The sequence below is a fragment of the Solanum dulcamara genome, chromosome 12, assembly GCF_947179165.1.
Source record: "Solanum dulcamara chromosome 12, daSolDulc1.2, whole genome shotgun sequence".
In the NCBI taxonomy this organism is placed as follows: Eukaryota; Viridiplantae; Streptophyta; class Magnoliopsida; order Solanales; family Solanaceae; genus Solanum; species Solanum dulcamara.
In genome coordinates this window covers 22,315,824-22,387,912 of record NC_077248.1, presented here as the reverse complement: position 1 = coordinate 22,387,912, position 72,089 = coordinate 22,315,824, and the positions used below count along the sequence as shown (strand labels likewise).

General features: G+C 35.1%; 2 protein-coding genes and 1 pseudogene across 3 annotated transcripts; 1 reads left to right on the top strand and 2 right to left on the bottom strand.

Moving 5' to 3' along the window:
• Positions 1–12,272: 12,272 nt before the first annotated feature.
• LOC129877306 (pentatricopeptide repeat-containing protein At2g15980) lies at positions 12,273–17,107 on the bottom strand. Of its 2 annotated transcripts, XM_055952789.1 has the most exons (3): positions 15,095–17,107; positions 13,818–13,870; positions 12,273–12,967 (listed from the first exon to the last, which is right to left on the bottom strand). In XM_055952789.1, the coding sequence occupies exon 1, from the start codon at positions 16,904–16,906 to the stop codon at positions 15,404–15,406; it is 1,503 nt and encodes a 500-aa protein (XP_055808764.1). In that variant the 5' UTR covers positions 16,907–17,107; the 3' UTR covers positions 12,273–12,967; positions 13,818–13,870; positions 15,095–15,403. The 2 variants fall into 2 exon arrangements, with proteins under 2 accessions (XP_055808764.1, XP_055808763.1); XM_055952788.1 differs by lacking the exon at positions 13,818–13,870.
• A 24,912-nt stretch (positions 17,108–42,019) lies between these two features.
• Positions 42,020–46,838, bottom strand: LOC129877130 (cytochrome P450 CYP72A219-like). The gene is made up of 5 exons (XM_055952616.1): positions 46,474–46,838; positions 45,018–45,235; positions 43,924–44,165; positions 42,827–43,205; positions 42,020–42,605 (listed from the first exon to the last, which is right to left on the bottom strand). The coding sequence occupies exons 1-5, from the start codon at positions 46,757–46,759 to the stop codon at positions 42,183–42,185; spliced, it is 1,548 nt and encodes a 515-aa protein (XP_055808591.1). The 5' UTR covers positions 46,760–46,838; the 3' UTR covers positions 42,020–42,182.
• A 14,658-nt stretch (positions 46,839–61,496) lies between these two features.
• Positions 61,497–61,614, top strand: LOC129878029 (5S ribosomal RNA; annotated as a pseudogene).
• Positions 61,615–72,089: the final 10,475 nt, after the last annotated feature.

Below are 72,089 nucleotides of genomic sequence, written 5' to 3'. Positions count from 1 at the left end.
AAAATAAGAAACGGTAAAAGTTCAGTTTTTTTTAAATATATATCATGCCATTGTAAAAGGGGTAAATGTGTAATTTATTATTTTAATATATGTATAACTAATACCCACATAACTTATTCCACCTTCTATCCATATAACTTATAGATTTCTCCATAAGTTATGTAAGTATTAATTATGTGGGATTACAAAAAATGTAACCATACATTGTATAAAAGTAATACACGAACAACTTTTATCTTATTTGCAAACCAAGTATGGTATAAAATTAATACATGAATAACCTTATTAGCTTTGTGTTTATCCTATAACCAAAAGGCCCCTTAGAATATGCACTTTGCGTGTGATCTATATTTATTAATATACAATTCAAAAAATAAAATAAATATTATTAAATAATGTGTTTGAATTATAAGATTAAAAATAAAGAGAAAAATATAAATCCTTAAAAATGATTGATTTTGATTATGTTTAGCTATCAACAATAGAAAAAAAATTCCATTATATAGAAATTTCCAAATACATCATGCAAATAAGGATGAAATAAAGATGTAAAAAAATATGTATAAATAACATAAATTCAAACATCTCACCTCAATTATATTTAATCTCTAACTTTTTTTTATCACTTTCTTTATGTTATTTGTACCAGTAACCGGTTTATGAATGAGTGCTCTTAGAGTAGTCGGTCTAGCGATAAAAAATGACAATGAAAACTTAGGGAAATAAGAAGAGACATGCAAGAAAAAGATTAGTATAAAAATTATAGTTCATAAAATATAATACCTTCTAAGTTAATAGAGATTTTGATCTTCATATCTAAGAAGTTTTTATTTCCCACCAATTACTAAAATTCTTTTATAGATGTACATATGCAATTCTCTAACCCTAATAGGATTTTATTTTTCACCAAAATATGAAAATATTTAATAACAACTCTATTTCTTAATGATTGATTATATAAGGAAATAATAATTAACAACTCTATTTTTAACAATTGATTGTACAAAGAAACTAAAATAAAAACATGAGCCTTCGGCCTTGACGACGTTGTAGCAACGTAACTTCACCTTATTACTTTCTTCTAATCAATTTTTGCTTCCAAACTTTTAGGAATAGAGTTCTTATAATTTTATTTTATTTTTTGAGAAAGAGGTTCTTACAAAATTATAGGAAACAAATTCTCTTTGATGGAAAGTAATTAAAAGTCTTGTAAAAGTCAAAATTGGATATATAATTCAAGTATAGAAAAGGTTAATAATGTTAAACAACAAGTGGACAAAGTTGGATGTCCACTTACAATTAACTTTCTTTTTGTGTGGGTCCTACCCACTATATTTTGCTCCTTCTTATGACTATAAATATTGCCAGATTTTGGCTATGAGAATATACCGCAAGTTAATTTCTTCTCTTCCTCTTCTGTTCTCCTTTCTCCTCTTTAGTTTCTCCGCTTTATTTTGTTGAATTAAGATATTTTATAACACGTTATCAACACGAAACTCTAATTTTTCAGAAAATTAACTTCTATATCAGGTATATCTATTAAAGAAATTTAATTTTTAAGTTGTCTTTGTTACTTTCAAATTAATTTTCATCATGTCAAATTTGTCAAAATTGGAATTTGTGGCACTTGATATTTCTGGCAAAAATTATTTGTCATGGGTACTTGATGCTGAAATTCACCTTACCGCTAAGGGTCTTGGTGATGCAATAATTGAAGGAAATACAACATCAAATAAGGATAAAGCAAAGGCTATGATTTTCCTTCGTCATCATTTAGATGAAAACCTGAAAATGGAATACTTGACAGTGAAAGATCTACTTGAATTGTGGAAAGACTTAAAAGGGAGGTATGACCACCTCAAGGCAACGGTATTGCCAAGGGCTCGTTATGAGTGGATGCACTTACGTTTTCAAGACTTTAAAACTGTAATTGAATATAATTCTGCTGTATTTCGAATAACTTCCCAATTAAAATTATGTGGGGAAACTATAAATGATGAGGACATGTTAGAAAAGACACTAACAACTTTTCATGCCTCTAATGTGATATTTACTCTAATATTATTATCTGACCTTTTTCTATGTTTTTATTGAGCCGGGGGTCTTTCGGAAACAGCCGTCCTACATTGGTAGGAGTCAGGTCTGCGTACACTCTACCCTCCCCAGACTCCACGATGTGGGATTTCACTGGGTTGTTGTTGTTGTTGTTGTAATACCGTGAAAAAGGTTTTCATAAATATTCTGAATTGATCTCATGCCTTCTGGTGGCTGAACAACATAATGCCCTTTTAATGAAAAATCATGAAGCCCGACCCACTGGAACTGCTCCGTTATCGGAGGCAAATATGATAAAAGCACATGGCCAGTCTGAAAGAAGACATAATAAAAATCAAGGCCACAATAATGTGCGTGGGCGTGGCAATGGTAGAGGACGATATAATAATCATCGTGGTGGTGGTCAACATAAAAGGGAGAACAATATCAGTTCTCAAAATGACCCTTCAAGAAGTAACTGTCATCATTGTGGCATGAAAGACCACTAGAAAAATGAATGTCGGACGCCTGAGCATTTTGTAAGACTTTATCAAAATTTATTCAAAAGAAAGGAAAATAGAGGTGGTGCCTCTTCTTCTAATGCTCGGATAGAGTCACACTTGGCGTTTGAAAATAATATTGATGCTGGACCTTCGCATAATGATAATATTGAAGCAAATCTGACTTTAAGGGATGATGATTTTAATGACCTAAATGATATTACCTATTTGGATGTTGAAGATTTTTTTAAGGATTATAATTAATGTTTAATTTCGTTGTATGATTTTCAATATGTTGTCAATCACAGTTCGTGAAACATCTTTTAATAAAGAATTCTCTTTTATATTGTCATTATGAACACCCTTGTTAATCAATATTCTCTTATTCATAAACATCACTAAAATGAAAAATCAAGAAAAGTTAATGTTCATAAATAAAGCCTAGTGTCATCATCAATTTCCAATTCCTTTCCCAATATAATATTATTTCCTCTTTTAAGACTTGTTAGCATTTTCGTTGTTGTTAATTTGATGTGCTTCCAATAGTACCATTACTTTACACTATTATATCATAAGAAATTAGCATAACGATTTTGTTGAAAATCTTCAAATGTGGTATATGCTTGCGTTACTAGCAATGAACTATATATAAATTTAATTGCAATTACACTTCAAATGTCAGATAGGGTGCTATACTAAACAATTAGATAAAAACAACATTGAAACAGATTACCACAGACTTCACTATTTTATTATATTACTGCCCTTCTCCAGACCCTGCGCATAGCGGGAGCTTAAGTGCACCGGGCTGCCCTTACATGTTAATATATCATACCTTTTAAATTAACTTATGTGCATATTGCTTTTATTACTTATTTCTTATAATGTATTTTTATTTTATGAAGATAAATAAATTTTTCAGTCTTCAATTGAATTCAAGATGAATAATGGAGATATGTGCCTTCTGGATAGTGCCACAACTCATACGATATTAAAAGAAAAGAAATATTTCTTTCATTTGATTATGAAAAAGGCCTATGTCAATACAATATCTGGTAGTAAAAAATTGATTGAGGGCTCTGGAAAAGCGGCCTTATTACTACCTGGAGGAACGATATTGGTAATTGATAATGCATTGTATTGTAGTAAGTCTCAAAGAAACTTGTTAAGTTTCAAGGTTATTCGCCAAAATGGCTATCATATTGAGACTGCAAATGAAGGAAAGGTTGAATACCTTTATATTACTATAATAAATATGGAGAAGAAAATTGTGCACGAAAAATTACCTGCACTTTCTTCTGGGTTGTACCATACAAATATTGGTACTGTTGAATCACATGCCATTGTAAACAAAAGGTTTACTAATTCTAATGATTTTATCATTTGGCATGACCGGTTGGGCCGTCCCGGTTATAATATGATGCGCAAAATTATTGAGAATTCACATGGACACACTTTGAAGAATCAGAAAATTCTTCAATCTAAGGAATTCTCTTGTGTTGCTTGTTTCCAAGAAAAACTGATTATCAAACCATCAGCAACTAAGATTGGGATTGAATCTCCTTTGTTTCTGGAACATATACAGGGTGATATATGTGGGCCAATTCACCCTTCATGTGGACCATTTAAATATTATATGGTTCTGATAGATGCATCTACAAGATGGTCACATGTGTGCTTATTATCAACTCGCAACATGGCTTTTGCGAGATTGTTAGCTCAAATTATAAGGTTAAGAGCACAATTTCCAGATTATGCAATAAAGACGATTCGTCTTGATAATGCTGGTGAATTTATATCTCAATCATTTAATGATTATTGTATGGTTGGAATAAAAGTTGAGCATCCAGTCTCTCATGTTCATACTCAAAATGGTCTAGTAGAATCATTGATTAAACGTCTCCAATTGATAGCTAGATCATTGCTAATGAGGACAAAACTTCCTATTTCAGTATGGGGGCATGCTATTTTGCATGCAGCAGCACTTGTGCGCATAAGACCAACAAATTATCATGAATGTTCTCCATTACAGTTGGCGTTTAGAAGGGAGCCAAATATATCCCATCTTAGAATATTTGAGTGTGCGGTATATGTCCCAATTGCTCCACCGCACCGCACAAAGATGGGTCCCCAAAGAAGGTTGGGAATATATGTTGGGTATGAATCTCCTTCTATTATAAAATATCTGGAACCTATGACTTGAGATTTATTTACGGCAAGATTCGCTGATTGCCATTTTGATGAATCAGTATATCCAACATTAGGGGGAGAACATAAGCAGCTGAAAAATGAGATAGATTGGAATTTATTGTCACTATCTCATTTAGATCCTCGAACAAATCAATGTGAGCAAGAAGTTCAAAAGATGATTTATTTGCAGAATATTGCAAATCAACTGCCGGATGCATTTACTAACCTTCCACGGGTTACTAAATCGCATATCCCAGCTGTTAATGCTCAAGTTCGAATTGATGTCCCGGTAGGACAGCTTGTTCAGACAAATGAGTCTAGGTCACGCTTAAAACGAGGAAGACCAATTGGTTCAAAAGACAAAAATCCTCGAAAAAGGAAAGGAATAAATGATTAAGATGATCATAATTTGGAGGCAAGTGCTCAAGAAGAGCCCAGAGATACAACAAATGGTGTTACCACCGAGGAGGTCCAAGTATCTGAAAATAATGAGAATGAAGAAATCTCAATAAGTTATGTCTCGACAGGAAAATAGTGGAACCGAAATAATATTGTGGTCAATAATATTTTTGCTTATAATGTTGCCATTGAACTAATGCAACAAGATAAGGATCTTGAACCAAAATCTGTCGATGAATGCAGACAGAGAAATGATTGGCCAAAATGGAAGGATGCAATTCTAGCAGAGTTAACTTCACTTGAAAAACGTGAAGTTTTCGGATCAATAATCCGAACACCTGAAGGTGTCAAGCCAGTAGGGCACAAATGGGTTTTTGTGCGTAAACAAAATGAAAAGGGTGAAGTCGTAAGATATAAAACACGACTTGTAGCCCAAGGTTTTTCGCAAAGACCTGACATTGACTATATGGAAACATATTCCCCTGGGGTGGATGCAATTACCTTTAGGTATCTAATGAATTTGGTAGTTCATGAAAAGCTTGAAATGCACCTAATGGATGTGGTCACTGCTTATTTATATGGCTCATTGGACCACGACATTTTTATGAAAATTCCCGAAGGGTTCAAAGTGCCTGAAGCATACAAGGATTCTCGAGAAAATTGCTCAATAAAACTTCAGAAATCCTTGTACGGGTTAAAACAATCAGGGCGAATGTGGTACAATCGTCTTAGCGAATATTTGCTAAAAGAAGGATATAAAAATGATCCAATTTGCCCTTGTGTCTTTATGAGAAGGTCTGGATCTGAATTTGTCATAATAGCAGTATATGTTGATGATTTGAATATTATTGGAACTCCGGAAGAACTTTCAAAGGCAGTAAAATGTCTGAAAAAGGAGTTTGAAATGAAAGACTTTGGAAAGACAAAATTTTGTCTTGGTCTACAAATTGAATATTTTACAAATGGGATATTTGTCCATCAGTCAACATATACTGAAAATATTTTAAAGAGGTTTTATATGGATAAAGCACATCCATTGAGTACCCCAATGGTTGTGAGATCTCTTGATATTAATAAAGATCCATTTCGACCTCATGAAATGATGAAGAGATTGTTGGTGCTGAAATACCATATCTTAGTGCAATTGGTGCATTAATGTATCTTGCCAACAATTCTAGACCAGATATAGCTTTCTCAGTAAACTTGTTAGCAAGATTTAGTTCTTCCCCAACGCGGAGACACTGGAATGGAATTAAGCATATATTCAGATATCTCCAAGGGACCATTGATATGGGATTGTCTTACTCGAATGAATCCCCGTCACAATTGATTGGTTACGCAGATGCGGGATATTTGTCTGATCCCCATAAAGGTCGATCGCAGACAGGATATTTATTTACATGTGGTGGTACAGCTATATCATGGCGTTCAACAAAGCAAACTATGGTTGCCACTTCTTCAAATCATGCAGAGATAATAGCCATTCATGAAGCAAGTCGAGAATGTGTTTGGTTAAGATCAATAACTCAACACATTCAAGAAACATGCGGCCTTTCTTTGACAAAAGACGTTCCAACTATATTGTATGAAGACAATACTGCATGTATAGCCCAATTGAAGGGAGGATACATCAAAGGAGACAGAACAAAACATATTTCACCAAAATTCTTCTTTACCCATGATCTTCAAAAGAAAGGTGAAATAGATGTTCAACAAGTTCGCTCAAGTGATAATTTAGCAGATATATTTACCAAAGCATTGCCAACTTCAACCTTTGAGAAATTGAGATATAAAATTGGAATGCGGCGTCTTCGAGATATTAAATGATGTCTTCATCAGGGGGAGTATAATACGCGCTGCACTCTTTTTTCCTTAGTCTAGGTTTTGTCCCACTGGGTTTTCCTAACAAGGTTTTTAATGAGGCAGCACTCAAGGCGTATTACCAGATATGTATACTATGTTTCTTTTCACTAAGATTTTCCCACTGTTTTTTTTAGTAAGATTTTAATGAGGCACATTTCACGTGGACATCCAAGGGGGAGTGTTAAACAACAAGTGGACAAAGTTGGATGTCCACTTACAATTAACTTTCTTTTTGTGTGGGTCCCACCCACTATATTTTGCTCCTTCTTATGACTATAAATATTGCCAGATTTTGGCAATGAGAATACACAGCAAGTTAATTTCTTCTCTTCCTCTTCTGTTCTCATTTCTCCTCTTTAGTTTCTCCACTTTATTTTGTTGAATTAAGATATTTTATAACAAATAAGGAAAGATTTTAAAAATCTAAATTTTAGTCCATTTGAAGTACTTAAATCCCTGTAGGCTCAAACTCGTTTGTAAGGAAAAGTAGTATACCACTTTGATTCTAAATGTGTCGATTAAACACCATGGACCAATTGAAGTCGAAAAAAACTTTATTTTATCAAATTTTATTTTAAATTAATTTTATAGTCTTAAATATTTGAATAGTATTAAATAATAATAATTGAAGAAAAATATGAAAAGACAGTTTTGTCTATTGCAAATATTTTAATGAAAGACAAAAAGTTTCAACATTTTTAAGGACCTGCATATTTTTAATATAGTATAGACTAGTCTCTATAAATGTGTTTTGCGCGTTATTCCCTATCAATTATCATACCAAAGAAGTTAGGCAATTTTACTTGCACTTACATCATATTTGTTTTATGAGGTACAAAAATGTTACTAGAGACCAATTTTACCAGTGGTAAAGATGGTATTAGAAAATGAATATTACCCATTTTATAATTACACTAAATTTTCAAGTTTTCAATAAATAGTGAGTATATGTTGCAGCTCATTAATGACATGACCTTAGATAAGTGGATATAGATGTCGCGGATTGGCATAAAGATTAGTAGGTAATTGAGTATTTTTACGCTTTTCAACATGAAATCAGGCTTGGTGATAATTTGAAGCACCATGTATGTTATAGTATTAGTGTTATTCATGTAGTTTCCCGTAGTGGTATTTGACTCTTATACTTTAGGCACAATTATCTAATACTCTAGTATTTATTTGAGTTGGTTTCAAACTCCGATATTTTAGACGGTGAAAATTAGAATTTTATCCAATGTTTTATTATAGTAAATAAAATCATTCGTATTCGTGTGCTTAAAATCAAACGTGTTCTTTTTCGCATGTTTAAAGGTATCATTTTGAAAGATTGACAACAAATAAAAAAAAATTCTAATATTAACAAAAGAATAGCAATCTTCAGCAACAATTTGAATAAAATCCGACTTTTATGGCTCTAATATTTTAACTTGTAAATGAAGAGAGTACAAATCATCCCTTTTTCCCCATGCATAGTGAATGTGAATTACCTCCTACGAACTTTATCAAGTTATGGATTATCTATACTAATTTTCATAAGCCAAGTGAGATGAATCACAACAAATATGATGAAAGTATTCATAATTCTATGAATCGGTGCACGCACATGTTCACAATATTGAAGGCTAACTAAAACAATTAAAATTATTTATAAAAGAGAGGTTCTGTCTTAATCTGAAAAATTACAAGAATATACTATTTAAGACTTTAATTAACAATATATGCATATATTTCTTTTTAATTACACAACTAATTTTTTAATTACAAACATAACAAAAAAAATCGAGATCTATTTATATAATTTATTTATCAGTATTTTTTTCCTTTTTTGGGGGGTCATGTCCGGATTTAATGGGAATGATAATTATGGTATTAATTTTCTCTCCTTTTTAATTCAATCTATTTACAAAATAATTCTATCTCTTCTCTCTAACTATGGTAATCCGTATTCTCTCTCTTCCTTCTAACTATGATAATATGTATTTTCTCTCTTTTTTGAAATCCAATCTATGTCCGTACTCACTCTCTTCCTTTTTTTATTCAACAACAACAACCCAGTGAAATCCCATAACGTGGGGTCTGAGAAGGGTAAAGTGTACGCAGACTTTACTCCTACCAAGGTAGGACGACTGTTTTCGAAAGACCCTCGGCTCAGTAAAAGCATAAAAGAGGTCAGATAAAAATAATAAGTTCAAAGCGATATGGGAAAGAAAATAACGAAAGCAACACAGATGAAATAGAGCAATCAAAGTGCAGAAAGTAATAGATAATAGATAATAACAGAAATCAGACCACAAGAAATTATGGTGCGCTAATGCGCCTACTAATAAGGAAGAATAACGAGACTATGAATTAGCCTTTTAACCTAATGTGGGTCCTCCACACCCTCCTATCTAAGGTCATGTCCTCGGTAAGTTGTAACTGCGCCATGTCCTGTCTAATCAACTCTCCCCAATATTTCTTCGGCCTACCCCTACCTCTTCTGAAATCATCCATGGCCAACCTCTCACGCCTCCGCACTGGGGCATCTGTGTCTCTCCTCTTCACATGCCCAAACCATCTCAGTCGCATTTTTCACATCTTATCTTCCACCGAGGCCACTCCTACCTTGTCCCGAATAGCCTCATTTCTAATTCTGTCTCTCCTGATATGCCCACACATCCATCTCAACATTCTCATCTCGACAACTTTCATTTTTTGGACGTGAGAGACCTTTTTTTATTCAATTTATGTAAAAAAAATAAAATTCTCTCTTACAATTTCCTTGTTAGTTTCTCGTGTTAAGACTTGGTAGAAAATTGATTTCTCCATTGTTGTCTTCTTCAAGTTCATCTTCAAAATATTGATATGTTGGTTTAGAACTATAAAATAAATTGATATATTGGTTTAAAACTATAAGAAAATTGATTTATAATTAAATGTAAAGTTGATTTTAGTTATATGTTCCAATCCTCTTATACATAACACCATAAAATCAAGTACATACCAACTTTTTGGTATCACCAAGTTAATTTATATGGTGTACAATGTGGTGTAACCTTGGTGTCAAATTCAAATAAATTAATAACTATATAAAAAAGGGCAGCCCGGTGCACTTAAGCTCCCGCTATGCGCAGGGTTCGGGGAAGGGCCCGACCACAAGGGTCTGTTGTACGCAGCCTTACCTTGCATTTCTGTCAGAGGCTATTTCCAAGGCTTGAACCCGTGACCTCCTGGTCACATGTTAAAAACTAATAGTGATACATATTAAAGAATGTACTTTAGTGGCTGATCTGGTACAATAATTGATGATTTGTTAGTTTTAAAATGTGATATGTTTTAGTGTATATATATTTTGATGGATGATGTAGTTAATTTATTGGTGATTTGTTGATTTAAAATTGTGATATGTTATAGTGTATATATTTTGATGTATGGTATGACTAATTTTTTGGTGATATGTGGGTTTAAAACTATAAAAGATATTGATTTATAATTGATGATAAAGTCGATTTTAATTATATAGTCCAACCCTACAATGGGTAACACCATAATATAATCAAGTACGTACTAACTTTTTAGTTTTGTCAAGTTAATTTACATGGTGTACAATGTAGTTTAACCTTGGTGTTAAGTTCAAATTAATTTAATTCAAATTCACCATAATTAATAAATTGCACCAAATGATAATCAAATAAATTTAAAAAATTAATTCATACTTGATTTTGATTATATGTTCCAAACTACAATGCTGTAAGAAATAATTTTTTAAAAAATGAAGAAAGAGAAATAAAAAAGAATAAAGAAAATTTTTAGAAAATAAAATGTGATAAAAAATGGTAAAGAAAGGAGAAAGATACGAGTGAAGAGAGAGAGAAATTTCATGAAAAAAATGGATAGAGAGAGTAAAGAAAGAATCTAATTTGATTAAATTGATAAAGTGATTTATGGAGAAAATTATACAAAAATTATTGATGGGAGATATTTTAGGAAGAAGATTAGAAAAGAGGAGAAAAGTGAGGAAATAAAAATATCGGGTGGAGATATTTTAGGAAGAAAATTATAAATGAGAGATTTTTAGGTACCAACATGGGTTGTGATAGACTATTTCACCCTTAATCCTTCGAATTCGAGCCCTGAGTATGGAAAAAATCTTATTGGGAGCGTCACTTTCGAATGGACTATGTTGTGCACGATCCAAATTTAGTCGGAACTCTAATACGGCAGCTCCAGACACCAAGTGAAAAATAAAAAAAAAGTCTCATCTTGTATAATGACCGATTTGATGTGATCGAGTAATCACGTCATTACCTTAATATTGTTTTCTCATTTTGTCTTTACTTATTATTTAATAATCATCTTTTATTTTTTACCCTAGCAAACGCTATATTCATTAAAACAATACGATACAATACAACACATTACAATACAATATGATACGTTATTAAACAATACGTAACAAACATCCAAACAAAGTGTAATTGACGTGTCTTTTTCATCCAGGTAGAATTTGTTTGTTTCTCCATAATTTTGAATTGTAGTGATATTCTTCCCGTTTAGAGAGCATCAATGTATTTATCCAACGAACTATTTTTTAAAAATAATTTCATGTCATAAAATTTTAGAATTTTGGAATCAATATCTAATAGGGTTTCACTTGGTTGACTCACTCGCTTTCAACATATTTTTCTAATAAATCTTCCAATTATTTAGGATGTAACTGTCTGGTAGGACTAATCTACCTTACGATATAATTTACAAAATAGTTATTTTAGTATTGCTGAGCATTAAGCAACCTCCAATAAAGTTCAGATATCTATCTACATTAATAATATACATATGGCTATTTTTGTCTGTATGACACATCCATCAAATAGTCAGTTTGTATTTTTCTTCTTATGAGACAAAAGATGGATACCTTTTACTATTATCTATGTATAAACAATTAAAATTGATGATAGATACATTATACATTATATAGCATGTGAAATGTGAAATAGAGCTTACCTGCAAGGATAGTATCTGGAACCTGGTCACATATTCATTGGTTTGGTGTCGACAATTTTTTTCCTCTACGGGGAACTACTCTATTGCACACAGTAACACGGTGGTATAAATCACAATTTAAGCCAAAGGGGGGACAAGTTTGTCTAACATTGCAAGTGCAGATTTCAAGTTTGCTCTGCACTTTTGAAATTCTATGTTGAAAAAGCATTTTCAAGCATCAACAACAAACATAACCCGACTCAACTTCTCTGATACATGCATAACTTAATTATTGAACGAAACAAGTAACCAAACAATCAAGACTCAGAAACTCAGCTATAGATATATCGCATAGAAAAGGTAATCTCTATTGTTTAGTTATGAAGCATGCTCCTTCACTTATTACATTCAGCAGTAGCGGAGGTAATATATACATATATCAAAGTAAGCATCAACTGATAAAGCAATTTATTTATGTAAAGCCAATGCTCGTGAGTAGCTCGAGGGTGATAACAGAAAGATTACATAATGTCTGAATTAGTTAGAGTTCCGTACCATGAGACTCATCGTATGAGTGATGTGTTGCATTTCACGCAATCTCATTTTGGCTGCCAGGAAGCTTCTTGATAACATTCAGGCATTTGACTTGGTACTTTGGTCATCACCTAGAGTATGACATTCACATTGGTGACATAAACTCTGGATTCAGCACCCTGTTCATTAGCCAGCTCAATATTCAGGGAGATTGGATATGCCAAGGCTACACATCAGGTCATAATTTGAGAAGACTATACAAGCATTATCAATCTAGCACAACAGCAGATAATGGATCAATTCATCTGCTTAGAGCCAACAGAACATTCTGCCGCTGCTTCAATGTTTTGAAGCTAGATAACAGATATATGCTGGATTGGCCTTCTTATCATGGATTCTCAATGGGTTCATCACGTTCTTGGTTGCTTTTCTGTCAAGCAGCATCAAATTTTCTCCAGTATCCATAGTATAGCTTCAGGAAACAGCTGAAAATTTTCAAAAAACCATATCTCCGTTGTGATCACAGTTGTAAATAAATAGCACAAAAGTTATTGGAGGGGCATTTATTGTAAGGAACCGTAAAACAATTTGTTACTGAGACATACTGAACTTGACATTTCAGAAACGAAAATCATCCTAAAAATCATGAAACAAATAGATGGATGCAAGAACATTGACTTGTGAACCGAAAGGATCCCTTCCATGCCCTCATAAATCCAGTTCAAGTTTTACATGGCGTCAAAAATACTACTAGTTGATTCATGTTGGGTGAGCAATTTAGCAGCATTCCCAAAAGATTTTTTTGGACGATCAGATATTTGTATAGTAAAATACATCATTGCAGCAATTCAACAGTGACTTCATACAGATAAATCACTTCCCTCGACAACAGGTAATCTCTCTTCAGGATATCAGCTAAAGTAAGGCTAATCATCTACTTTTCATTGTTTTAAACTTAGCATTTTGTGACAATGTCAAAGGTTTTCCTTGATATCTTAAAATAATTTGTTGACCTTACAGGCTCCTCCTAATAAGGAAAGTAAGAAAAATGGGAAAGAAGAAGATGGCAAAAAGGATATGAACAAAGTAGCACATTATTTGAAGCACAATGGAGACAAATTTCTCATTACAATTTGACAGGAAATATGGATGTATAATTGCAAATCTTCATCTATCTACAAATATTCAGATGCTGGAGAAGCCAATTCCTTAACCGGAAGCTAGCAATTCATCTTACCAAACAGAATCCAGTGCACTGGACAAATTTTAAAAACATAGGTTCAAGGTTTAAGGCCATTTAGGTTTTTGAAATATGTCGTAGAATCATTGTACTACCTTATTGGGCTGAAGTGAATTTCTTTTCGTCCACAACAAATGCTTCCAAATGTCTGTCAAGCCCAAAATAAATACATCCTCAAAAAAACCCTAAAGGATCTTTATAATTTCACGCAAGATTTTCATTATTAGGTCCATCTCATGAACCGTAATCGTAATCAGTTGCTTCACACAAGCATGTTAATTGAAGTATCAAATTTCTGAGTGATCAAGAACACCAGTAGAATATCAGTCAAAAATATCGATTAGAAGGACAAAGTATACTCTCAGACAATGCACCCACACAGATTGGTGATTGGTTGCAAGCCCATGGTTTGGTCCTTAAAACTTCATAAAGCGTCCCTTAACCACAAAATTAGGCAAAGTATAAAAAAACATGCTGTTATTTGTTAAAAAATGGAAGTTTTGAAGCAGGAAAAGTAGCTTGAAAGGATTACTAGCACTTTCTACCTGCCGTTCTATTTATGTTAACCTGGAATCTCCCTCTCTCTTAGGCCAGAACTTCACCTTTTTTGAGGGAAAGGAAGGTTTGTTCTTTTTCTTTTAAAATGTTACAGCTATGCAGGAAATTTACGTTAAGAGAAAGAAGAATCAAAGTTACAACGAAATAATACAGAGAATGGTGATTCCAATGTTTTCTTTTGTCCTGTTCAAGCCAGTATCTGATTATTATGGATCATAAAGGAACCCATAACAAATAGTAAGATATTTTGACTGAAGGGCCAAATTAAAATACAAGAATACGTTTAAATATTATCCCTGCACAACCAATTTAAATTTTAAAGCTTACATAAGTTTTGCTCGTGAAGCTTTGCACTTGAGTGTCAATCTTCTCATGGTACTGGTCATCCCCCATGCCAAAACGAACTTTTAGTTCCCCTTTCAGAGAATAGTGGTGTACTTAGATATACTTCTCTACCCTTAATTGTCATAGGTAAGTATTTCAAACTCATTTTTCACATTAGGACAGCTCACGTAACTGATTTTTAGCATTGATACTTCCATGAAATAAGTATAGAAATCAGATTACACTTATTTGACTATCTAACTCGGATGTTGGTACTAAAGTATCTAAGCAGTCCTAAGAAAAACAGACTACTTTCTAAGCTTTTCACAAATTGGAAGAAGAAAATAGGTAATAAAGCCTCTATGTAATTGGAGTGGTGAAACCTAAAGCATATTGTGGGATGTAACTTTAATCTCTTATAAGTGGAAAGTGACAAAAGAACAATTATGCCAGAAAACTGCAGGAAAGAGACTAGGATGAATCGTCTTACCTGTAGTGAGAACTCCTCAAGCAGTTAGGCAGTGCGCATATTCATAAAACATTTATCAATCTCCTTAGAGAAGTACCATCCACAGAAAGGTACTCTTCTTGATTTCATTATCCAGTTGAAGAGTAGCAAAAATTATCATAAGATCCCCTACAGTAGGGAACAGAAGTGTTTTGACGAATCATGAAGGCGCCCTTCAGAGAGTACCTTGCTTTGATTTACTGACAGACTTGCACTTTGAAAAGTCCCCTTGTCTGTTTTTAACCTCATAGCCTGAAGTCACGATTTAAGATTTGGTTAGAATTCTGCATGTCATACAGACTTCAAGCTGTCTTTACATGTTATCTCATTCCTAAGCATTTCATTCCTCAAAGTTTCAGCCTTTTCGTCATCCCCTTGCTTGTTGTACCCATCAATGAAAGCACTATATATTTCCAAATTTGGTGCATATCCTTTTCCCACCATCTCTACCTGAAGTTTAAGAGCTTCTTCCATCCACCCCTCATTACAAAAGCTCCGTATCAGAAGTTCATATGTTGTCTTCCTTGGTGCAATATCGTGTTTCTTCATTACAGCTCTCACGAATTCCAAGGCATCAAGAACTCCACTTTTGTCACAGAGCACCTTAGCCACTACATCTATTGTTGAACTCTCTGGCTTGAAGCCCTTTCGACACATATCCTTATACAAAACTAGAGCTGCGTCAACATTCCCGCTCATACAATGTCCATTGATGAGATGCTCAAGAGTAACACAAGTACATTCTACCTCATTGAAGACCATCTCCCTGAAAACCTCCTCAGCTCTCTCAACCTTTCCGACTTTGCAAAACCCCTCTATTATCGTATTATAAGCTACAATATCATGCTTCACATCCTCATCACCCATCTCCTCCCAAACTTTCACGGCATTCTCCATCCTACCATCTTCACAATATGCAGCCATTAGAACGCTATAACTATATGCATTCGGAGAACAATTTTTTGCCATCATTTCCTTCCAAACCTCCTCAACCTTCTCCACTACTCCCTCCCTATGAAAAGCAACCATAATAATGTTAAACGTATAAGCATTCGCCATCACACCCTTTACTTCCCTACCATTCCCTTCCCCTTTCTCACACCTAAAGATTTCCGTATACATATCATATGCAGCAAAAGGACCTCTACTTTTTGCTATCAACTCAATCAAGGAATTACATATAACAATATGTGGGAAAATATTCTTGGAAGCCAAAATTCTCACAAGTTGAACAGAAACATCGATTTTCTTAGAATCCATATAAGCTTTTATCAACAAATCAAACACAAAAGGAGCTGAATCACAAGTTCTGTAAGTTTTAACCAAGATTTCGAAAATCCTAGGTGGGTTTGATAAATCAGGTTTATGGGTATCAGGAAATTTGCGAATGGCGCATTTTATTAGGTCTAGGGCTTGGGACTTGAGGCGTGAACGGGAGAGGATGTGAATGATGGTGGAATAGGATGAAAGAGAGTGAGAGCATATGGATCGGCGGATTGTGAAATGGAAGAAACGGAGAGCGAGATGAGGTGCGTTGCGGAGTTGAAGAATGATTTTAGAGACTTGGGAAGGAGTGAAGCCGGAAGTTGAAGGAGCTAGAGAAAGGATCTCGGACCATCGTGATTTTGAGCGATGATGTTTGAGGATTGTTGTGGCGGCTGAGACTAAAGTTTCATCTTCGTTTGCAGACAATTGTGGTGGAGAAGAAGTAGAAGCGGAAAGTGAGGATAATGCGTGTTTGGTTAATGGGATTGAGAAAACAGTGCGTCTTGTAAGAGATGAAAGCATTGCCATTGATAAGCCTATTTGCAGCTCCAGTCAGGCATTTTGTCCAACATCTTCTCTTCCAAATATTCCATCAGTGCTTTGGAAAACCTTTGATGAGAAAAACACTTCAAATATTAGACAAACTTTTTTTTTCTCAAGTATATTTAACAAACTTGTTATAAAGTAAAGATTAACATCAAATTAGGATCACAACAAGAAAAATCAAGAAAGAGGGGAATAGCAGAAGAAATGAAATTGGGAACGTTGTGTCCTTTTTTATATGCCTTTGCATAAAAAAATGTATAATAGACATTCATTAATCATTTACAATATTTCCCCATATAAAATAAAGTTCTAGTGAAAGAATAAATATATATAGTTATTTCTAATACACATTGATTGTTGGCTCATTAAAAATCTTATAAAAAAATTTCAGTGAGACAAAATCTCGTAAGGAAATAAGAGTACACTGCATACTACGTCCCTTTGATGAGAACATCAATCCAAATACTTGAATCTTCGCATTCCAAGCTTGCGCACCATCTTCTTGAAAGTTGTAGCTGGTAGAAGCTTGATGAATAAATCAACCATATTTTCACTCGAATGAATCTGTTGCATGTTGATATCACCATTCTTTTGGAGCTCATATGTGTAGAAAAGCTTTGGCGAAATGTGTTTCGTTCTATCTCCTTCTATGAATCTTTTCTTTAGTTGTACTATGCATGCTGCATTATCTTCACATATAATTGTGGGTACTTTGTCACATTTCAAACCACATTTTTCTCGAATGAGATGTATCATGGACCTCAACCATACACATTCTTGACTTGTTTCATGAATATCTATTATCTCAACATGATTTGATAAAGTGATAACGATAGACTGCTTTGTAGATCTCAAAGATATGGTAGTATCCCCACATATGAGCACATAGACTGTTTGAGATCGAGCTTTGTGTGGGTTAGATAAATACCCAGTATTAACATAACCAACAAGATTGGGACTGCAATTGTTAGAATAAAATAAACCCATATCAATAGTCCCTTTCAGATACCGCAATATGTGTTTGATCCCATTCCAATGCCTCATAGTAGGAGTAGAACTATATCTTGTTAACAAATTAGTCGAAAAGGCTATATCAGGTGTTGTACTGTTAGGAAGATACATTAGTGCACCAATTGCACTAAGATATGGTACTTCATGAATAAGAATTTCTTCATTCTTTCTTGAGGTCGGAATGGATCCTTATTCACATTAAGTGATCTAACAACCATCGGAGTACTTAATGAATGTGCTTCATTAATATAAAATCCTTTCAACACTTTTTCTGTGTAGGCAGATTGATTTCAAATGTTCAATTTGCAAATCAAGACATAATTTTGTCCTTCCAAGAACTTTCTTCTCAAATTCATTCTTTAAATAATCAATTGCCTTTTGAAGCTCTATTGGTGTTTCAATGAGATTTACGTCATAACATAAACAACAAGTACAACAAACTTCGACGTTGTTTTCTTGATAAAAACACATGGGCAAATCGCATAATTTATATAGCCTTCCTTAGATGAATACTCACTAAGATCATTATACCACATGCAACTAGATTGCTTCAAATCATACAATGATCTTTGCAATCTAATTAAATACATTTTCCAAGACTTTGAGCTATATGATTTAGGCACCTTAAATCCTTCAAGGATTTTCATGTATATCTCATTATCAAGTGATCCATAACGATAGGATGTAACCACATCCATCGAATGCATACCAAGTCTCTCATGGACCATGAAACTAATGAGATAATGTAGTGTTATTGCATCCATAATGGGTGAGTATGTCTTGTCATAATCGACACCAGGTGTTTGTGAAAATTCTTGTGCAACAAAGTGTGCTTTGTACCTCTGTATTTCATTTTTCTCATTTCTTTTTCGCACAAAGATCTATTTATAGTCAATAGGTTTAACACTAGGTGTTTGAATTATAGATCCAAAAACTTCACGCTTGACAAGTGAATTCAACTTTGATTGTATTACTTCTTGCCATTTTGACCAATCTTTTCTTTGCCGACATTCTACAATGGATTGAGGTTCAAGATCCTCACTATCTTGCATGATTTTTAATGCAACATTATATGTAAAAATATAATCCACTACTATTTCTAATCGATTTAGATTTAGCATGACTTGAATTTATGGATAGTTCCTTATTTTCTTGAGTCTCAAACTCATTGATTCCTTCAAGGATATCAGAATCACTCATATCTTGAATTTCCATATGAGATTCTTTCATAGTGTCATCTTGACTTTTTCTTTTTCTTTTTCTAGAATTTTGATCCTTAGAACCTAATGGTCTACCACACTTCAGGCGTGCTTTTGACTCATTAGCTATGACACTAGTAGATGGTCTTACAGAAATATCAATTTGAATTGGGATATTCTTTGGCGAAATATGTGATTAGTAATCTTTTCCAAATCTGTAAATGCGTCTGGTATTTGATTTGTAATTTTCTATAAATGAATAATCTTTTAGACTTCTTTCTCACAAATAGAAGTATGTGGATCAAGATGAGACAATGATAGATTTCTCCACAAAATTTTTCTTTTGATCTCACTATTTTCTTCCCCTAATTTTAGGAAAAGTGTCTCATCAAACTGACATTCTGCAAATCGAGTAATAAACATAGATTCCATTTAATGGTTCAAGGTAGGGAATAATGGTGGGCGATTCAAACCTTGCATATATTCCTAGCCTTCTTTGGGGTTCCATCTTAGTTCCCTGTGGTGGTGCTATAGCGCAACCAAAAATTCTTAAATGAGATTGTCACACACCAAGCTAGACCCTAGGAGTGACACGGCGATCGGGAACTCAAAGTATCCCAACCAAGCCTCTTAGCATACATTGTATTCATAAGGTAAAGTAAAATATAATGAAATCAAGCGGAAGAACAATCTCAATCCTAGAAGTCTAGGAATAAAATAAAAACTCAAGTCATATGTCCAAGAATGGACTACATCAATTCTATGTCTAAACATGCCTCTACATACTAGACGAGGACTTATGAAAAGCTCCTAGCTCACGCTAACATAAAAAAGTCAAAAGTAATAATCATGAAAAGAAAGTCTCGTCCTCGATGAATGAGGACTCACCAAAAAACTTCAAAGTAATAGTAAGCTCTAGCCATGAATAAGATGCATGGTATGATCGTTTGTCACTATATTATGATACAATGTAGGAAAAATATGTGTTAGTACACAGAAAGTACTAAGTATGTGAGATATATATGAACAATAAAATACAGACATAATCAAAATGAACATATGATGCATGACCAATATAATGAAAAGTATTTGAAATCATATAGTAGACATGTGGTTAATGCATCATAAATATTATAGTTAGAGTTAATTCATTTCATAAAACTTATGTGGGATAGGACCTTTAACCTTATGAGATATTGTGGACATGTGTGAGAGATATTGTCAACCGACATAAACCTGTGAACTAACATGGAGTCCCAATTGTAATGACCTTGAGGGTTATTTTTAGAAATATGTGGAAATTATTATTTTACCCCTATTATTAGTGTGCCCAAGTGTTAATTGTTCTGTTTGTGTGATCGAATATGTTAGAATCTTAATAGTTAGCTAATTGGGCAACTTTTTGAGTTTTATAGAGTTAAGAGGTGATAAAGTAGTTTACGGGATCAATCAGAGCTACGGGTCTTGGAACGGGATTCCGTCAGTTCCATTAGTTTCAAAATATGGAAATTGGTCTAGAAGAGTCATCAGAAATAAATTTAGGGTTGATATATGAATTTGAGGTCTTAAGTTAAAAAATGAGGTTTAAATGAATTAGTTTAACTTCAGTTAATATTTCGAGATCCGAGTGTTGGATGAGAATACTGTCCAATCCGTTGCGTCCAAAATGCTGAGTTTGGTCTAGTCGAACATTGACTTAGAGCCCCGGGACCTTAATCATTATTTTAAATTTTTTTGGGCCAAAAGTTAAGCTTTAGGCCAATATGGGGTCTGGGAGGGTATTTTGATCAAAACGACTTCTTTTCATAAATCTAATAATTTCATTGAGTCCGAAATATCGAATTGAGTGTAGTAGCATATCCAGTTTATTTTTATCGGACTTCGAATGATTTCTGAGGTTTCAACCGAGAGCATTTTGGACTTAGCATTCAGCTATGATCTGGTTTCTGGTGCAGGTGATTTTGTTCTTCGCATTCACGAATTGTTTCTCACATTCGCTACTTGCCCAATGATTACTCTACGCGATCACAATGATTTTCCACGCGATTGTGAAGGTTTACCACTCTATGTATCGCGATTGCAAGAGGTGGGGACGCGATCGTGAGGTGTCTTTTCCCAGTGCTTCACGGCTGCGAGAGTAAGTGGCTCGCGATCACGATGCATAAATTATATGTGAACAGTGTTAAGTCGTGAAAACAGTCCTATTTTTGAAAAACCACCATTGATATCGATTTGGAGCTTGGAGAAGACTATTTTGGGCAGATTTCTTGAGGAATATCTTATGTGTACGTCTCCTTTTCAATTCTCCGTCATTTATCCATTAATTTCCTTCTTTTAATCCTTGAATAAGTCTAGTTTTAAGTGAGAATTATTGGTGGTTTTAGTGGTTACATTTCAATTCAATTTTATTGATTTCTACCTTATTTTTTGGCTTATTTTTATGGGCTTTCACCCACAAACTCCCCTCAATGAGTAGAATGTGATTTTTTAGTAAAATTTCAACCCTTTTCGAAATTAATTAATTTTTGGACTATCTTACCCTTGGTTTCAAAATCTATCAATATGGATGTCATTGGACTTCTTATGATGCGTATGTTTTATTTTTGATAGTGGGTTATCATTTCGTACATTTAATTCAAAGGTCATTCCCGGTAGAGCGTTCGAGTGCGGTTTCGGCAATTGAGGTAGGTTTGACTATCCTTCTTGGGGCTGAGTTGGGTGATTAGTCAAATTCTATGTAGTGGACTTTGAGATGACGTTATAGCGTAGTTTGGTATTGATAAGTTATATTGTGATGTTTGTATGGGGTCTTATATGTGCTGTGTAGCCCGTGTAGGGGCCTTATGTGATATTCTATGTATGATTGTGACTTTATATCCTATGACTTAACTGAGTAAAGATGTGAAGAGGTTATTTGACTTGTAATGCCCACTAGAGGGGTTGAGTTGAGGGTTTTGATCACGCCTGAATATTGAGATATTGTTGAGAAAGGGATAAACACTTAATTTGATGTATTTTCTTCCCATTACCATCCATTGAGGATGAATATCATGCTTAGGTTAAGTATTGAGAACTTTGAACCTTGTTCTCTATGTTGAGTTGAATATTACCTCCATGCATTATATATTATGATTGCATTCATCCTCAGTCGTACTATCATTGATCATTGGGAGTCGATAACTGTGGAAATCTATTTGAGAAAGAAAATGTGACATCTTTTGTATCCTTGACCAAAAGTAGGTGGAAAATGAATGAGAAATTAGTATCATGAGTCCTTGGCCACGAGATGGGTGGCGAGGTAGTTGATACATTGAGATTATGATGAGGTATATGGTCAGCGAGACCCCCACTGGTCCTTCATGGTAGCATAACTCGGTAGGTGTATACAACAGGTTGTGCGACAACCTTGATCCCATCGCACCATTATATCATTGCATCATCATAATGCATTGCATCACATCACATTGATACTTGTCATATTTGATATATCTGTTTAATTGTGATGTATTTATGTGTTTACTTTAATTGCACTATTTTATATAAATTGACGGCAGCGTAGGCAGAGAGGGACTTTTCTGCGTGTAGATGGAAGTGTTCCTTAGTTTATTTCATAGTTTTTGATTAATTACTTATACTTAGTTGGTTAAACCTACTGAGTACATATGAATTTTACTCACCCCTACTTCTGTGTCCTTTTTTGATACAGATTCTAGTCAGGGTATCCCGCATGACAGTTGATCTTCTTTTCTCGCAGATATTTTATCATTCAGAGTAGTGGTGAGGTCATGGGATTCAGACTGCCATTATTTCTAGTTTTTATCTCTATTCTTTATTATTATTCAAAGACTTATGATGTATATCAGATTTGATCACTTTATTAGATACTCTTTACACTTATGACATCAGGTTTTGAGATTAATTTTGTTGTTGTTATCCTTTTATCATATTTAATTATGGCCTGACTTACATTTAAGAGTCTCGTATGGTTTTACATTTTGGCTTACACATCGAGAAGGGGTTTGGAATGTGTGCCATTATGACCCCAACTTTTGGGTTGTGATAAATTAGTATCAGAGCGCTAGGTTCACCGATCTTATAAGTTAATAGTAGAGTCTTATGAATCAGTACGTAGACATTCGTACTTATCTTCGAGAGGCTAAAATATACTTATTAGGATATATTCCTTATTTTGATTTCTTTCATGCGAGTTATTCATATCAAGTATTATATACCTATAATTTATTCCTTCTGCGTTGATGGTGGGGACTAGAGCTAGAGTCTCCGAGAGTGAGGCTGCACCTGCTGCCTGAGCCCAGTTCATGGGTGAGACAGAGGACGCGGAGGAGTCAGGGGACTAGGTTGAGCTAGAGAAGAAGCACCTGCTCGTGGCTACGCTAGAGAGCCATAGCCTGAGCCGGTTTATGAGCAAGAAGATGATTATGAGAAACATACTTAAAGACAGAGGCCTGCCTAGCCTCCTACAGTCCCCGATAGTGCTTCGATGCTTTAGAAGTTATTGATCAGATTATTAGCTAGATTGGATGGTGCTCTGGCTCCTGGTGTTCTTCTAGGTACTTCAGGCTCTCCCATCGCAGTTGGTACTACACCACCAGTTCAGGGGCCTAGTGTTGGTTATCAGGGATCTTCTTCTGTGCCTTCTATCTTACTCCCGAGATTTTCACTCCACCGATTTCTTCTAGTGCTTCTATGTCAGTAGCTGAGCATAAGAGTTTCGAGAGATTTGTTCAGTTGGCACCTCCTAAATTTGATGGTACGATCGGGGAGAAGGCTTATGATTTTCTGACTGAGTGCCAGAACAGGTTATTTAACCTGGGCATTATTGAGGCACACAGAGTGGCGTACACTTCATATCAGTTTTCAGGGGTGGCAAAGAAGTGGTAGAGATCGGTTATTACCCGTAGGCCTGCTGGTTCCACTATGATGAGTTGTGAGTAGTTTTTAGAGGTATTTCTTAAGAGGTTCGTGCCTTACAGCCTCCGTGACCAGCACAAAGATGATTTTGACAGATCGGAGCAAGGCTCCTTATCTGTATGTAAGTACGAGGTTCGCTTCCATAAGTTATCTCATTATGCCATGTCTAGTATTCCTACTGAGTTTAGTGGATCCGTAAGATGGTAAAGGGATTCGCGGGTAATCTTTAAGAGACTACAACTTTCCTTGTACTATCTGGTGGTACTTTCTAGAGTGTTATTGACCACACAAGGATAATAGAGAGCATTTGGCATGCTAGACTGGGCGGGGCCAAGAGGTTCCATCGACAGGGTCAATTTGGTGGTCACTTCTCCAGAGGCAGGAATACTCAGGTTTAGGTGCCCATGGTTATCTGGGCAGACCAGTCTAGACAGGTATTTAGGGATTAGATGGTACCAGTGGATCTAGATCGGGTTAGGATGGTTATAGTGGTTCTTCAGGCTTCGGAGGATGTATTGACACTTCTAGTTATCCTTCACGCAGTTCAGGACTACGAGGCTGCTTTGTATGTGATGAGTTTGGGCATAAGGCCCAAGATTACCCTAGATGTGCTCCTTTTACTAGATGGCCTGGGATGCCGGCTGTTCGTTCTACTCCCACTCCAGCCACGTGAGGTACTACACAGGGCACTAGAGGTGGCACTCGTGGTGGGTCACAGGCTAGAGGTGATCGTAAGCTATGCTATGCTATACCATGCAGTTATTACATGTATTATTTTAGTTTGCCTGCATCCTGCTTTAGTATTATTTAATCTAGGGTCTACCTATTCTTATGTATCGACCTATTTTGATGTGGGCAGTGATTATGTGTGTGAACCTCTTACTATGCCTATTATCATTTCTACCTCGGTAGGTGAGTCCTTAGTAGTGGATCGGGTATATCAAGGGTGCTTGGTGATATTTTTGGGTAGAGAGACTCGTGCAGACTTAATTTTATTAAACATGCTTGATTTTGATGTGATATTGGGTATGGAATGGTTATCTCTTTAGCATGCTATATTAGATTGTTATGCAAAGACCGTGACCTTAGCTTATCCCAGTTTTCCTAGCTTGGTGTGGAAGGTTAATCCGAGTTCGTATTCGAAGGGGATGATATCTTATATTTATGCTCGTCATCTGATGGATAAGGGTTGTTTGTCTTATTTGGCTCATGTATATTATTTCACTACTGAGTCACCTTCTTTAGAGACGATGAAGGTGGTGAGAGAGTTTATAGATGTGTTTTCCATAGATTTGTTGGGTGTTCCTCCTAACCGTGATATCGATTTTGTGATTGATTTGGAGTCTGGCACCAAGTCCATCTCTATTTCTCCTAATCGGATGGCTCTATCGGAGTTGAAGGAGTTAAAAGAACAACTAGAGGATTTGTTGAAGAAGGGGTTTATTAAGCCCAGTGTATCATCGTGGGGTGCACCAGTCTTATTATTGAAGAAGAAGGATGGTATTATGAGGATGTGTATTGACTATCGATAGCTGAACAAAGTCACCATCAAGAACAAGTACCCCCTTCCTCGCATTGATAATTTATTTGACCAACTTCAAGGTGCATCGTTGTTCTATAAAATTGATTTGAGGTTGGGTTACCATCAGTTGAGAGTTCAGGAATTTGATATCCTGAAGACTGCATTTAGGACTCGTTATGGGCATTATGAGTTTGTGTTATGTTTTTCTGGTTGACTAATGCCCCGGCTGCTTTTATGAAGTTGATGAACCAAGTATTTCGTCCTTATTTGGACTTATTTTTATTGTGTTTATTGATGACACCTTGGTTTATTCTAAGAATGAGGCGGATCATGTTAGTCACTTAAGGACAGTCTTTTAGAGATTGAGAGAGGAGAAGTTGTATGCAAAATTCTCCAAATGTGAGTTTTGGCTTGAGTTCGTGGCATTTTTGGGTCATGCAGTGACCAAGGCTGGTATTATGGTCAATCCGGCCAAGGTTGCAGTGGTTCTTGATTGGGTTAGGCCTACTTCGGCTATCGAGATTAGGAGGTTTATTGGGTTGGTAGGCTATTATTTTCGATTCATTTAGGGTTTCTCTTCTATTGCAGTCCCATTGACTAGGCTAACTCAAAAGACCGTGGTATTTCAGTGGACTGATGAGTGTGAGGTAAGTTTTTAAAATCTTAAGGAGTTATTGACTGCAACACCTATTCTAGCCTTATCCAAGGAGGGTGTGGCCTTTATTGTGCTTTATGATGCATCGAGAGTAGGCTTTGGGGGTGTATTGATGCAAAATGGTAGAGTTATAGCTTATGCTTCTTGATAGTTGAAGGTACATGAGAAAAACTATCCTACCTACAATTTAGAGTTAGCGGCGATGGTGTTTATTTTGAAGTTGTGAAGCACTATCTCTATGGTGTGCATTATGAGGTCTTTATTGACCACCGTAGTCTTAAGTATATCTTCTCTCAGCTGAATATGAACATAATGCAACGTAGGTGGTTGGAGTTATTAAAAGACTATGACGTCACCATTCTTTATCATTCGAGCAAAGCTAATATGGTAGCAAATGTCCTGAGTTACAAGGCACCTAGTATGGGTAGTTTGGCCTTCCTTAAGAAGGATAAGAGGCCTTTGGATTTGGAGGTTCAGTCATTGGCTAGGTAGTTGGTTTGACTTGATATTTCTACACATCATAGCATTTTGTCCTTTGTAGAGGCTAGGTCTACTTTGATGGACCAGATTCGTACACACCAGTTTGAGGATAACAGTCATTCGAGATAAAATGTTGAGTGGTGAAGAAAAATTAGCCTCTCTTGATCCAAAGGGAGTTTTGAGGATAACTGATCGTATTTGTATTCCCAAGATTGGTGATTGGGTAAGTATGATATTGGAGGAGGCCTATTATTCTAAGTATTCGATTCACCCGGGAGTGACAAAGATGTTTCGTGACTTGAAACAACACTATTGGTGGTGTGACATGAAAAAGGAACATTGTTGATTTTGTGGCTAAGTATATGAATTGCCAACAGGTGAAGTATGAGCATCAGAAACTAGGTGATTCTATGCAAAGGATGCCCCTTCCCGAGTGGAAGTGAGAGCATATTACTATGGATTTTATGTCTGGATTATTCATGACATTGAGTAAGTTTGACTCTGTTTGGGTGATTGTGGATCGATTGACCAAATTAACCCATTTTCTTTCAATGAAGACTAGCTACAATGTGGAGCAGTTATCTAGGATCTACCTTCATTAGATTGTTAGGTTGCATAGGGTGCTTATCTCTATAATGTCGGATCGGGGTTCAGTATTTACCTTTCACTTTTGGAAGGCATTGCAACGTGGTTTGGGTACGCAACTAGAGATGAGTTCAATAGTTCATCCCAGACCAATGGCCATTCCGAACGGACTATTCAGGTATTGGAGGATATGCTTAGGGCCTATGTTGTTTTGGTATCTGATGGGACCAATACTTTCCTTTAACGGAGTTTGCCTTTAATAAAAGTTATCACTCCAGCATTCAGATGGAACCATTTGAGGCATTATATGGTTGTAGGTGTCGATCACCCATTGGGTGGTTTGATTCTGTTGCAGTTGATGCATTAGCTACTGACTTACTTAGGGATGCTATGGAGCGGGTACATTTGATTCAGGGTCGACTATTGACAGATTAGAGTCATTAAAAGAGCTATAGGGGAAGCTGAATCAGTTGCAGGCTATAATGTAGAATATGCACTGACAGGAGGGCTCGCCCCTTAGATTTCATGGTGGGTGATTGTGTGTGGCTTAAAATATCGCCCATGAAGTGGGTGATGAGGTTCGGGAATAAAGACAACCTTATCCCGAGGTTTGTTGGCCTATTCGAGATTCTGAGGAGAGTGGGTAGAGTGGCTTATGAGTTGGCCTTACTCCCTACACTGTCAACTATTCATTTTGTGTTTTATGTCTCTATGCTTTGCAAGTATATACCGGATAAGTCCCATGTGATTTCTTATGATGCGGTGGAGTTGGGTTCGGATTTGACTTATGAGAAGGAACCGGCAACTATCTTAGATAGAAGGATTCGTAGACTTAGGACCAATGAGATCGCTTCGGTCAAGGTGCAGTGGCGGCATCAGCCTGTTAAGGAGGCGATTTGGGAGTTAGATTCTGATATGCAGACCTGGTACCCTCAACTTTTTGAGACTCCAGGTACTTTCCTTTATCTTATATTCGAGGATGAATATCTTTTTTAGTGGTGAATGTTGTAATGACCTTGAGGGTTATTTTCGAAAATATGTGCGAAATTACCATTTTACTCCTATCATTAGTGCTCCAAAGTGTTAATTGTTCCATTAGTGTGGTTGAATGTGTTAGAATCTTAATAGTTAGCAAATTGGGCAAATTCTTGAGTTTTATAAATTTAAGAGGTGAAAAAGTGGTTTTCGAGATCAATCGGAGCTACGAGTCTCACAAAAAAATTCCATCAATTCTATTAACTTTGGAATATGGAAATTGATCTAGGAAAATCGTCGAAAACAAATTTGGGGTTGATATGTGAATGTGAGGTCTTAAGTTGAAAAGTGAGGTTTTAAATGAATTAGTTTGACTTTGATCAATATTTTGAGATTCGAGCGTCGGATGAGAATTCTGTCAGTTTTGTTGTGTCTGGAACTTTGAGTTTGGTCTAGACGAATATTGACTTAGAGCCCTGGGACCTTAATCATTGTTTTAAATTTTTTGGGTCAAAAATTGAGTTTTAGGCCAATAAGAGATTCGAGAGGGTATTTTGGTCAAAATGACTTCATTTGAAAAATTTGACGATTCCATTGAGTCTATAATGTCAAATTTAGCGTAGTAGCATATCCAATTTATTTTTATCGAACCCCGAATGATTTCTGAGGGTCCAATCGAGAGCATTTTTGGACTTAACATTCAGTTGTGATCTGGTTTCCGGTGCATGTGATTTGTTTCTTCGCGTTTGCGAAGTATTTCTCACGTTCGCAACCTACCCAATAATTACTCTATGTGATTGTGATAATTTTTAATACGATTGCGGAGGTTTACCTCTTTGTGTATCGCGATCGCGTCCGCGATCGCGGGAGGTGGGGACGCGATCGCAAAGTGTCTTTTCCTAGTGCTTCACGATCGCGATGCACAAATTGTGCATGAATAGTGTTAAATCATGAAAACAGTCCCATTTCCAAAAAACACCATTGTTGTTGATTTGGAGCTTGGAGAAGGCGATTTTGGGCAGATTTCCTAAGGAATATCTTATGGGTAAGTCACTTTTTCAATTCCTCATCATTTATCCATGACTTTCCTTACTTTAATCCTTGAATAAGTCTAGTTTTAAGTGAGAAGTATTGGGGGTTTTAATGGTTAAATTTTAATTTGGTTTCATTGATTTCTACCTTGTTTCTTGGCCTATTTTTATGGGTTTTTCACCCTAAAACTCTCTCAATGAGTAGAACATGATTTTTAATAAAATTTTAGATCCCTTTTTAGATTAATTAATTTTTGGACTGTTTTACCCTCGATTCTTAAATCTATCAATATGTGCATCACTGGAGTCCTTATGACGCGTATGTTTCATTCTTGATAATGGGTTATCCTTTCGGGCGTTGATTTAAAGGTCATTTATCCGATAGAGCTTTCGAGTGAAATTTCGGCAATTGAGGTAGGTTTGACTATTCTTCTTGAGACTGAGTTAGGATGATTAGTCAAATTATATGTTGTGGACTTTGGGATGGGGTTATAGTGTAGTTTGGGACTGATAATCTATATTGTGATGCCCGTGTGGGGGCTTATATATGTTGTGTAGCCCGTGTAGGGGCCTTATGTGATATTCTATATGTGATTGCGATTGTATATCCTATGACTTAACTGAGTAGAGATGTGGAGAGGTTATTTAACTTGTAATGACTACATAAGGGGTTGAGTTGAGGGTTTTGAGCATGCCTGAGTATTGAGATATTGTGGAGAAAGGGGTAAACACTTAATTTGATGTATTTTCTTCCCATTACGGTCCATTGAGGGTGAATATCATGCTTAGGTTAAGTTTTAAGATTCTGAACCTTGTTCTATATGTTGAGTTAAATATTACCTCCTTGCATTATATATTGTGATTGCATTCATCCTCATTTATACTATCATTGATCTTTGGGGAGTCGGTAACTGTGGAAATCCTTTTGAGAAAGAAAATGTGTCATTTTTTGTATCCTTGACCACGAGTAGGTGGCAAATGAATAAGATATTAGTATCACTAGTCCTTGGCCACGAGTTGGGTGGCGAGATAGTTAATATATTGAGATTACGATGAGGTATATGGTCTGCGAGACCCCCATGGGTCCTGCTTGGTAGCACAGCTCGACAGATGTATACAACAGGTTGTGCGACAACCTTGATCCCACCACACCATCATATCATTGCATTATCATAATACATTGCATCGCATTGATACCTGTGATATTTGATCTATCTTTTTAACTATGATATCGAACTATATTATGTGTTTACTTTAATCGCGTCGTTTTATATAGATTAGCGATAGAGTAGCCGGAGTGGGACTTTTCTGCGTGTAGGTGGAAACATTCCGTAGTTTATTTCATAGTTTTTGATTAATTCCTTATACTTAGTCGGTTAAATCTACTGAGTATATATGGATTGTACTCACCCCTACTTTTGTGTCCATTTTTTATGCAGATCCTAGTCAGGGTATCCCGCGTGGTAATTGATCTTCTTTTCTCGCATATATTTTATCATTCAGAGTAGTTGTAAGGTTTTGGGATTCAGACCGCCATTATATCTAGCTTTTATCTCCAGTTTTTAGTATTATTTGAAGACTTATGATGTATATCAGATTCGATCATTTTATTAGATACTGTTCACACTTATGACACCAGATTTTGAGATTAATTTCGTTGTTGTTATCCTTTTATTGTATTTAATTATGGCCTGACTTCCCTTTGGGAGTCTCGTATGGTTTTACTTTTCGTCTTACACATCGAGATGAGGTTTGAGATGTGTGCCATCATGATCCAGACTTTTGGGTCGTGACATTAATATTTACCTATACACCGAAGGAAAGGGGGAGACTTCTTGCCAAGGTAGACTCCTATATGCTTAAGTGGATTCACTAAACTACATGAAGGATCTAGCCTCAACTACGGGTGACCCTTAAGGAATTGCGCCTCTACTACGGGCGATCCTACATCCTATGGTGACACGTAGTTATAGGATAATGGAATCTTGCTACGGGTCTCTTACCTCAACTACGAGAGAGAGTGTCTATTCCAAGGTCCACTCGGTGCTAGGTAAGCTCTCAACGGAATAGACAAATCATAAGTCATAAAGTCAACATCATGTGGGAGGGCTAATATCTACTACCCGTCCACCATTCATAAAAACATAATCATGGAATAACTCCTTAATTTAGTCTCATGTAATATAAGTATAGGCCTTTCATTGTTACACATTCATACTTAGGTGAGAAGAACCCACCATCATTCATACTTGAATTGAATTTCATCATAAAGCTTATTTCAAACATTTCATGTAACTTGCTTAAAAGCCTTATCAAATCATACTCATAATTAGGGGTGTGCATCGGTCGGTTCGATTCGATTTTATGTATTATCAGTTCGATTTATCAGTTTTTAGTTTTTAAATACGCTAAACCAATAAGATATTTTTTATCGGTTTTCGATTTATTAATTTTTGGTCGTTAACTGTTCGGTTTTCAATTTTTCCAATAAAACAATGCTCATAAAATAAATATATGAGTTCACACTTCTCTAATTATTTTGGTAAGTCTGTAAATGCTTTGATATACTGAAATAAAAAAGATAATGAGAAATTGCCTCAATAAGAGCATATGCAGTACGAAGGCTATAATTACATGTTACAATCAAAACATAATATGAAATTTTTGATGTTAACCAAATTATATACGTTTACGAACTTGCAAAATCTACAATTACAAAGTAAAACTAAAACTAAAACCAAGTAGTCGAACAAGATAATCTTAAACAATCTTAGTTCTTACTTTAATTTTTAGGTTTTGTGTAAACACTAAAGCGGCCTAGTGTGAAGTAGAAGTACTGTGAAGACTATAACATACTATTATGTTAAATTATTACTAATATTTAATATTTATGAAGAGTAAAGTAGTACAATACTACAGTCTTAATGGGTTATCGGTTTACCCAATAACTCAATACTAAAAATGTCACGACCCGACCTAGGGCCTAGTGATAACACGATGATCAAAACCCCGAAGGGCTCCAACCAAGCCTCTTGTACATATCATAAGCATACATAAGGTAAAAATATAAAAGTGAAAACATCATAAGAGAGTCTAAACCATGAATAGAAATCTGAAAATGATTTATGACAACATAGACTCAAACGTAAGTCCAACTAAATGCCTCTAAACATGAGTATGGATGGGGACTAAAACATGTCCCTAGCTCACCCTCAAGTTTACGACGTAAACAAAAGTCTTTTGAAAGAAAACAGTAATCAACTTGAGACTAGTCCCCGGTCAATGAGGACTCACCACAACACCTTCGGATAGGAACGCCTACTAGTTACGTGGACGATAAGGATCTTCAACCTCAACCCTTACATTATGAGGCAATGTAGGCAAAAAGTATGTATTAGTACGTTGGAATGTACTAAGTATGAGGGAGTGACATGCAACATAAATCATGGAATGCAAATGTTAAGTAAAACACATATTAAGTTGGAATACATAAAGTCATGAGAAAATCATATTGACCAAAGCATTTAAAAGCATAAGTTCAAAATCATAACATACTTAAGAAATCATACATATGTGGGATACCATAACCGATAATAAGATCATGCAAGCTATAACATGGAATCCAATGATACCCACATCGAGAAGGGGGAGGCTACTTTGCCAAGGTAGACTCCTAATCATGAACATGTGCTATTTGTGGATCCACTAGCTAGGCCATAAACGCAACCTATGGTGGCACATAGTTTTATGGGACATGAGGCTGCTACTAAGGCTTTTGGTAGGGCCTCCACCTCAATTCCGTTCGGTTCTAAGTCAAATCCCACGGAATACATACATAACATAAAACTATAATATACTATATCATAGTCATGATCATAGGCTCGAAATCATAGAATAACTCATTTTCATAACATACTTGTAATGTGAAAATTGTCATTTCATCATTACAATCATATTTGCATAATTCATATCGTTAGGCCTTAGATCACCACATAGGGTCCTAAGTCACCTTACTTCATAACTTGCATGCAATTCATACCTTGAAACATACTTATAATTCATGATCATAATGGAAATACATAGTCATAATTCATACTTTGAAAATTCATGACCATAGCTTGAACTTGGAATTAGGGTATGACATGAATGCATGATCAATTGACTTAAACATCATGGAATTAACTTGAAAACATGCATGATCAAAACCTTTATATCAGTCCATACATAATTCATATAGATAATATCATTTAGAAGTATAATTGAAAATACTCATATTTTACACCATGAACCCTAGAAATCAAAATAGGAGAATTCGTGGAAAAACTCTTCAATTTAATTCAATAACTATTTATTTATATCAAAATAGAATCATGATCATACTTTAAATTAAAATTCATGCAATTGGAATAGAGATCACAAAACCCATAAAATACCATACTTTAATTTGATAGAAAACTTTGAGAAATTGATTGGGCTTCATGGATAAAAGGATCCATGAATCAATACCCACATACCTTGAGTGAGAACACCAATTAATTTGGAAGAACTTGAGAGTTTTAATAGAGAAATTGAGTGAATTTGCTTGAAATCTTCAATGAAAACCCTTGAGAGCCTTTTTGTAGAGAGAGAAATATTTGATAGATGAATTGTAGAAGAATGAATTGAATTAGAGATTTAGGTAAATTTATAGAGTTGAATTAAGTCCTAAAAATGTCTAGGTTCATTAACTAATAATTTGGGAAAAGACTAAAACGCCCTAAAAAATTAAATTCGGCCAGGACACCTTCCCAGGTCCGCGACGCGGACCTATCGCGACCAACTCGGCCAGAAGACTGTCCCCAGGTCCGCAACGCGGTCCTGTCATAGACTACTCTGTCTTGTGCAGCTTTCCAGATTCGCGACGTGGTCCTGTCGCAGACCACACTGTTTTGTGATTTCTTCAAAAATCTTTCTTCCGTTCTACGGGTCCTAAAAATCCACCGAGACCATTTTCCCATAGGTTTTGACCCCCTAATCGATATTCCAAACTCGGATTTCCCAAAAAGATTAAGGATATTACGTTACATGAGTGGCCTATTTCCAAGGCATTCTTAAGGTATATTATTATTATTATTATTTTAATTTTTTTTAAGGGATGTTACAATCAATAATAAATCAATAACTCTATAAAAAATTTTTATAAAACCATTAGGAACCCATTAACCCAATAACTCAATAGCAATAACCCAATAACATTTTTTTGGTTCGGTTTATTGGTCGGTTTGGTTTTTGTACACCCCTGCTCATAATATAGCTTATCATTGGAAATCATAGCATAATGCATAAGACTATATGGAATCATCTTTAAATCACGTAATTAAATGGAAATCATGCTTAATCATATAGGACAATATCAATTGAATCATCATCGAGAGGACCCATTAAGGAATTTATGAACCCTAAATAGCTTTATAGAGATATTACTTTTAAATTATCAAAACTCATGCAATTTAATAGTAATTCATACTTAATTGAGTAAATAAATAATAATTAAATCTTAATTCATGCAATTGAAAAAGAATTAAACTAGACCCATGATGAGATCATGTAGCCTAGATATCATTGTAGAGAATTCATAAGAAAATCACCAATTTCATGCAATTATTATCAACTCATGTTGGAGTTGATTTGTAATTATAGAATAAATCATAATTCATGCAATTGAATGAAAATGGAGCAGACCCATAAATATACATACTTGAATTGGTTAGAAGAGGAGAGATTTCTTTGAGCTCCATGGGTGGAAGGAACCCATGGCTGAATACCACATACCTTAGCTATCAAAGCCCTAACAATGGAGATTTAGTAGTTCAAACCCTTGAAACCCTAGCTTGGAGAAGATGGAATCCTTCGGAGAGTCTTTTCTTCTTTCCCTTAGAGAATTTTTTTTAGAGAATGAATGAGAGTAGGGGAATTTTCAAGAATGAGGGTAGTTATAGGTCTTGAACATTACTCAAAATCTGTCCAGGTTCAATGAATCAAGAATGAGAAAGGATGAAAATAACCCTGATTAAATGAATCTGGAAGACCCTATGGATAGGGCCCTACGAATCGTCGAAAGCTCTACGGGTCGTAGATCCAATTCATTGCATCATACTTTAATCTGAGTCTCTAAATTTTACCCTACGAGTGCCCCTTACGGCTCATAGAAACCTCTACGAATCATCAAGCTGAGTCGTCAAGGTGATGCTCTAAAATAGTAGCTACTAGATGCTGGCCCTGGCCTCTACGATCCATCCTTATGAGTCGTCAAAGGTCCTAGAGATAGTAGGGACGACACATAAGTCACCCCAACACTTAGCAATTTTCCATATTTCAGGACCCTTTCCTACGAGTTCATCTACTACTTGTAAACATTCCTATGACTCATCATGTTGAGTCGTAAAAAAAATACTAAGGCTTGTTATTCTTCAGAAATTAGACATTGACCCTATGACTCATTTCTACGAGTCGTCAACTTTCTAACAGGTTGTAAGGTATTGACCCTACGACTCATTTTTATGAGTCATCAACTTTCTTATGGGTCTTAAGGTGACTCGTAGACCCTCTCACGCTTAACCAAATTTTCCTTTCCTCAGTGTCAACCCTATGAATCCATCTACAAGTCATAGGTCGACTTATTTAAACTGATAAAGTCCAATTTTTTTTAAATTTCTCTCATTTTGACTTTTCAATTTTTGGAATTTTACAGAGATATATTAGGTTATTGACCCAAAATTAATTGCAATGGAGAAAACTTATGATAATTAATCAACCTGAGACGAATAAGTGTTGTAGCATGCAAAATTGCATGACCCCACACAAAAGTAGGCAACCTAGTTTTCATAAGCAATGGTTTTGCTATCAACTGCAGACGTTTAATTAATTACTCATCAAGGTCATTTTGAGTGTGAACATGAGCTACAGGATGTTGTACTCGTATCGCAATCAATAATAAATAATCATTAAATGTTTGGGATAAAAACTCTGCGTTATCAAGGCGAATTGTTCTAATTTGATTATAGTGAAACTGTGCCCGTAGTCATATAATTTGTGCGAACAATTTTGTAAAATCCAATTTGGAAGATGACAACATGCACACATGAGACCATCTAGAAGAAGCATCTATTAGGACCATAAAATATGTAAACGACCCACTAGGTGGGTGAATAGGTCCACAAATATCCCATGTATACGTTCCAATAATGCAAGAGACTCAATCTCAACTTTTGTTGGTGATGAAGTCACAATTAACTTGCCTTGATAATAAGCAGTACAAGAAAATTAATCATTTAAAAGAATCTTCAGGTTCTTTAATGGGTGCTCATTTGAATTTTCTATAATTCGTCTCATTATTATAGATCCAGGATGTCCCAAAATATCGTGCCTAAGTACAAAAATATTGAAATTAGTAAATTTTTGATTTATTATAAAATGTGCTTAAATTGCACTAATCTTTGTCCAATACAATCCAAAAGATAAGGCTGGAAACTTTTTTATAACACATGTCTGCCCGAAATAATTTTGGTTATACCAAGATATTAAAGATCCATTTCATCAACTGTCTTGATATGATAACCATTTTTACGGATATCTTTAAAACTCAACAGGTTTCTCAAAGACTGAGGAGAAATATTACATTATTTATTATAAGTTTCGTTCCCTTAGGCAAAATTATAATAGCTCTTTCGAAGCCCTCAATCAAATTAGCACTATCAGAAGTTGTAATGGCATTTATACTGCTCATACTCAAATGAGAAAAATATTTCTAATTTTTGAATACCGTGTGTGTTATACCAGAATCAATCAAGCAAATGTCTTCATAATTATTTTGAGAATTATCCATATATTCAAAAAGAATGAAATAAATCTTTATTAATAATTTATTTATTTATTTTAAAATAAAAGTTAGATAATATAATAATATATAAAAATGATGATGATTATTTATGTGGATATAAAAACTTTTATCTAGTCATCCTAACAAACTTAAAGTATTGGTTAATTTTGCATCACAATAATATATATAAAATCAGGTCTCACTTTTATTGTAATAAAGAGAATCAAATAAATCAAGAAATAGACAAAAATAGTAGTAACAAATGAAGGTCACGTTTTGCTAAATCATGTATAAAGAAACCTGGAGGAGACAAATCTTATCAAGAAGGTGATAAACAAAATGAAGGGGGCAAATCGTATCAGAAAATTTCCAATAAAGTGGAGGGGATAAATCTTATCAAAAAAAAATTCATAATCAGAAAAAATTCTCATTATCCAAAAATTTCTAATTACTTCCTTTACTATTAGTGGAAAGATGTTTGTTTGTAGATTTCTATCTTTAGCATTATGTTATGTCCATCACTAAAAGTAAGTTAGTAGTAATGCATGGACTACTATACTGAATTTTAATATATGTGAACAAGAATAAATATTTATATCATTTACTTTTCACCAGTACAAAAATAACAAACATTAATAACACTATCATTAATAAATATTAAACATGATCATTATATTCTTCCATATTCACAGAATCATCACCAATCAAGTGATCTATCTTTTCTTCAGGATGGACAAATAAATCTTCCACATCTAAGTGTGTGAAGTTAGCATGATTTTCGGCCATAAAATTAGTTTCAAGATTTTTATTCTTCTTTTTTGTGATGCCTGATAAAGCTCAACCAAATATTTGGGAGCACGACAATCACGTGCATAGTGACTCCTTTCACCACATCGAAAGCAGTTTGTTCTTACTGTTTCATGTATCTCATATTTTTCTTTTTCGTTTTTATATTGATTTTTCTTTGATAAATGATTAACACCGGAAAAAAAATTCATTCTTGGGCATAATTACGGTCATGACCACGTCCACATCCACGACTAGAACCACGACCTCTTCCACGCCTAGTATGGTGGGCGTACACCTCATTCACTTCAGGAAATGGTGTAGATCTAGCAGGTCGATTCTCGTAATTTTTCATTAACAAATCATTATTTTGTTCAGCCCCTAAAAGATGAGAAATCAGTTCAAAATACATTTTGAAACCTTTCTCTCAATATTGCTGCTGTAGGAGCACATTCGAGACATGAAAAGTGGAGAACGTTTTTTTCCATCATATCAACATCACTAACCGTATCTTCACATAGTTTCAATTGAGAAGTAATTTTGAACATGACAGAATTGTATTCATGAATAGACTTAAGTCTTGTAGCCTTAAATTCATCCAATCATATCGTACCTTTGGATGTATGACCATTTTCAAGTGGTCATATCTTTCTTTCAAGTTATTCCACAGAACAAATGAATCCTTGACTGTTAGATATTTAAATTTTCAAACTTTCACCAATATAATGATGCAAGAATATCATTATTTTAGCACAGTCTTATTTTGATACTTTATTTTCAATTGTAATTGTGTCTCCAAGATCCATTGCATCCAAATGGATTTCAACATCTAGTACCCATAAAATATAGTTCTTGCCCGAACTATGAAGGGTAACAATCTCAAGTTTAGTAAGATTAGCCATAACAAATAGTCTTAAATTATATATATCACATCTCTTAAGAAAAAAATATTAAAGGACATAAATTAAAGGCTACTTTCCACTATTACATTTTTATTATTTTTAAATTAGTCTTCTAAAAAATATAAAGTCATTAAGAACTTCATTAATGAATGATAAATATGAAAATAATTTTTTTATCAATTATCTTGAACTTTGAATAATTCACTTATTTTGAACTATGAAAAATATCACAAAATTTCACTTAATATTGACTAGAGGGAATAACATTTAGAGGTGTGCTATGAAACAATAAAATAAGAAGTATATTGAAAAGAGAGGAAGGAAGATTTCTTATTTTTCTAGAGAAATTAATTATAAAGGAAAAGGTTCTGATATTGTAATGACTCATCCGGTCATTTTCTCCATTTTTTAATTTTTTTCAGTGTTTAGAGCTTTCGTGTAGCGACCCCAAGTCATTTATAACTTGCTGGGACTGACAGTTCAGTCGCATGGTCGTTTATTTGGATTTTATGCAAGTTTTCGTATTTTTTAAGCTTTCGAAACTTGAGCGGTTGATTCCGGTCAAAAATTTGGGTAGAGAACCTTTTAGAACACAATTCCAACGGTATCGTTAGCTTGAGAATGTCGAATTTAGTCGAAAAAGACATTCGGTGCGGAAAATGTCAAGTTTATTTTCAAGTTCCTTATTTGATGATCTTTTGAAGTCTTATTTCACTGTTCATCCATTTGTTATAACTTATTTGAGCATGTTGGTGTCCTTTCATACTCAGTATATTCCACGTACTAATGCATACTTTTTCTACGCTGCATTCTTTTATGATGTAGATTCCGACGCTCGTTCCCACACTTATAACTAGTTGCATTGCAGTGTTCCTAATCGACAGTTGGTGAGTCCTCCTTATTTTGGGACTTCATGAGATAGGTTTTAGTTGGATTTGAGTTAGTACTGTTGATAAGTTATGGTAGTCGTGGGTTATATTCCGATAAACTTATTTCTTTTGATTCAGATATTAGAGACTTGTTTCAGACACTAGTTTTCGGTCTTCTTGATCTATTATGCATATGTTTTAGCTTTCGTTTAGTTTTCTTATAATATGATTTGATGTGTTATGCCAAGGATTAGCTTGGAATCGCTCGTAGTTTCAAGTAATGTATCTTGATTAAGGTGTAGACTCGTGTCTTTACAGTCTATTAGATTAGAAAAGTTCAGGGGTATATTTGATCCTTCTCACATATAATTTTTTTAAACGTGTTTAGCTCACACGTGAATCTTTTGATACCTTCTAACATTTTCACCTTACTGACGTGTTCACCAAACCCCACTTGTGGGATTTCAGTGGGTATGTTGTTGTTGTTGACGTGTTCACCAAATCTTTGGGACATCCTCAATTCTCTTTTATTTTTCACAAAATTGGGCATTTGTCCTCTGCATGCTTCAACTTGAGGGGGAGTATTGAGAATGATTATATATAAGAAAATACAAAAACTATCTTTTATATTATTGGTAGGTAAATATTAGCATATGTTTTGTATCCTACTAGGGACTGGCTAGTTGCACATACGGTTTTAAAGATTGGGGGTCATTTATGAATACACACAACTTCTTTCGTAATTTATTTAATGGGAAAATTGTCAAAATTATTCATCAACTTTCGTTTAAAAGCAATTTTTATCTTTTGTTATACTATCGGTCATTTATAACCTTGTCGTCTACAAACTTACCACTCATACCCCTCAATTGGATGAAAAACTTTAATTCAAGTGAAATTACTTGGTTCTCTCTTTTAATTCAAATCCGATCCACCTATACTAAATAAATTCTTCCTTCTCCTTTCGGAGCCTATCCGAAAGAGAATTCAGTACTTCTTGGTCGTGAATATCTGAACTAGTTGTTTGCTGTTCAAGAATTCTTATTTAGGCAGTTCATATCATCCATACATAGTGTTTTGATCGACGGCCCCTAATGGATGCTATCTATTCTAATTCGAATTTGTTGGATGTTAACTCGGCCCTTTGACTTAGTGCGTCAGCAAATTGGTCCTCCCAAGCTTGTACTCAAAGACCATGCCGGTTGATACAATAGTCAGGAAAATTCTTACATTGTTGAGGGATAAATAAATTTGATTTTCTCATGTGTACAAGGAAGGAAATGTTGTGGCAGAAAGCCTAACTAATTATGCCATTGATGAAGAGATTTCTGGCACTTTTGAGACTCCTACCAATTAAATCTCCAAACCCATCTCTCCAATCTTCTTCATCTCTTTCTTCCGTAGATGAATAGGTTGAAAATTTCAAATGATGAACCAAATTGAATCTGCCATGAATTACTTATTTTGAGAATCTGCAATTTGCTAATTGCCCAACCAAAATGGGAAAGGAAAATGGCAATTTTTGTAGCAACAAAATACACAACTAAATGAAAATCAATATACACGTAACATCACGTAAGAAAAATGAAGAGCAACTTCTCAAAACAAAAGAGCCAATCAACCGCTACAACTTTGTTAATCGTCAATATATTCTCATCTGGGTCGATACCCAAACTCATTTTTGATTCATTGAGTTGCTTCAAAAAAGAATTCGATCATTCTTTGACAGTTTTTCAATACCCCAATAGTCTTCGGGTTAATCATGTGTACCTCTGAGAATGCTTTTTCAATTGAAAAAGCGATATTTTCAAACTCGACTCATGAAAAATGTGGCATTTTTGAAAAATTCTTTTCCCGAAGTCAGAGTTTTGACAAGCAAACCACAACTACACTTTCTTTGAGATGAATAACTATTTTGTGACATAATTAAGCAACAGGGGAGGGGAATAAATTGGAAGAACTCTCTACCAAGAGAATTTTTTTTTGCCCTAAATAAAGTCATTTGGGAATAGTTTGGATAATGAATATGGGATATGGGTTAATTTATTTGGGTTAAGTTAGTTAGATGGATCATGGGTTAAAATTTAGTGATGGGTCATTTACGAGAAAAATGAATAATTTTGCCTCATTTGAGATTTTCCATCCAATTGACAAGTTTGGTTGGTAAGTTAAAGCTAACTATTAAACGAAAACTAAGAGGAAATTTTGACCATGTTTCCTCCTTTTAGTAAAGAGAAAAATCCCATCTATTTTAAGGCGCAAAAATAATGGAAGAAGATAATCATAGACATTAGTACATGGATAATATTATAAATAAAGTACTCCATTCTTACACAACATGAATATATAAGTCACCTATAAATAAGCTATGCCAACCCTTTAAACTCCTAGTTACATGAACCATAATTGAAGAAGAACATTTACTTATATAAATAAATAACACATGACCATGTCTACAACTTGTACAAAATTAAATGAGCACCATATTGAGGTTGAAGCATTAATGGATGAGGAGCATGAGAATAAGATGAAGAGAGATGAAATGCATAGTTTTTAAGTATCATGGCCATTGCCATTTTTGCCTCTAACATAGCAAAGTTTTGCCCAATGCATATTCTAGGACCCCAACCAAATGGAAAGAACACAAGTTGTCCTTTTGTTGCCTTTAATATTCCATCACTAAATCTCTCTGGATTGAACTCCATTGCATCATCTCCCCATATTTTAGTGTCATGATGCAACAATATTGTTGCTAACAAAAGTTCCACCCCAGCTGGTAAACACAAATTCCCAAACTTTGTTTCTTTTTGTATCATTCGATTAATCATATATCCTGCTGGATACAATCTTAAGACCTCGTTTAAGACCATAGTCACCTATAAATTAAAAATAAATAGATCACAAAGAGTACTTGCAACAAAATCAAAGTTGACTGACTATTTATAAAATTAACTCAATTGTATGTACTAATTGTCAGTAAAACAAGTGAAAATTATGGTAGAACAAAGTTCAAAAGGCAATAGAAGATGCAAACTGACCCGAACACTATTGTAATAACAGAAAGTTTAAAATAATTGAGAACGTAGAGAATACTTACTACTTTTAGCTGATTCAATTTGTCATAATCAATTTCACTACTCCCAAACACTTGTAAAACTTCTTGTCTAGCTTGATGTTGCCAATTAGGATGCTGACTTAATAAAATCATTGTCCATACAAGTAAAGTTGAAGTAGTCTCTTGCCCAGCAAAATAAAATAATTTACACTCTTCAATCACCTCATCAATGCTCATACCAATTTTTTTATTCCCATGTTGAATTTCTTTTAAATTGGATGTCAATAATATACCTAATAAATCATCATGTGATTCTCCAGCTTCAATCATCCTCATTCTTTTATTGATAATTTCCAATATCAGTGCTCTTACTTCATTGAAGATTTGCTTCATTCTTTTGTTCCTTTTAGTTGGCAAAAACCTACAATTTCATGAAATTAAATCACCACAAAGTTGCAAACAAGGAAAGTATTCTAGGGATTTTTTGTTAGAGAACTGGTAACATTATTATTATTACAAAACCAAGATATAAGAAACGTGAAATACTTGGAGAACACGTAAACACATTTTTTGAAATTAGTTAAAGTATTTCCTATGAGTAAACGAAAGAATGATATCAAATTGTTAATAATAATAATAATAATAATAATACAATCTTCAAAATTCAACGAAGCTATATAATTTTGTAACTCTTTTTTAAACGAGGGATAAAACACAAGGACTTCCTTGGAAAGTGACCATCCTAGTCCTGCTCTGGTCCAAGTACGCTTAGTTTCAAAGTTCTGATAAAATTAGGTGGGTGTTTTCTGTGATAGCATCGACACAGTGTTGTATTCAAAAACTCTTCTATTCTTGAATCTAAATTTCACCTTTTGATCAATGTATTTTTTTAAAATATTTTCAATTAAAAATTATTTAAGATTTTCAAAAGAAACAAACACTATTTATAGATCAAGAATTTAATCGTAAAACATCATCAGATAAAGATAATAAATAAATTCATGTATTTGTTAAATAGGATATTGAGAATAAATCTGGAATTACTTTCAGACTTTGAAAATTCAAAAGACTTGTATTGTTTAAAAATTATTGAAAGATTATCTAACATGCCTATTTATTTTAGAAAAAAATAGTTGTACCTCCATCCTGGGATGTATACAGTGCGTGACACTAGTAAAATTAGTTGAAGTTGTTCTTTTTGAAGTTCAAAAATCTTTATTCCTTCTTCATAACTACTACCAAAAGCAGTTCTTGAAATTGCATCGCTTGTCAAAGTTTGAAGATATGGCAACACATCTATCTCTGATCCTTCTCTGGACACAATTTTCTCCCATTTGCTCAACATTTCACTAGCAGTCCATTTAAATGCAGGTAGCATATGCTGCATATTTTATAATAATAGAATTTAAGTTCATATACATCATCGAGTACGAAAAATAATTATATTATTAGATCACAAAATAAGACGGGGGATTAATAATCTTCAAAATAAAATAGATTATCCACTTAAACAGATAAAATAATCTGATAGTGTAAGAAATCTTATACTGACAACGTATATAACTTAAATTCTAAATAGTAAGAATTTAACTTTTATAAGTTGATCGTATAAAATTTTTTACACTATCAAATCGCCTAAAAAAATAATTATTCAAGATTAAAACTGGATTATTAACCTTACAAGTTACAACTACGGAAAACATAATATGCCACAACACGTTAAAGTATATATATTGATAGTATAGATTATTTTATTTCTTACCATATTAGTGTCTATTTTTACATATGTATATATCTAAGATAAAATGAGAAAAATATAATAATAAAATAAAAATTTAGAGCAAAGGATTAGATGGGATGAGGTATTTTTTTTTAAAAAATAATATCTAAATATTTTTTAAGACAGTGATACTTTAATCTTTAACTTTTAACTAATACTATTAGTTTATTTAATTTTTGTAAAGGTGAAATATTTATCCATGTGAAATTTTATGTGGTAAGTTTATAAAAGAGAGAGTGTGTAATACATACCACTGAGATGTGTTTCACAAACCAATGAGTGATGAGTGATAATTTAGATATGAAACTCACACTCCAATAATTTAAATATGAAACTAAAAAATAATAATTTAAGTATATTTTCTTTATTTTACTAAAAAAATAAATTGAATATGAGTAAGTTTGATAGTAGTAAAACCTTCAACTATGAATATAAGTAAGTTAGTAATAAAACCTTCAATTTGTCAAGGTGAAAAGCAGGATTGAGAAGCCTTCTATGTGTAGCCCATTTGTCTGCTTCATAGCTAGCAATTCCAGTTGCTATTAATTTGGTGAGTGGATTTCCACGTGGCTTCTGAAATACATAACTCTTTGTCAGCACCTCCTTTATAACTTCGGGATCCGTGATGATGACTGCTGGTCTTGGCCCAAACCACACAAAACAATTCTTACCTACAAATTCACTTTAATTATTTTCACCTATCCACAACCAGCTTAGCTTAGGCGGGCTCAAAATTTGATTATCAATAATTTTAAATTAATATATAATAATAATTGAGTATATTTGTTAACCTACAAAATAAATAACTTGCCATCAAAATTTTGATCTAGTAACAAAAACACAACCTATGATATAAATGTACAGAAGAAGAGTAGAGAATTAGCCCTATTAGCTCCTGATTCCTGAATCTCTACCTAATGTTGCACCACTGATTCTCTAGAATTTATCGATCATAAAAGAAATGATAACAGTAAATGACTTATTATAACATGTAGAACTATTGCAACGATATAAACTAAAATACACTTAAATTGTTAACACATAAGTAAAACTAAAGAGTTTTAAGTTATCTTAGATATATCATTAATTAATATAAAAATTTTATACTATCACATTATTCAACGAAATATCTACTAGGAAGCATTTCTAAAATGTAAAATGTATAATTTTTTTAAGGCAAGTTTTATGATGACCTGATGCCGACATAAAAATTTCAGCACTGATATTATAATAAATATTTAACTTCTATATCCAAATGGTATAAAGAAAAATCTACACGCTATCTTGTTTGGCCTTGTTCATTTTTTTCCAACAAAAATCCAGTTTATTCAACAACGTTTGGCAATGAAAATTTCAAATACAACTTGACTTTGTATTTGAAATTTGAAAAATAATCAAAATCTTATTTTCACTTTTTTTATTTTTACTATATTTTTCTTTTTCAAATTTTATCCTAAACTTTTTACATTTACAAAAATAACCTCATTTAAATATATTTCATATTTTTAGGAAAAGTACCCTCAAACGAACAAATTTTATTTGCGAAAATTCTAATCAATTACAACTTTAACTTAGAAAATTTCAAATAAAGTTGATTTTTTTTTTTTGCAATAGTAAAACTAGCTTGTATATGAGATTTAATTATGACATTAATAGACTATCTATTTGAGATACTTTTTTTTTTTAGAGAATTGATTGTTTCAGATACATTAGTCAAGTCAGGTAATTTTTACAATTTTTAAAAATTTGAGGTATAAATCATATTCAGAAAAAGTATATTCCAATTCTAAATATTCTTTGTAAAAAATATGGCCTACAACAAATAACTACAGCTCCAACTTCAAAAATTTAAAATAAAATATTTTTCTAGCCAAAAAAAAAAAAGAATATTGGAATTGCGAAGTCATACCATAGTTTGTAATGGTTTTGTGGATGAATGGGCTGACTCTAGGCCAACTCATGTCATGGGAGAAATTGACTGGCTTCGACATAGCTTCTTCACCCATCTTCTTCATCTCTTTCATATCCCCAAACATAAACTTATATGAATTCCCTTTGAAACCCTGTTCTCTTAGTTGTTTCTCCAAATCTTTTGGTTTCAACCACACATAATTTAAGATTTTCCATGCCCATCTTAATACAAAGATAATTGCAAATGAAAATATTGCAAGTTCAAAATTGTAGGGTATCTCCATATTGAAAGCCTTATCTCACACTCACTAGCACACACTTAACTCTATCCGGTCTTTATGTCTAAAAATATTACTTATAAAGATGGTATATATATATTATCCGGAGTAGAGCTATAATATTAGGTAGAAGTCGAGATAAATTCAATAATTTTTATTTAGATTTTATATTAAAATTAAAATTTATTAAATATAAAAAAAATCTTTAATTATAAATTTATAACTAAAAAAATTATGAATTTAATGATAAATTTTAAATTTATTATAATACCATAGTTGATGAAAAGAAAGTGAATTTTGAATTTTAAAATTAAAAGTCTTGGCGACCAAGCAAAATGTAGGCCGTGGTGACCAAGAAATTAAGTCAATCAAAATCAGCACACTCTTTGAACGTTCAGAGAAAGCAGTATTAGCTTGTCGTTTTCTTCTTGCTCTCTCTCTCTCTCTCCGGATCTAAGACAACTTGACTTGTCTACTCCTAAATTATATCTCTCTTTTTTTTCCCCCCATACTTTGCGCAATTCAACGATCAGCAAGCTAATAATGAATTTTGATATCACTCCTATCTCAAATTACTTGTCAAATTTTCCTTCTCAAAAGTCAAGCTAAATAAATTTTGAAAAATGTATCTTTTATAATTTTATTATGAGAAAAATTGCATCTTATGTATTTTTTTTTGTATAGTTTTGAATACCTAAATTTTAATTATAAAATACTAAATTAACGGTAAAAATTAGTTAAATTAATTCTCGACAACCAAAAAATGACAAATATTTTTGGACGGAGGACATATCATTTTTTCCACACACGCACACACACATATTGTCACGTTCCGAGTCTACACCCTAGGCGTGACCGGCACTCAAAATTCATTGATAGTTCTCAAGTGAACCTTTGGTTTTAGCTAACTACTCAGCGGAAGACTTGACTCACTCAAATAGTTTAAGATGGACATGCAAATTTATAAAAAATGCAATTTCTCATAATTAAGTCTCAAAAATACTCTGAATATAGTAAAACTCAATTTTTGCAAATCATGAACTTTGAAAATAAAACTAAATAAACTTTACTCTGTCTGTTTCTAGTTTATGAAGCCTCTAATTGAACCTAAATAGGTACCGAGACAGACCCATGGCTACCTCAAAAGATTAATAAGTAAAGACTGAAATAAATGACATAAGAGCTCATCTGAATGCAAAGAGGTCTCACCAAAAGTTAGAGTGAAATGTTATCTTCAATGATGAGCATGTTGAGAATCTCTATCACCTGTATCTACATCATAAAATGATACAGTGCCAAATGACGTTAGTACATGAAATGTACGGTATGTAAAATAGCTGAAAGAAAACATACTCAAGAATACTCAACTCAAAACAATAGAATGAATGCTCATTTTACTCAACTCAATAAAACATGCAATATATGAATAAGACAATTGTAACATTCCTCAAAATGTTCATAAGTGCCTTAAGAATGCCTTGGGAAAGGGCCGCTCGTGTAACATATTATCCTTATTCTTTTTGGCAAATTCGAGTCCGGAATGTTGATCAGGGGGGAAAAACTTGCAGAAAAATGATCTTGGTGGATTTTTAGGACTCGTGTATCGAAAGATGAATTTTGTCAAAAATTGCACAAAACAGTGAGGTGCGCGGTAGCTCCGCGTCACCTACTTGTTCCCATTTAATGTAATTTTTCTCCAAGTCAAAATCTGGCCAAAATCTCATTCGCTAAAAATTGGCCTATCCGAGAGCAGCTCCGCGTTGTGGACCTGGACAATTGTTTTTGTCCGAATTCAGTTTTTAAATAAGGGTACTTTAGACTTTTCTATAATTGTTAGTTAATGAACCTGAACCTTTTTAGGGCTTAATTCTACTTTATAAACTACCCTAAACACTTAATTAAAATTCATTCTTCTACAATTCATCTACTCAAATATTTCTCTCTCTACAAGAGCTCTCAAGGAATCAATTGAAGATTTCAAAGAAATTCACTCAAGCTCTCCATCAAAACTCTCAAATTCTTTCAAATTTCTTGGTCTTCTCACTCAAGGTATGTGGGTATTGATTTATGAATTTTTTCATCCATGAAGCCTAATCAATTTCTCAAGTTTTCTATTAAATTCAAGCATGAGATTTTATGGGTTTATGATCTCTATTCTATTTGCATGAATTATGATTCAAATTATGATTATGAGTCTATTTTGATATAAATTGATGGTTATTGCATTGAATTGAAGAGTTTTTTCAGGAATTTTCCTATATTGATCTTTAGGGTTCATGTTATGAATCATGGGTATTTTGAATTATACTTCCAAAGGATATTATCTTAATGAATTATGTATAGACTGATACAAAGTATATGATCATATATGTTTTCAAGTCAATTTCATAATTTTCAAGTCAATTGATCATGCATTCATGTTTTACCCTAATTTTCAAGTATGAATTATTATTATGTATTTCAATTATGATCATAGACTATAAGTATGTTCTAAATTATAATTTTTATGCAAATTATGGTAAAGGTGACTTAGGGCCCAATGTGGTGCCTTAAGACCTAATGATTGAACTATGAATGTATGATTTGTAATGTGGAAGGACAATACCCGCATTGCACTTATGTTATGAAAATGAGATACTCTATAATTTCAAACCTATGATCATGACTATGATATATGTCCATTACAATTGTCATGCTATGAATGTATTCTGTGGGATTTGATTTAGCACCGAATGTGGACTTGAGGTGGGGACTCGAAATATGGGGTCCTTATATAAAGTCTTTTGTCCCATAACTGCGTGCCACCGTATGATTACCCTTTTTGGCCTAGCTAGTTGATCCACATATAATGTATGTTATGACCTACCTAGCGGGGTAGAGTCTACCTTGGCAAGTAGATTCTCCTTTTTCTTTATTGTATGGGGAGACAACAAGATTCCATGTTATAGCTTATTGTCGGTTATGGTTCTTATCCCACATATGTATTGTCATTTTTATGTTTTAAATGACTAATCCTATCATTTACTTTATATGATACTCGCATGGTTTATTATGAATTGTTCCTTCTTGTGACTACTTATAATTTTTACTACTTCTTCTATCACGCTACTTAAAATGGTCATTTGCACAAACATGATTTTCTACGCAGTGCATTGCCTACATACTTAGTATATTCAAATGTACTAACGCATACTTTTTGCCTACATTATATCACAATGTAGAGTCAGACACTCCATCCTCTTCCCGTGGCTAGTTGGTGTTCCATTGAAGATTAGTGTGGTGAGTCCTCATGCTTCAAGGGCAATCCTAGTCATTCTTTTCTTTATTGCTGTTTTAGACTATGGTGATGTTTAAAGGCTATTCTATAGGCTGTCATGTAGAGGCATATGGGGATATTGTGTAAGGATTCTATGTTTTCTTGATTCTCTCTAGCTATGCTTTGTCTTCTTGGACTTTTATGAGTTTCCGCTTATAGTTTACCTTATGTATGCTTATGATATGCTAAGAGGCTTGGTTGAGGTTTCTTCGGGAATCCTAATTGCCGTGTCACATCTAGACCCTAGTTTGGGTTGTGAAAACAATGCTTTGTAAAAATATGAATAAGTAAATGCAACTTAGTAATAAAATAATATTTTACTCTTTGGGGAGTTTCTCTAATCGATAATCATTACTATGAGCATCGTGATGATACAGCGATTTTCATTGCCATAACCATATTATAACTTGCTGATGTAAGGGACGCAACTCATCTCATATATCCAATACATATCAGGAACTGAAGTGAGGAGTCGTCCGAATTAATGGTACAATTCTATCATACACTGGCTACGTAGTTTATGTGTTTGAGTTATCTAAACTCTTACCCAAATCGATACTTAATTTTATTCCCAAAATATATTTATTATGCTCATGAACTCAAGTGAGTATAACTACTAAAATATAACTCATTTAGTCTCATTGGACTTTGCTCAATTAATCTCAACTCTTCTCAACTGATTTCTTTTCTTTAAAATAGTTATACTCTCAACTCAAGGAGTGCATAAAAATATAGTTTTAATTTCTCAACTCAGTCTCAAGAGAAATATTTAAATGCATTATTTTTCAAACTCATTTAGACTCATAATGATCATGCTCAAAATAAATGATTGAAATACTTCTCAAAACTCAAACTCATACTCAACTCCTTTCTCAATTTGAGACATGAAATATATCATTCTTTTATCTCAAAATAATGCATAAAAGTAAGCAATGCAGGTATACTCAACAAGGGTTCATGTGAATGTAAACATGAATGATAATTCAAGAACTTGAATCATGGGAGTCATCACAATAGGAACAAATACGTAGAGAACTCAATAAGAAAATTATATAACTAACTCAAAAACTCAAGTTAACGGGATTAAAACTCAAACTCAAACTCATACTGACTAAATAAAGATGTAGGGTATGAGGACGAACTCAATCCAATGTTGTGATTAGCCTTACACACTTAGAACGACGATTATCTAAGCGAAACTCAAAGCTCTTTGTTGAAACTCTTGAACTTTAGCTTTTCCTTTTCTTCAATCCTTGCTCTCAAAATATTTAAGTGTTAATGAGGAAAAAACATCATTGGGTTCTGATAAGGGACATATTTTAGTCCCAAAATATTAGGGTTTTGATTTGGAAAAGGTCGGAAAAGGCCAAACCATCCCTACTTAAAATTTACTCTGGGTCGCTACGGGTCATTCTATGGACCATAGAACTTCCTATTGACCATAGAAGACTGGTCGTAGGGTCTGGGGTCAAAAATTGGATATTCTAGAATTTGGATTGATGGGTCTACAGTTACCTTTCTACGGCTCGTAGACCTTAAGACGATTTGTAAAGGTTCCTCGTAGGAATACATATATCTTTTTAGGGTTGGGCTTTTCGAGTCTTCCTATGGCTCGTCAAAGTTATTACGGGTCATAGGAACCTGTGCACATTCAAGTAGCTACTGAAATATGACACTTAGATCTATGAGTGATTCTATGGGTTGTAGAGTTTTTTATGGATCATAGCTCAGGCTCGTAAGAGTGGTTCTCAACAACTCAGTTTTTTTCTTAGTATAGAGAGGGCCTACGAGTCAGACCTATGACTAGTAGAACATTCAACGAATCGTATGTGCATCGTGGCTCCCCTGGATAATGTTCTGTCATTATTTCTCTAGGATTCTCGAAATTGTTCTAAGTTAGAATAATACGGGATATTACAATATCCCCCCCTTGGAATCATTTATCCTCGAATGATGACCAAGTTAAGAATTTACTCAATGTGCGAATGTAATACCAAAACTCAAAGACTCAAACTCAAGATTAACTAATCAAATACTCAAGAAGGTACTAAAATCTAAGATAGGAATAGGAACATTACCTTCTTCATCGCCACTAGAAAAGATGAATAGATGCGGGTACTTGGCTTTTACATTTTCTTCGACTTCCCATGTAGCCTCCTAAAACAAACTGATTTCTCCACAAACCCTGACTGAAGAGACCTCTTTAGTCCTCAATTTATAAATTTGACAATCAGGTATTTGGATAGGAATCTCCTTATAGGACAAGTTATCTTTCGCACCAATGTTTTCTATTGGGAAAATGAATGAAAGATCTCCCAAACACTTCTTAAGCATAGAAATGTGAAACACTGGATGAATGACCGCTAACTCTGATAGTGGTTCTAACTCATAAGCAATATTACTAACTCTCTTAATAATCTGGTATGGTCCAATGTAATGAGGACTAAGATTCCCTTTCTTCCCAAATCTCATAACACCTTTCATGGGCGAAACTTTCAAATACACCCAATAATTCACCTCAAACTCTAAGTCTCTTCTCCTAACATCAGTGTAGGACTTTTGATGATTTTGCGATGATTTTCACCTTCTTTATAGCTTGATGAACCAAGTCTGGCCCTATCAACTCAGCTTCACTAACTTTGAACCAACCAATTAGCGATCTACATATCCTCCTATATAGAACCTCATAAAGAGCCATCTGAATACTTGAGTGATAGCTATTATTGTATGCAAACTCTATAAGAGGTAAGTGATTATCCAATTACCTTTGAAGTCAATGAAATAATCTCTCAACATGTCCTCCGAGTCTAAATTGTACGCTCTGCTTGACCATTCATTTGAGGATGGAAAGCGGTAGTAAGATTCACCTTTTAACCCAAACCTCTCTAAAATGACTTTCAAAACTAAGCAGTGAATTAATAACCTCTATCTGAGATAATAGAAAATGGAACTTCATAAGTTAGACTATCTCACAACTATACAATCTGGCATAATCCTCTACTGAATTTGTAGTCTTAATGAATAAGAATTGGGTTGATTTGGTCATCCTATCCACAATCACCCAAATCAAGTCATGCTGCCTATGAGATCGCGGTAAGCTTGTAATGAAGTCCATGTTAATATCTCCCATTTCCACTTTGGTGACTCTATGTTCTGAGCTTCCCCACAAGGCCTTTGATGCTCAACTTTGACTTGTTGTCAATTCGGCACTTGGAAACAGAATCTACTATATCTCCTTTGATGCCATTCCATAATAGATTTCTCTCAAGCCATGGTACATCTTGGTGGAACCTGGACGAATCAAATATCATGAGCTATGGGCCTCTACCATGATTCTATTTGAAAGACCATCAATACTTAAAATACACAATCGACCATGATATGTTAACACACCACTCCCCCTTTGGAAAAAGCCATCACTTTCTACTTGTGCACATCCTTCTTTAATTGAAGTAGAATGGGATCTTGATCTTGCTTTTCCTTCACTTTAACAATTAGTGAAGACTCATCCCTGTTCTAAATGATGATACCACCCTCATCTAAGTCCATAAGGCAAACTTCCAAACATGTAAGTCTATGCACTTCCTTAGCCAATTCCTTCTTATCTTCCTAAACATGAGCAGTACTCCCCATGGATAACCTACTAAGAGCATCAACAAAAACATTAGCTTTACTTGGATGGTAGAAAATGCTCATGTCATAATTCTCGAGCAACTCAAGCCATCTCTTCTGCGTCAGGTTCAACTTTTTCTGACTAAACATATACGACAAGTTCTTGTGATCAATGAACACATCTACATGCATGCCATAGAGATAATGATGCCACATCTTCAAAGGAAATACTAAAGCTACCAACTCTAGATCATGAGTTAGATAATTACTCTGGTGAATCTTAAGCTGTATGGAAGCAGAAGCTATGAATTTACCTCTTTGTATCAATATAAAACCCAATCCAACTCTAGACGCATCACAATGAATGACAAAACTATCTGTTCCCTCGGGTAGGGACAAAACTAGAGCAGTAGCCAATTGAGTTTTTAACTCTTGAAAACTCTTTTCACAAGCATCTGACCATTGGAACTTTTCTTCTGAGTCAACTTAGTCAATAGAGATGATATGGATGAGAATCCCTCTATAAATATCTTATAACAACCAGCCAAACCCAAGAAACTTCTTATATTAGTCGAGGATGTGGGTCTGGACCAATTCTTAATAGCCTCGATTTTCTGTGATTCAACCGGATACCATCTCCATAAATAATGTGGCCTAGGAATGCCACAAATGCAAGCCAGAACTCACACTTGAAAATTTCTAGCATACAACACTAGGTCCTTGAGAGTTTGGAGAATAATTCTGAGATGGTTGACATGCTCCTCCTCGTTTCTAAAATAGATCAGGATATCTTCGATAAAAATGATAACAAACATGTCTAGATATTGCTTGAACACTCTATTCATGAGGTCCATAAATATTGTAGGAGCATTAGTTAAACCAAACAACATGAGAAGTGGCACTCTGAAGTTTGTCTTCAGGATATCACTTTCTTTTACCTTCAATTGATAATAGCCTAATCTGAGATCTATCTTAGAGAAATAAGTGGCACCCTGAAGTTGGTTGAATAAGTCATCGATTCTTGAAAGATGGTACTTATTATTTATGGTGACCTTGTTTAACTAACATTAGTCAATACACACTCTAAGGGAACCATATTTCTTTAGCACAAATAGGATAGGAGCGCCCTAAGGCAAGACACTCAGCCTGATGAATCCCTTATCTGAAAGATCTTTCAATTGCTCTTTTAATTATTTCAACTGGGCTGAGGCCATTCTATATGGCTGAATAGAGATAGGTTGAGTATCAGGAAGAACATCTATTCCAAAATCTATTTCTTGATCGAGAGGGCTCTAGGTAAATCCCCAGGAAACTCTTTTACGATTTACTGACTAAATGGATGGTGTCTCCACACTATCATATCAAACTCAAACAATATGGTAGATACACCCCTTAGAAACTAACTTTCTAGACTTAAGGTATGAAATAAATCAACCTTTAGGACTGGTGGACTACCCCTCCACTCTATGAGTGGCACATTTGGAAATTAAAACCTGACAACTTGAGTTCTACAATCGACTAAGGCATAACAGAAATGAAGCCAATCCATGCCAAGGATGACATTGAAATCTACCATGTCTAACTTGACTAGGTCTATTAAAGTATCTATATGGTAAATAGAAATTGTACAATCTTGAGAGACTCTCTTTGTCAGAATTGACTCACCAATAGGAGTAGAAATCCTGAAGGGCTCTAGAAGAAATTCGAGGAGGATCCCAAACATAATAACTACATATGGAGTCACAAAATATAAGGTAGCACCTGGATCAAGTAATGCATAAACATTTAGAGAAAAGGATCAAAGCATACCAATAAAAACATTTGGCGAGTTCTCTTGGTCTTGGCAACTAGCCATAACATACAAACGGTTTGAACTTCCGCCTGCTCCATAATTAGTACCTCTCTAGTTACCTCTACCTTTTGGTGTTGGTGAAGAAGATTGGGCCTTGTTACCCCTATTACTTTGCCTGCCAAACGAGAATTCCCTCATAAATTATTCATCTAGTCGCACTTGTAGCAACTATTAGTGCCATCACGACACTCTCCTAAATTCAATCTACCACACTTACCACAAGGTAACTTACGAGAAGAACCTTAAGCCACACAATCTTAAGACTGTGAACCTTAGGCTCTGAAGTGTTGATTACCATGAGATCTTTGGTCATTTCTATTGTTCACTGCCTGTGTATTCGCTGATGATGGTGCATAACCAAAAGACCTTCTCTGAAAAAATGAATGGCTTCCATTACACTCTTCTGGTGGTTAGACTCATTACCTGTGGACCTTTTCTTCTTATGTTGGTGCTCCTCCCTATCTTTTCTTTTGTTCTTTGTAACCTGTTGAGCATACACCATAAGTCTGGAGATATCCATATCTAGAATCAATAATGTAACCTGACACTCTTTCTTCACATGTCAGTCTAGGCTAAAGACAAACTTTCTCATCTTTTCTCTAACATCAGGAATCATCTTTAGAGCTTACGAGGATAACTGGATAAACTTAAGGCTGTACTCTTTCACAGTCAACCTCTATTACTTTAGATCAACAAATTCCTTAACCTTTTCTTTCCTTAGCTCTCGGGAAAAGAAATGGTCTAGGAATACACTCTCGAACTCCTCCTAACAACAGGCTCAATATCCTCACCATGACTCTCCTCCCATTGACTTTACCAATATTTAGCAACATCCTCGAGTTGATAGAAAACAAGCTCAACTTTCTCGATTTTAGTCACATGCATAACTTTCAGAATCTTCCATATTTTATTTATGAAGTTCTGGGGATCCTCCTTAACTTTGAATCCGGCAAAGACTGGTGGGTTCATACTTAAAAAATATCTAATCCTCATAGCAACAGATAGCTTTTGAAAACTAGAGCTAGGGACTGGAGTACTCTGGCGGCCAGACTAAGCAGCCATTTAAAAATTGATCCTCTAAACTCGGTCTCAGAATTCATGGTAGGTTGAGCAGTCTATGGAACCTCTTGAGTTCAATTCTTATTCTCAGGCTCAATTGCTCAGGTTTGGTTTTGGGTTTGCATTCCATATGGTGGTAGAATCTCATTGTCAATGATGTTCCTTTGGCTCATAGTGTGTTTTGAAGGAATAATATGAAAGTATGAAACATATGAATTAGAAGGCATTTTTATAGAGTTGAACTATATCACACAAACTGGAGTATGAAAGAAGTGAAACAATTCCTAAAGACCTGTAGCCTCAATGTTATAGATGTGGCATGCTTCACGCTGATAAGAAGGATTCTACTAGATATGCCTTCACAGGCATCCTAGGACTTTGAACTTTTGTCTTTGATACCAAGATTATCATGCCTCGAGTCCACACCATAGGCATAGACGACACTCAAAAACCATTTATGGTTCCCAAGCAAACCCTAGGCCTAACTAACTACTCAGCGGAAGACTCGACTCACTCAAATAGTTAAATATGGGCATGCAAGTTTATAAAAATGCAACTTCTCATAATTAATTATAAAAATACTTTGAATATAATAAAACTCAATATTTGCAAATCATGAATTTAACTTTGAATATAAAACTAAATAAAGTCTACTTTGTCTATGTCTATGAAGTCGGTAATTGACTCTGAATAGGTATTAGGATAAACCCATAAATACTTCAAAAGACTAATAAGTAAAGACTGAAATAAATGACATAATATATCCTCTGAATGCAAAGAGGTCTCACAAACTTAGTGGAATGTGATCTTTAATGATGCGCCTATTGAGGACTCTATAACCTATATCTGCATTATAAGATGATGTAGCGCCGAATGGTGTCAATACATGGAATGAACGGTATGTAAAATAACTGAAAGGAAACATACTCAAGAATACTCAACTCAACTCAATAGAATGAATGCTTAATTTACTCAACTCAATAAAGCATGCAATATATGAATAAGACAATGTTTTGTAAAAATATGAATAAGTAAATGCATCTTAGTAATAAAATAATATTTTACTCTTTGGAGAATTTCTCTAACCGACAACCATCACTATAAGCATTATGATGATACAACGAACTGCCTTCGTTGCCTAGCCATCCAATACCTTGCAAGGATAAGAGACACAACTCATCTCATGGATCAAGTAAAAGTTTGTATTAGGGATAGAAGTAAGGAGTCGCCCGAATCAACTCTATAATCATATCCTACACTGCTACATAGTTTATGGAATTTGAGTTATTTAAATTTTTACCAAATCAGTATTCAATACTACTCCCAAAATATATTTATTATGCTCATGAACTCAAGTGAGTATAAGTACTCAAATATAACTCATTTAGTCTCATTGGACCTTTCTCAATTAAACTCAACTCTTCTCAACTCATCTTTTCTCTTTAAAATAGTTATACTCTCAACTAAAGAAATGCATAAAAATATAGCTTTATTTTTTCAACTCAGTCTAAGATTAGTTTTTAAATGCATTATTTCTCAAACTCATTTAGACTCATAATAATCATGCTCAAAATCAATGATTGAAAGACTTCTCAAAACTCAAACTGATACTCAATTCCTTTCTCAATTAGAGACATAAAATCTATCAGTCTTTTATCTCAAAATAATGCATAACAGTAAGCTATGTAGATATAATCAACAAGGGTTCATGTGAATGTAAACATGAATGATAATTCAAGAACTTGAATTATGGGAGTCATCACAATTGGAACAAATACATAGAGAACTCAATAAGAAGATTGTATAACTAACTCAAAAACTCAAGTTAATAGGATTAAAACTCAAACTCAAACTCATACTGATTGAATGAATATGTAGGGCATAAGGACAAACTCAGTTTCTCGTTGTGATTATGCTTACACACCTAGAATGAAGATTATCTAAGCAAAACTCAAAGATCTTGATTGAAACTCTTGAATCCTAGCCTTTTATTTTCTTCAATCCATGCTTTCAAAATATTTTTAGTATTAATAAAGGAAAAACATCATTGGGTACTGATGTGGGACATATTTTACTCCCAAAACGTCTGGATTTTGGTTTGAAAAAGATGGGAAAAGACTAAATTATCCCACTTAAAATTGATTCTGGGCTGCTATGGGTCATTCTACAAACCGTAGAACTTCCTACGAACCGTATAAGACTGGTCGTAAGGTCTGGGGTCCAAAAAATTGACATTTTGAAATTTGGCTTATTGGGTCTACGACCACCCTTCTACGGGTCATAGACTCTAAGATGAATTTTAAAGGCTCCTCATAGGAATACATAGGTCTTTTTTTTGTTGGGCTCTATGGGCTTCCTATGGCTCATCAAAGTTGTTACGGGTTGTAGGACCCAGTTGTAAGAACCTCTGTACATTCTAATTGATATTGGAATGTGACACTTAGGTCTACGAGTAACTCTATGGGTCACAGATTTTGTAAGGATAGTAACTCAGGCTTTCAAGGGTGGTTCTCAACAACTCAATTTTTTTTAAGTATTGAGGGGGTCTACGAGTAACACCCACGACTCATAGAAGATTCTATGAATTGTAGGTGCCCTCGTGGATCACCTAGACACTGTTCTATCCTTATTTCTCCAAGCTTCTCAATTTTTTTCTAAGTTAGAATAGTATGGTGTTATATATATATATATATCTATTCTCGAGATCCTCGGTCAATAGGTTGAGCAATCATCTAGAAAGAGGTTGTCACAGCTCAAAAATCAAGGTCTGATGGAACCTATTCTAATCCATCGATAGGTTAATATTTATCCAAATAGAAAATAACAAAAAAAGAAAAATAAATTAAAAGTAGTTAAATACCAGAAACAAAGTCTTAAAATCAAGCTTTCATAGATCAAAAAAGAAATTGTGGAATTGTAATGACCTTGAGGGTCATTTTTGAAAATTTTCACAAAATTATCATTTTACCTTGCTCAATAGTTCCCTTGAATGTTATTTGATCAGTTTGTATGGTTGAATGTGTTAAAGTCATAATAGTTTGTGAATTGGGCAAGTTGTCGAGTTTTATACAGTTAAGATGTTAAAAAGCAGTTTTCGATACCAATCGGAGCTACAGGTCTCGAAATGGGATTCCATCAATTTTATCATCTCTGGAATATGAAAATTGGTCTAGGAGAGTCATCGGAATTAAATTTGGGGTTGATATTTGAATTTGAGGTCCAAGTTGGAAAGTTTAGTGTTAAATGAGCTAAGTTTGACTTTGGTCAACAAATCGAGTTTGGAGACTCAAATTGGGTTTTTGATGATTCTAATAGTTTTAGGGGGTGATTCTAACACTAGAAAGGGGTTTGTTGTAATTTTTTAGAGGTTCCAAGGGTATTTTGGGTATTTTAAGTGTCAAACCTAGTTTAGTTGCGACTTATCAGATTCTTGATCAAAGAGACCACAAATTTGAATTCTAATAGTTTCATTGAGTCCGGATCATTGAGTTTAGTTGGAGTACATCTATGGTTTGTGTGTACGGGATTCCAAATAAATTCCGAGGGTCCGATCAGAGAATTTGAGTTTGGAATTTTGCTAGTTTCTAGTGCAGTCACATTGATCCATCAGGATTGCGATCTTAGGCTACGCGATCGCAATGAGTCAGGATTATGGTCTTTGCAATTATGAGGTGAGGTTCGCGATTGCGATATTCTTTTCTTCCTATGTCCTCACGATTGCGAACATTAGTAGATCACAATCGCGATGCAAAGTTCCACCTGAACAGTGTTCAACTTTGGGAGAAACCCCATTTTCACCATTTTTGAGTCTTTTGAGATTCATGGGGCGATTTTGGAGAGATTTCTTCAAGTAAATTTGGGGTAAGTAATATTTCACTAAAACATTTCATATTCCATCATTTATGTCATGATTTCAACTCCTAATCTTTAGTTTCAAACCTCAAATTTCTTGTTTTCTTCCTTAATCCGAACCTAAGGAGAATGGTGATCTAACTCATTTTAAACTCTATTTTTATGGGTTTTTCAAGCATGAGTTTCTTATAACTAGTAGAATGTGATTTTGCAATAAAATTCTTAATTTGACCCTTTTCAAAAATGATTATTTTTTGGACTATTTTACCCCCAATTTCAAAACCTATCAATATGGGTGTCTTGGAAACCTTGTGACACATATGTTTCATTCTTGATAGTGGGTTATCATTTTGGTTATTGAATTCGAGAGTTGATCATCCGATAGAGGTGTTCGAGTGCGGTTTTGGCTATCGAGGTAGGTTTGGATATCCTTCTTAGACCTAAGTTGGGGTGATTAGTCAAATTCTATGTTGTAAACTTTGGAGTTGTACTGTAGTTTGGGACAGTAATTTATATTTTGAGGCCCGTATGGGGGCCTTATTTGATATTTTATCTGTATTGGGATTGTGTAATCTATAACTTAACTTAGTTAAAAAGATTATTTGTCTTGTAATGCCCGCTTGAGAGGTTGAGTTGGGGTTTTGAGCATAACTGAATATTAAAATTTTGTCAAAAAAGGATGAACACATGTCTATTGAAGGTGAATAACATGTTTAAGTTTTGAGAACTTTGAACCTTGTACTGGATCCCATTAGAACTCCGAAGTTAAGCGTACTTGGCGAGATTAGTACTAGGATGGGTGACAACTTGGAAAGTCCTCGTATTGCATCCTTTTTTTGTCGGAATTCAGCACGATTTCGTCTACTAGATAATAAATATTTTTTTACAGACACGACATTTGGGGCCTAGACATCGGTAGGATGGGTGATGGAGGTGCTTAGGACGGGCGTGACAGGCGGTAGGGTGTGTCAATGCGTGCAGGGCAGGGTGTATGCCAGGGCATTTGGGAGGGTAAGGAGGTGTTTAATAGAATTTAGAGCACTAGGAATGATGGATGTGATCATATCAGCAGTAACGCATCGGATCCCATCAGAACTTCGAAGTTAAGCGTGTTTGAGCTAGAGTAGTACTAGGATGGGTTACCCCCTAGGAAGTCCTCGTGTACTTCCACTCCCAAATGCCCCAGCATGCGCCTTACCCTCAACGCTCTGACGCACCTTGCCGCTTGTCAAGCCCGTCTTAAGCGCCTCCATCACCCTTTCTAACGACGTCTAGGACCCGAGTGTAGTATCCACAAAAAATATTTACTATCGAGTAGACGTGATTGGGTTAGGCCTACTTTGGTTATAGAGATTTAGAGCTTTATTGGGTTAGCAGGCTATTATCTTCAATTTGTTCAGTGTTTCTCTTCGATTGCATCCTCATTGACTAGGCTAACTTAAAAAACTGTGGCATTTCAGTAGACTGATAATTGTGAGACGAGCTTTCAAAAGCTCAAGGAGTTATTGACCTGGGCACTAATTTAAGCATTACACAATGAGGGTGTGACTTTCATTATATTTTGTGATCCTTTGGGTGCCAGTTTGAGTGGTGTATTGATGCAGAATAAGAGAGTTATAGCTTATTCTTCTCGGCAACTGATCATACATAAGAGGAACTACCTGTCTCACAAATTGGAGTTAGCGGCGGTGTTCTTTGTTTTAAAGTTGTAGAGACACTATCTCTATGGTGTGCATTATGAGATCTTTACCGATCAACGTAGCCTTAAGTAAATCTTTTCTTAGTCTAATCTAAACATGAGACAACGTAGGTGGTTGGAGCTATTGAAAGAGTACGACATCACCATTCTTTATCAATCAGGCAAGGCTAATGTGCTAGAGGATGCCTGGAGTTGGAAAGTACCTAGTATGCGTAGTTTAGCCTTTCTTAAAGAAGAGGAGAGGTTGGTTGACCAAATCGGCTCATTTCATTCTAATATGGAGCAGTTGGCTAGGATCTACATCCGTGAAATTGTTCGCTTGCATGGAGTGCCCATTTTTATTGTGTTTGATAGAGGTACGTAGTTTACCTCTCATTTCTAGAGTTCTATGTATGGGCATATAGGTACCAAGCTTGAGTTAAGCATAAATTTTCATCCTTAGACTGATGATCAGTCGGAGCGGACTATTCAGGTACTTGTGGACATGCTCCGAGCTTGTGTCATGGGCTTTTATGATCATTTGGATAAGTCCCTTCCTCTTGTGGAGTTTGCATATAATAATAATTACTATTTCAGTATTTAGATGGTGCAGTTTGAGGCCTTAAATGAGCGGAGATGTAGATCTCCCGTGGGATGGTTTGATTCTTTTAGGGTATGACCTTGCGGTATTGATTTTTTTTATAGATGCCATGGATAAGGTGAAGTTGATTCAACAACGCCTTATGACATCCAAAGTATGCAAAAGAGGTATGTTGATAGGTGTGTTCATGATGTTTCATTTTCCATAGCGAGTGTTTCTCAAGGTGTCACCCACTAAGGAATTGATGAGGTTTGAGAGGAAAGGGAAGCTCAGTTCGAGGTTTATTGGCCCCTTTGATGTGTTGGAGCAGTATAAGTTGGTGGCCTATAAAATGTCCTTTCCACTAAGCTTTTCAGCTGTTCATCCTGTGTTTGATGTATTGATACTTAAGTGATACTGGCATGATGATTCTCATGTGATTCAGTGGGAGTCAGTTGCTCTGGATTAGGATTTGTCATTTTAGGAGGAGCCTATTGCTATCTTAGAAAGGCAAACTAGATAGTTGAGATCAAAGCATATTGATACAGTGAAGGTTGAGCGGAGGCACTGGCCTATTGAGGAGGCTAAATGGGAGATGGAGTCTGACATGCGTCGTAGATAACCTCAAATTTTCCCCCTATAGGTAATTTACTTTACTTTTCATTTGAGGATGAACGTATTTTTTAGTGGTGGATGATATAATATTCCAATTCTTGAGAAATTAGTTTTTCATGTGAAATGACCATTTTGTCCTTCCCCTTAGCGTTTTCATACTTTGTTTGTATCGTGGGGATGATTGGCACGATTCTAATTACGATCGGGCGTGATTTTAGTGATTTAGAACCTTGAGTGGAGTTTTTATTAAGATAGTTGATCTTGGTCAATCTATAGGAGGAGAAGGGCTAATTCGCTACAAAGGTCGATTATGTCTTTCGGACGTGGATGGCCTAAGGGATTTGATCTTGAAGAAGTATCATAATTTTTCATACTCTATTCATCCTGGTTGGACAAAAATTTACTGAGATTTAAAAGAGCTTTATTGGTGGGGTGGCATGAAAAGGGATATAGCAAGGTTCATCGCCGAATGTACGAATTGCCAACAGGTTAAGAACAAACATCAAAGTCCAGGTGGCCTAGCCCAAGGCATCGTAATCCTCACTTGGAAGTGGGAAGAGGTGAACATGGACTTTGTAGTGGGTTTGTCTCATACTCAAAAACGTCATGATTCAATTTGGGTGATTGTTGATAAAATGACTAAGTCAGCTCATTTTCTATCGGTTAAGACTTCTTTTGGAGCTGAGGATTATGCTAAGATGTATATTTGGGAATTGGTAAGGTTGCATGGTATGCCTTTGTCAATTATTTCAGATCATGGTACCCAATTTATTTCTCATTTTTGGAGATCGTTTCAAAGGGGTCTTGGTACCAAGGTGAAGCTAAGTACCGCATTCCATCCTCAAACTGATGGGCAAGTAAACTGAATAATTCAAACACTAGAGGATATGTTAAAGGCTTATATGTTGGAGTTCAAAGAAAGTTGGGATGACGATCTACCGCTTATCGAGTTCTCATACAATAATAGGTACCACTCAAGCATTAAGATGGCACCGTTTGAGGCTTCGTATGAGAGGTGATGTAGGTCTCCGATTGGTTAGTTCGAGGTAGGTGAGATGATCTTATTGGGTCCCAATTTGGTGGTTGATGCTTTGGAGAAGGTGAGAGTCATTAGAGAGAGGTTGAAAATAGCTCAAAGTAGTCAAAAGTCCTATTCCAATACTAGGAGAAGGGATCTTGAGTTTAGTGTGGATGACACCTACTTGAAGGTTTCACCATGAAGGGTGTAGTTTGGTTTGGTAAGAAACGGAAATTGAGCCCTAGGTATGTAAGGCTATATAAAATCTTGATGCGTATTGACAAGGTTGCTTATGAGTTGGAATTGCCTTTGGAAATGACCATGGTTCATCCAGTCTTTCATGTGTCTACGTTGAGAAAATGTGTGTGTGGTCCTAATTCCATCGTTCCATTGGAAGTAGTGAATGTTGAAGAAAACTTAACCTATGAGGAGGTCACGGTTGAAATTCTGATCGGCAAGTCAAGAGATTGAGGAACAAGGAAGCTGCATCCGTCAAAGTCCTTTGGAGAAATCAACAAGTTGAAAGCGCTACATGGGAAGCGAAAGATGATATGATGAATGTTACCCTCATCTCTTTCATTCTACTCAAGCCTAAGGTACTAAGCTATTCATAAAGTATTTAAGACTCCTATGTTTCATTTTTCCTAAGTCTTCATATGCATGCATATTCATGAAGTTGAATTTTAAAGCCACGTTTTATGCTAAGTTTAAAGATCTCATGCTCTATGCATTTAAAGTGTCACTGTATTCATGTTGGGTTGCTAGTCCTCGTGCCATGTCTTTTTCTATGCTAATGATTCTCATTAAAAGACAAATGTTCCCAAGGGAGAGATATTGTAAAATCCTGAAAATTTGGGAAGTCATAATGCAAGGAACAAAAGATAAAATCTCAGAAATATAGAAAACTGGTACTAAGCGATGATCACGAATGTCTATCATGGGCTGTGGTATACACCATGCCTCGTGGTGAGCTACCGTGGTGGAAGTTCTGAAACCCAACCCTGCAGGTAAGGACCACGAGAAGGGACCATGTACTGTGATGAGCACTACAGGCCGTGAAGCCTTTTGTGGTGACCCCTCCCCTAAATCCCCAGAAAACTTTCCAAGGCAAGGACCACGAGGGACGACCACGGGCAGTGTATCCCTTCATGGATCGTGGTGTAATCCATGGTGGTCACTTCTACAGGCCCTCCTGCAGGTCCTGCACCATGATCACTGTTCACGGGTCGTGATGCCCTCCACGAACAGTGAATGTGGAGGAAGTTCAGAGATTTTTTCTGCAAACTTCAAAATGTTTTCCCCAAGTCAATTACCATGGGACATCATCAAGGGTCGTGGTGAGCACCACGAACCGTGAAGAGTCCCCGTGAAGTCTAGTCTGGCCAGTTTTAAAAAGGGGTATTTTGGTCTTTTTCTATATTTTAATATTGAAGTATGGTCGTTTTTAGGACTGAATTGACCTATTTTAATTTTAATATTTCTCACACTTAGATTCAAACAAACAAAGTTCTTCCCTCTCAGGTTTTCCTAAGGGTTTGAAGGCAAAGCTAGGCTTTGATTTCAAGATATCTTCAAGCCTCCATTTCTTTTCAAGTTTGCGTTAGGGATTGTTTCCTCAAGTTATGTGGGTCTCATTCATGGGTTCTTCCATCCATGAAGCCCAAGTGATTTCTAAACTCAATATTTCAACTTCAAGTAATGAATTTTATGGTTTTTCATGTTATGATTTCAAATGTGTAGATTATTGAATATTTGAAGTTTATTTACCTATATTGACTCTTATTTACATGAGATGTATGATTTATCAAGTTCCTTATATGAAGGCATGAAAGTAGCTTTAAAATATATTTGTGGATTGTTTTAAGATGTTTTAAATGAAGCATTCCTTTACTCTCATGCATGCAATCATTTGGTTTAAATGACAAAAAAGATGATTGATTTGAACCCATCTAGTTTTTGTATGTTTCAAATGAAGTTTGAATTAAAAGTTTTGACTCCAAAATGAATGATTATGAAAGCAAATGTTTATGGTGAAAAAGGAGTCTTATGAAATAAAAGAATGATGAAATGATATGAGTGATGAATTAAAGGGCTTCTTAGCCAAAGAATAGATTCTTTATATGATAAGGACAAATCTCACATATTTGAATCGATGAAGGTTTTAATGAGCTATTCTACAGAATGATGTTATGATTATTTAAAACTATGTTAATAATTGTATTCTTATTATATGAATTATTCTGTGGGAATGTCTTAGCACCGAATGGGGCATTGAGGTGGGATTCTGTCACAACCCTGACCCGCCATGAGTGGCTTGCAAACACAGTAGATAAACAAGATAAGAATGCGAAAGCAGTCTTATATAAACCCGAGTCCCCATAAACTCAGGAAAGTATAGTCAACAATTTAAACAAGTATGCAAAAATTGACTCCTAGTAACTGAAGGTCGAACGTACAAAAACTCTAACAACATCAAGTTGAAGACAAGGGAATGCAATCTCGAAAACATATTCATGAAAACTAAACCAATGTTTGACATCTTAGTTATGGAAAAAGGATTAGAAATAAATAGTGAGTCCAAGACAACCTGAAAGAATAGCTCACCCTTGAACTTGAACATAACTACTCCTCTAGGCGAGGTCTTTCCGCAATCGGCTGAATATGCTCCGTACTCAATAAAAGATAAAGCAAGTGTAGTAGCTGTACACAAAATTAATGATGTACTAGTAGAATCACGCGGTTAGCTAGTAAACGAATCATGGATGAGTAATTTCAACATAACAAGCAAATATATACAAAATAACTTAACCAATGTCATCTCAAACAATATTAAACAAGATCACAGTTCAACCACCTAAAATCATATAACTTCACATAAGTGTGGTCCTCTCATTGGACCTACAAACACTCAACTTGTGTTGGAACGTGACATTTGATTGAAGATTTTTGTCAGAATGTGACACCCAGTCCAATTATGTGTCGAAATGTGTCACCCGATCTAATTTATGTGTTGAAATATGACAACCAATCCCAACATGCAAAATAATGATAATTACGTTCAGTATTCAACATCATGTTTACCAAGAACAAGTTCATCATAAAACATGCCAGCAATTGATTATTTCACATAAAATCTAGTATGTTTCTCTATTCATATACACATATGCATACCATGAAACAATTTAAAAAGTACATGAAATACATTGGGAAAACAAAACCATCTCCTATCTCGAATTCGAGCTTCAACAACTTTAAAGTGCAAGAGCTTTCTCTTTTTGGGTTCGTTCCGCTTGTTCTTGCTATAAAATAAGTCATATACATATAAATGATCAATACAATGGCGTAGTTCACATGAATTATAAGATAATTCCCTTTCTAGACTAAAACCCATAATCTTAACCCCATCCTAGGGCTATTTTCCACCCTTACCCACATGCCAAATCCCTCCCACAATGACCACCCATCCAGTTTATGGGTTCTAGGAATCAAATAATGGATTTAGGGAATAGAATCATTACCTTATGTGTGGAAATTCATGGAAAAATGATGAAAATTTCCCTAGGTCGCCTCCTTCCATTTTAGGAACTGTAATTATAGAATAAAACCAATTATAAGGTTTTTCCCATCTTAATTCACAACTGTCTCGCTCTGGCGGGACCCATCCTCCTCTGACAGGAATAATTTCGCTCTGGCGGGATATGCAGAAATAGTAAGCTTGGAACTTGACCTCCAAGCCCCTATTTCACAACACACCCTTTATCAAAGATGTATTAAATTATACCCTTCACATCAAGTTTAATTCTGAGAGTTTTACTACCTCAAATGTGATTCTGCAAAGCCATAAATGCTCCGCATCATCTTGGATATTAGCTTACCCAATAAAATTAGAGATTCAATCCCCCACTATTCATAAGGTCACCCTAGACCTCACCTGACTCAGAATTTGTTCAAGTTTGGCCTAGACTAAAGTTTTTCGAAGTTACTACCTGAAGTTCTCTGGCCCAAATCCTTCCCCATTGGCCTATCCATAATGCGGGGACATGTCATTACAATAAATACCAATTTACCTATCACTCATCCCCGAGTGACTAACTAAGGAAAACAAGGCTAAAGTATAGATAGATTAGTACCTATTTCAATGAACAGTTGAGGATACTTGTCTCGTATGTCCTTCTTAGTCTCCCAAGTAGCTTTCTCCACCAAATAATATTTTCATTTCACTTTAACCATATTGATCTATTTATTCCTCAACTTTCGGACATCACGATCAAGGATTGCAACTAGCTCTTTCTCATACTAAAGGTCCTTTCTAACAACACCGAGTCTCATTTAATGATGTAATCCCCATCTCCATGGTACTTTTTCAGCATTGCACATGGAACACCAGGTGTACCCCAGATAAGCTAGGTGGTAAGACTAATCTATACTCCACTGGCCATACACAGTCCAGAATTTTAAAAGGGCCAATACAACAAGAATGATTGCCCTTTTACCAAAATTCATTACCCCTTTAGTGGCTGACACCTTTAGAAGCACCTTCTCACTAGCTTCGAATGTCATGTCCCTTACCTTAATGTCATCATACTCTTTTTGACGACTTTGAGCTGCTAGAAGTTTAGCTTGGATGCTCCTTTCCTGATCCTCAGCATCCCTCACCAAGTCCACCCCCAATGGTTCCACTTCTCCAGCTTCAAACCACCCTATGGGAGACCTATACCCCCTCCCATAAAGGGCTTCGAATAGTGTCATCTCAATACTGGAGTGGTAGCTATTGTTGTAGGAGAACTCACACAAAGGCAAGAACTTATCCCAATGTCCCTCAAAGTCGATCACACATGCCCTCAACATATCTTTCAGCACTTGGATAGTCCTTTCTAACTGCCCATCTGTCTGTGGATGGAAAGATGTACTGAAAGTGAGTTGAGTGCCCAACTTTTCATGCAACTTCCCCTAAAATTTAGAATTGAATTGTGTACCTCGGTTTGAAATAATAGAAAGAGCCCCCCCGTGCAACCTTATTATCTCTTTCACATAAATCTTGGCCAACTGTTATGGATTATAGTCCACTCTAACCGGAATGAAGTGTGCTGACTTTGTCAACCACCACCCAAATGGAGTCATACTTTCCCAAAGTCTTGGGAAGTCCCACCACGAAGTCCGTGGCTATTCTCTCACACTTCTATTCAGGAATGGGCATTCTTTGAAGTAAACATGAAGGTCTTTGGTGCTCATCCTTTTCCTGTTGACAGTTCTGGCACTTGACTACATATTCAGCTATGTGTTTCTTCATACTCGACCACTAGTATAGACATTTCAAGTATCGATACATCTTAGTTACTCCAGGGTAAATAGAGTATCGAGAACTATGAGATTCAGACAGGATTTTCTAAATTAAGTCATTTACCCGGGGAACACAAATCCTTTCCCTAAAGTGGAGAATCCCACCTACATCAAGTGTTGAATCTTGCGTCTTGCCTATCAACATATTTCCTCTAATTTTATTTACATTAACATCCTCGAACTGCTTGACCTTGATCTCTTCTATAAAAGTGGGCCTTAGATCAACATCGGCCATTAACCTATCCTTCTCTAAGATGACTATCCTGATAAACTTGGACTCCAAGGACTGAATTTCTCTAGCTAGGAGCCACTTAAGGGCTCCTAAATAGGCTAGACTGCCCATGCTAACCAATTTTGGGCTTAATGCGTCTGCTACCATATTATCCTTACTTGGATGATAATGGATAGTGACATCATAGTCTTTGAGCAACTCCATACACCTTCGTTATTTCAACCTCAAGTCTTTCTGGGTAAACATATGCAGTAAGCCGGTGATTAGTAAACACCTCACACTTGACGCCATACAGATAATGCCTCTAGATTTTTAGTGCAAACACCAACTCCAAGTCAGGAGTCGGGTAGTTCCTCCTATGCACATTTAACTGTCGCAAAGCATAAGCTACCACATTCTTCTCCTACATCAACATAGCACCCAAACCTGAATGTGAAGCATCATAATAACCAATAAAGTCTTTACCTTCAGTCTGCAAGGTCAAAATTTGTGTTGTGGTCAGAAAAACCTTAAGCCTTTGGAAGATCTCTTCACACTTGTCAGTCCACTCGAATGACACATTTTTTTTGGTCAGTCTGGTCAACTGAGTAATGATAGAAGCAAAGTTCTTCACGAATCAAAAATAATAACTGTTCATCCCTACAAAACATCTAACCTCGGTCACGGAACTAGGCCGAACCCAGTTCTTAACTGCCTCAATCTATTTTGTGTCTACCATTACTCGTTCCTTTGAAACAACATGGCCTAAAAAAGAAACTGAAGGCAACCAAAATTCACACTTAGATAATTCTACATAGAGCATTTGTCAAAATATCATCTATAAACACGATCACAAACGTATCTAGGAATGGATTGAATACCTCATTCATTAAACTCATAAAGGTTGCAGTGCATTGGTCAACCCAAAATACATAACCAAAAATTCATAATGCCCATACCTGGTTCTAAAAGCGGTTTTGGGCACATCCTCTGGCCTAATATTCAACTAATGGTACCTAGACCAGAGATTAATCTTTGAGAAGACTAATGCACCTTGAAATTGATCAAAAAGGTCATCAATATGGGGCAAAGGGTATTTATTTTTGATGGTAACCTTACTCAGTTGTTGGTAGTCAATGCACGTTCTCATACTACCATCCTTTTTCTTAACAAACAATACTGGAGTACCCCATGGAGAAACACTGGGATGAATGAATCCCTTATCAAGAAGCCCTTGGATCTGAGCCTTAATCTTTCTCAACTCTGCCAGAGCTATACGGTGGGGAGGAATGGAAATTGGATGAGTACCCGGCTCTAATTCAATGTAAAAATCTATATCTTGGCCAGGAGGCATACTAGGCAAGTCTGAAGGGAACACTTCCAGAAATTCCCACACTACCGAGATAGACTCATTAGAAGGAGACTCTACATCAAATTCTGAATATGGGCAAAATATGCCAAACAACCTTGCCCCACCATTTTTCTAGCCCGGAGAAAAGATATGATCTTAGCTGGCTTAGGCTTGTACATCCCTTCCCACTCTAACCTTTCCTTCCCTGGGATCTCTAGAGCTATATTTTTTGCATTATAATTAAGTACAACAAAATAGGGGGACAACCAAGTCATGCCTAAGATTACATAAAAATCGGTCACATCTAAAATCACTAAGTCAACCCAAGTCTGGTATCCCGTAAACACCACAGAACAAGCACGATACACATGGGTGACTATGACTGACTCTATAATAGGGGTAGAAATATGAGCATCTAGTATATCATATAGTGTATCAAAACCCAAGACATATTTCATAGAAACATAAGAATAAGTAGAATTCGGATTAAATAAAACAGTAGCCATTCAGTCACAGACAAGAATAGTACCTGTGATCACTTTTTCAGACGCCTCTGCCTCGATCTTGCTCAGAAATGCATAAAACTGAGCCCAATCATCCTGGAGAGACACCTCCCTGCTTGGATGGGCTGCTCCTCGGCCTGCACTACCATTACCACAGCTCCCACGACCTTTCTGATTTCTTCCTCGCCCACTTTGTAGACGTCCTCTACCATTACCTCCCCCAGCCGCCGGTACTACTGCTATGGCTTGCTAAGGTGCTAAAACTATCCCGTGGAGTGAGAACATTCCTTCTTATATGCCCTAGTTCTCCACAACTGAAATAACTGCAATCAAAAGACGGCCTGCTACT

What these genes read in the sequence shown, in the direction of transcription:
- LOC129877130 (XM_055952616.1), bottom strand. Translation starts at nt 46,759, where the DNA reads ATGGAGATACCCTACAATTTTGAACTTGCAATATTTTCATTTGCAATT. An exon ending in TTCACCTTGACAAATTGAAG is followed by an intron (nt 44,166 to 45,017) that starts GTTTTATTACTA and finishes TAAAATATGCAG; the next exon opens with CATATGCTACCTGCATTTAA. An exon ending in AATTGAATCAGCTAAAAGTA is followed by an intron (nt 42,606 to 42,826) that starts GTAAGTATTCTC and finishes TTTAATTTATAG; the next exon opens with GTGACTATGGTCTTAAACGA.
- LOC129877306 (XM_055952789.1), bottom strand. Translation starts at nt 16,906, where the DNA reads ATGGCAATGCTTTCATCTCTTACAAGACGCACTGTTTTCTCAATCCCA.